The sequence below is a fragment of the Leuresthes tenuis genome, unplaced genomic scaffold (genome assembly GCF_036924035.1).
Source record: "Leuresthes tenuis unplaced genomic scaffold, fLeuTen1.0.hap1 SCAF_5, whole genome shotgun sequence".
NCBI lineage: Eukaryota > Metazoa > Chordata > Actinopteri > Atheriniformes > Atherinopsidae > Leuresthes > Leuresthes tenuis.
Window position 1 is genome coordinate 15,480,461 of NW_027325359.1, and position 72,089 is coordinate 15,552,549.

At 41.2% G+C, this 72,089-nt stretch overlaps 3 protein-coding genes across 5 annotated transcripts in view; 1 reads left to right on the forward strand and 2 right to left on the reverse strand.

The window, feature by feature from the left end:
• Window positions 1-7,143: 7,143 nt before the first annotated feature.
• Window positions 7,144-37,653, reverse strand: fbln1 (fibulin 1). Of its 3 annotated transcripts, none has more exons than XM_072386257.1 (17): window positions 37,394-37,653; window positions 33,725-33,833; window positions 32,036-32,165; window positions 28,361-28,520; window positions 27,974-28,036; window positions 27,778-27,864; window positions 27,435-27,572; window positions 27,191-27,328; window positions 26,513-26,656; window positions 26,280-26,405; window positions 26,001-26,126; window positions 25,168-25,287; window positions 24,844-24,975; window positions 24,599-24,722; window positions 18,799-18,944; window positions 17,076-17,216; window positions 7,144-7,744 (listed from the first exon to the last, which is right to left on the reverse strand). In XM_072386257.1, exons 1-17 carry the CDS (start codon window positions 37,446-37,448, stop codon window positions 7,605-7,607), a joined length of 2,079 nt encoding a protein of 692 aa, XP_072242358.1. In that variant the 5' UTR covers window positions 37,449-37,653; the 3' UTR covers window positions 7,144-7,604. The 3 variants fall into 3 exon arrangements, with proteins under 3 accessions (XP_072242358.1, XP_072242357.1, XP_072242359.1); XM_072386256.1 differs by having other exon boundaries at window positions 27,974-28,057; XM_072386258.1 differs by lacking the exons at window positions 7,144-7,744; window positions 17,076-17,216; window positions 18,799-18,944 and adding an exon at window positions 22,069-23,996 and having other exon boundaries at window positions 27,974-28,057.
• A 4,322-nt stretch (window positions 37,654-41,975) lies between these two features.
• Window positions 41,976-56,043, reverse strand: LOC140307392 (transcription intermediary factor 1-alpha-like). Its single transcript, XM_072386259.1, has 18 exons — window positions 55,587-56,043; window positions 55,280-55,398; window positions 54,882-55,029; window positions 54,623-54,755; window positions 52,792-52,908; window positions 52,478-52,592; window positions 52,135-52,281; window positions 51,875-51,989; window positions 50,431-50,813; window positions 49,054-49,191; window positions 48,856-48,961; window positions 48,683-48,740; window positions 48,443-48,575; window positions 45,452-45,795; window positions 45,035-45,164; window positions 43,370-43,444; window positions 42,861-43,016; window positions 41,976-42,772 (listed from the first exon to the last, which is right to left on the reverse strand). The coding sequence occupies exons 1-18, from the start codon at window positions 55,849-55,851 to the stop codon at window positions 42,542-42,544; spliced, it is 2,913 nt and encodes a 970-aa protein (XP_072242360.1). The 5' UTR covers window positions 55,852-56,043; the 3' UTR covers window positions 41,976-42,541.
• Window positions 56,044-66,018: 9,975 nt separating this feature from the next.
• Window positions 66,019-72,089, forward strand: part of slc6a13 (solute carrier family 6 member 13) — a 13,553-nt gene continuing 7,482 nt past the window's right edge. The window contains exons 1-4 of the mRNA XM_072386260.1: window positions 66,019-66,135; window positions 70,333-70,542; window positions 70,909-71,043; window positions 71,566-71,706. Coding sequence (XP_072242361.1) covers window positions 66,129-66,135; window positions 70,333-70,542; window positions 70,909-71,043; window positions 71,566-71,706 — 493 coding nt within the window. The 5' untranslated portion in view covers window positions 66,019-66,128. The remainder of the gene's footprint in view (window positions 66,136-70,332; window positions 70,543-70,908; window positions 71,044-71,565; window positions 71,707-72,089) is intronic.

Consider the following 72,089-nt stretch of genomic DNA (forward strand, 5'->3'; position numbering starts at 1 on the left):
ATACTGAAAGGGATCTTTGGATTAATAATGTTAAAGCTAATCTGTTTGCTGTCTTTTGAAGACTTCCACCAGGTGAGCAACATGTATGGTGTTTTCTATTTGTTAAGATTACACCAGTATTCTGAGGAACTAACTTTCCCACTTTTTTTAAAGAGGCCTTTCTTCCCAGACATAGAAACTGGATCCTCTGTTTAATAGTTTGCTGTAGAAGGGCACTGAATGAGTGGTTTCCATTCCGTTGGGCTGTAACTGATTGTCCCAGTGACCACAACAAAGGATAAAAAAGGGAGGAGGGTGAGGGAAAGAGAATAATCCTGGGCTCTGTATGCACAAGAATCTTGAGATCAATGACTCAATGGCTTCCAGAGTCTTCTGCAACTTATCTACATTTTAACTCTAACATATTCACATATTTAATGCACTTTAGCATCTGATTGACCCTCTACATCACAATTCAAGGCTATGTGATACATATGAAACTACATATGAAAAACATAATGCTGTTTTAGAACGATTGTGGCTTCCCTAAATGATAAAATAATATGTTGGAGTCAAGAAAGCTTGATCTACTTAAACATTCAGACATTAGAGGAAACAGAAAAGGACATGACGTGGGTGACTATGAGGACAGCAGACAAGCGGTGTACAGAGTCAGTGTTGTTTTAATGGAGTGATATTACCTTGACAGACTTGCTTTAGGCAGTATACCGTGGCAGACAACCATTAACCAAACCAACCCTGTGTGTCAGGATAACAATATTTGGAACATTTTATTGGATTTCCCCAAATCTCTGGAGTAACAAAGGCAGTAGACATCCTGTTAAAAACAAAATGACACATTAATTATCATTGGCAGCTGTATTTTACACTTCACACAGAAAAGCTCAATGCCAGAGTGCAAAATTCAAAGGCCTTCCAGTCATGAATATCTCAGATGAATGCTAAATCATAACACAGGCACGCACAAAATAAAATGAAATACTGAGTGGGCAGAGACATATGGATGTTAAAATGAAAGTCACACATTGTCACTGTGCCTTTTCATGTGTTTTGATGAGTCTGAATAATTAGATAATTGATTCTCTGAATCTCTTCTTAAAATCTGAGGGTATGCAGACACAATGGTTCGGAGACAATGATATGCAGATGTGTTCTGGAAGATTGAACTTTGCCATTATAAACCCATGTGTTTCTGTCATTTTTTTTTTTTTTAGTTACTTAATCCGAGCAAGTCCAAGTGCAGATTTTATGATGTTTAGAACTCATACACTGTGCTGCCAGTGCTTTCTGTAAGCTTGACCGCTGTGTGGCTTCCTCTCAGCTCCTTAGTACACAGGACATAACTGTTGAATCACTAAGCTATGACTGTCACATCACCTCTTGTGGTTGCAAGAACTGTCTTATCCTTCAGTATCGTTTTGATATTTCTCCATGTAGTGTCGTAGAGCTGTATTATGTATGATGCAATTATCGTGTATCTTGGAATTTTATGTTGTGGCCCCAGTACCATCAGTTCCTGAAACCCCTCTTCTTAAACAGGCCAGATATCTTTGCTTATGAACTTTCAGCGACAGCATTGTTTGTTCCTCGGTCAAGGTCTGTAAATAGCAGACAGTCCGACAATGTTTAATTGGTAATGTAATTCTTGCTATTTGTTGTGCCTCAGCTGACTCATTTAGGAGTCAAGCTAGCAGGTAGATTTGCTTGCTTTAAACTCCCAAATACTTCTAAACACTGATTCTGAGATTATTTAGGGTAGTGGTTGTTGTCTAAGGACAACTTTGTTTGCTGGTTTCATCTATTCTTTTAGCAACAGAGCAGACATAGCATTAGCTTTTTCGATTTTACTGAGAGGCTACTAGCGAATGGGCAAGCTGATAGAAGAATGCCCTCCGCAAGATTGTGAGGCAAAGTCCTCCGAGTGCATGACAGAAACTAACAAAAAGTGGCATAAAATAATTTAAAAGGCGGTTTCAGAAGAGATCTATAAATGGGTGAAATGAGAAGAAGGTCTGTCTGCCGATTCTGAAGAATGTAACAGATTACTTTACACAGAAGACAGTCAGAGGAGATCACCTTTAAGTTAAACTTTACTTTGACCTTGGTACTGACAGCTGCACTGTCTCTGTTCTCAACTATGTCATGTACTGCCACAAAGTATATTCCCTGTCATATACCAACATCAGATTTGGTCACAGAACTGCTGATGCCAGTTGTTTTTGAAGTACCTTTGAGGGTTTTTTTAACTTGCTGCTGAAATTAATTTCATTGTGGTGTCAATTGTAGGATTGAAGTGTTTGTCATTAGGTCACTGCTGGCTAAGATATTTACATCGGTGTGCAAAAATGACCAAATAAAATAGGATATGCACCACAAACCTTTTATCTTTTGATCATATTGTTGTTTGTAAAAAAAATAGATAGATGTAGAGACTGCTCAGAGGGCCGTGCAGCCCAAGTTCCAGTGCTTCACAGCATTACATAACACAATGCATCATATAAGAGGGATAATTCGGGGAAGGCATATTGATGTGAGAAAAGTTCAAGTTCAAATATTTCAGATGTTGAAAAATGAACATGAACTTGTCTAGTTTTAATCAATATCAACTGGACTTTGAAGCAATTGTTGTGAAACATTAACTTACACAACACTGTTTCCCATATCAGCATGTGTGGCTCCTTTTATCAGAAATTACTGCATGTGTGTATTTTTCCCCAACAAAGTGTGTTGTTTTTTTTTTCGTTTTAAGGTTACTACTCTCAGGCAAAAAAGCATCTGAGATGGCGCGTAGTGTCCACAAACAGGGGATAGTAGGGTTTATGGGCTAGGCCACAGACAAAACAGCACTTTGGCAGACACAGCAAACTCTCCACTCATTTTCACTTACAATATAAAGCTAGAACATCTGAGGTCAGAAGGCTACTTATGTCAGCGAGGCTGTTTGCAAATGGGCTGTGAGATCAAAGTGCAGATAGCTCCCATCCATTTCACAAGGAAAGATGTCTTTAAGGTCAAGTCTGTTTTACGTGGCCATCACACCACGGTTTATTGTGGTAGGACTTTTTTCCCCTCCATCCCCATCATATTCATCCATTTTAACACCATGGACGTCACAGTGTGTACTGAGCTGCTTGTAACAACAGAGACTGCATTCTGAATTTTCATGAGTACAGCCTCAGTCTATATTCCCTGATGTGATTGATCCACTGTGTACTCTGGCAACAGTTAGAGTTCAGTAGTGGTTGTAAATGGTTGCATTTAAAATCAGTAAGTTATGGAGGGGCACACTTGGATGTTTTGTGTTTTTCTTTGGGTCAAGGTGGAGCCCCCTTATAATTGGTGAACTGTCCATCTCACTAAACTTCAAAAGATGCCATTGATTTAAGGGAGGGCAATAATAGGAGCCCTATATCACAAAGAGTCTATACAGTGTGGAAAGAAATATATTGTTGAGAAGCCAATCATTTATGATGCTATTTTGGGTGAAGGTCCCAGCTGACTTTTCTGTAACAAACACATCAGGATCTTGTGGGGTTTTTTTTTTAGCAATCCAACACTTTGTTTGGCTAAAGTCAGAGTGAGGTCCCTGAAGAATGTATTCAGTGAGCTGAGTACACACAAGTTTAATTCAACCGTACAGCAGCACCTTTTTTGAGAGGTAAAATCGTTTGATTCTTGGTTGCCTCTTATTGCCCGTGTAATATATAGTGGTGACACTGGTTCAGGGATCATTTTTAAAACACTGGCTGTGCAGTGTTGTGTTGTATGTGTCTGCCATCTATTGGACTCCCCAGAAACATCACTTGTCAAATTCAGGGGATATATTATAAAATCTGCTTATCAGCAGAGACAGTTGATGGCAATTCTTCTTCTTTCTTCAGATTTATAAGGTAATGGATACACTTGAGGTAATTTTGCAATACCTTGGTATGAAGTCACAATATATCACTTTGTTTCATTTTAAATGTTTAAATGAACCCATTGTCTTTGCGAGCATGAAAGGATTTCCAATCTGAATGAAGAGAAAAAAAAACCTAGAAAGGTGGTGGTAACCATCTAACAGAAATATATTTTGTATTTAAGGCAATGAGGAGCAGTGGGTTGCAAAATAGAGGAAAAAAATAAATATTTCTAAATGTATTAAAATAACTCGCTTATATCCTACAACATGTGTTGCGGTGGGAACCAGAGTTTGACGCCAGGAAAAAGAGGGAGTGGGAGAGTCCAGGAGTCGGCCGAGCACGTGCCTCCAGAGGTCCTCTGGGCTCAGCCTCACCAGTCCTTGGACTAGACTCGAATCAGCCCCATACCCTGTCTACTCCAGGCCAGACACCACCATGACCACTTGTATTGAGTGGCCTGACCACCATTGTGCCACAGTAGAGCACACAAACAAACAGTGCAGACGCACACCAGTCTGCTGCCTTGCCATTACGTCGACTCATCAAGCCCACTTGGTTTAGTCATACCAAAGTCCTCCAGTGCAAGCAGCTCCTTCTTGGCTTTGGATGGAGAATCTGGCAAAAGATATTTGCTCATTTGTCCCCACACATGTATGTGGTTTGCTAACGCTTCTAGGGGACTGCTGCCCCAGTCTTTCTTACTGTGTAGCTTACGGGCCAGCCAGGCCTTTTCTTGGTAATGTCCTCCCACACAGTCTGACTACAGGGCTTTTTGTTGTTCATGTTCAGCTGTTTAAATCCTTTCATTTTGTTACCTGTGGGTTTGCTTATACAGTATAGACAAGCCCAATACTTAAGACATTTTCATGTTTTTAAACCACAAATGAAATGTTTCTACTATTTGACACACTCTTAAAATACACTCAATTTGTGATTTGTGGTTGTACAGTGAAAATGTCCTTAGTTCTAACAATATACCACAATGACACAGAGGGTTCTTCTGACAAACAACTGATAGATAAAAACAATTCTATGTCAAATGTTTATGTCCTTAAAACAACATTTCCACATGAAAACTATACTATTTTTTTCTCTTTTAGATAAGTTAGTAATTATTATATTATAGAGAAGTGGATTATAAAACATGCATCAAACTTTTGATGAAAGTATGGATTTAGGGTTGTGGGGTTAACACGCAAACACAGACCAAAAAAAAAGAAACATATGCACAAAGACATGCCACATTTCTTCCCTCTTTTCATGTAGACCACAAGACTGACCTGCTGGCCTCTATTTCCTCTGAGGAGGATATCCCCCCTTTAGTAGAGCATTAAAACCCATCAAAACAGACGACTTGAGATCTTGATGTATGCACCCCCTCCTCTATTGTCTTTGAAGTGCTGGGAGGCTTTGGCCGTGCCTGGCCACAGTAGTGATTGCAGTCTCATAGTTAGGCCGTTACTGACATGTTCCCAGCTCCCTCTCTGTCTCATGCATCCCCTAAAGTTTGATGGAAACAGAGGTTCTGGTTCAATGATAAGTGCAAGTAAGAATACAATTGGTGTTGCCCATACCAGGTGTCTTTAGTTTCTGCTGCGACCTTGTTTCTCTCGATATAGAGGGACAAGACAAGATTTGCGTGCACTCCCCCCAATCCCCTCAAAAACACGCACGACGTGCTCAACCAAACTGACAAAAAGACCATAAGTTGAGCCGAGAATCACAGTGTTTCCATGCATACACAAAGGAGAAGCTTCTGTACTTCCAACTCATCTAAGGGCATTCAGAGGACAAGCTGTTATATGTCTTAACCACCCCTTGACAGATATCATTGGGTGCTAAAACAAACAAAATATTTTAAATGTAACCTTGGAAACTGACATTCCACCTACTGCCAAGAACAAAAGCAAACTTGCTGAAAGAGCTCTATTCATATGTCTCTGTTTGTTCACTAATATTGACATGTCTGAACTATGAAAATCAAGTTTCCTATTATAACTGCAGTCAGTGTATTGCATGATGTTTTCATGACCATTCTACGCCGTACAATAGTTCTTAATTGCTCACTTTTCCAGACAGTTGTTACTTTATAGGAATAAGTGAATCAAGACTGAGATTCACTGACTGAGATCATTTGGCATCAGTGCTCACAAGTGAGGCAAAACTTTGAATTTGTTTGCTGACAAACTCATTGTCAACATAAGCTAATTTCGATTCAACTTTCATTCAATTTAGGAAGACTTTTTTGGAGGGCCCTATCTAGTCCATGACTTTGGAGGTAGAAGTGACGATATTTTGGATAATAGGAAAGAGTACTAAGTTATCAGCTAGCTGTATCATAAGCTAGCTAGCAGGGTACATTCTTAAGGTAGGATTTTCAGAAAATCCTGTTTGGACAACTTACTTGGGAGGGAAACAAGAGGGCTTACAACTTAAAACCAGCATTACACTTATCAGTGAACTTTTTGAAAAAAATCTTCCATCAGAAGTCATGTTAACTATGATGATACTAGAGAAGCCCCTTGTCTTGTTAAAAATAAATCCTATTTAGCCTGATATCCACTCACTGAATTATTTTGAAAAGGACCAGCAGCATACTGAACAGACGGGTGAATCCATCCACTGACCTCATTTTAACCTGTGATAAAAATGTAGACTGTGTATTTCATGCAAGAAGTTGACATTTTATGGATAGAAATATATCGGATTCTAATACTGCACCTCAAGCCTTATTATGTCTATCCTTTATTTATTCATTATTAGATAGTAAAGCTTATTTTCTTCAAATCAATTTCCATGCCCATTTAGAATTTTACACTGGCCATCATAGAAGCACAGCCGAACACAACAATAACAATGACAGATCGTACCGTGTAATATGAAGATTAAAATATCTTGAATGCGCATTCACTGACCATGCTTGCCTAGGAACAATCATCAAGCCAAGTCAAGAGGGATAATGAGGCAGAACTAAACTTGAATTGTGGTGTGACAAGAACCTCTGGGAAAACTGTGATGAGAAATGTGATTTTTCATCCTGCGGTCAGTGCCGTTTATATGTGTTTTTCATTATAGCTGTCCCGTCTCCTCACCCGCAGATACACACTCAGACCCAGAAGCTAATGACATACTTTTTCTGCTGAAAAGCAATGAAACGTGAAATTAAAACTCAAGAAAAATTTGCAAATGAACACATTTGAAATATTAGTCTTTAAATGGTACTGTGATGAAATACAAGCTGTAACTGTAACTAAAATAGCGTTTATTCTATTGGGAAAAAAATGCTCAAATACACAAAGTACACACATATTAAGAAAGGAAAAGTGAATGTCACAAGAACAAAGGCTTATAATGCCACGGAAAGTATATCGATACATTTAATCATACCCTTTAATGACTTCTCTACTTGCATGCACTTTCAACAAAAAAAAAAAGTCTGAATGTCTGAGATATCTTTATAATGACATGATATAGTTTTTCAAACTTGTGCACTTCAAATTGTCATGTGTCATAAAAACAACAAAGAGCTCCCATCAGAGGCAGGTAGCAACCTTTGATCGTAGCAACAGGCAAAAGTAATAACATAGTCAAAACATAACATTAAAACCTTGACTCAGATTTATGAATTGATATAACGAAACAAAGTGTACAGTGTTGACAATAGATGTTTTAATAGGTGTAGCAAAATCTGGCGTCCGCCCCTCAGAACCAAAACTCTGACACAAAGATATGAACGTTGACGAGGTTCTGGCCAGAGTCGCCCTGAGCTGACAGGTTGCGCATGGACAGCTTCAGCACTGTTTCCACTGGACCAATCACAGGCTTTACTTGGCGAACAACACCTGAGGGAGACAAAGATGAATTGTGATACTGGTGTGAGTTTTTGTAGTTTTTTCAACTTAACGATGAAGCTACGGTTTGTTGGTCTGTTATATGTCAGCTACTTGGTCGTTACCTGTTGTGAAAAAGGACTGAAACAGGAAGAGCAAGATGACTAAAAACTTGGCAGTAGCCTATCATTAAACAGTGCCACAGACATTATGCTTATTTTGATTCCATAATTTATGAAACTGAATAATTGGTTAGCTAACAAAGCAGTAATATTAAACCCTTCTCCCAAAAATAAGACCTTTTTTGCGAGTTGATCTGTAGAGCAATGCAGGTTTCGGCATGGTCAGACCTTCTGCCTGACAAAACCTGAAACTCCAATGACAGATGCATGTGATAGACATCCCACCCTCCTTCTGACCAATTCCCTAAAAAAAACATTACTCAGAACTAGATTTCAAGTAGTAATGCTTAGCTAATGGTGGTGTGTTTTGATTACTTTAGAATACCGTATTTTTTAGTGCATCTATTTGTGAAGTGGGTCCATAGCAGAATGTCTATATTTGTGCCACCATCTACTACCTCTTGGGATACCTACCACCATAAAAGGCACACATAACTGCTCAGAGCAAGACTAACATGAAAGTGGTGGAATCAGCTGTTGTGAATGTTGTTTTGTAAGAAGTTTGAGGTTACATATTTGAGAAATAGAGTTCTTTCTTACGCTTTACAGCAATGGTGTGTGAATCTATCTTGTCAAAGATACAAAAATATGCAGAGTGGAAGTAAATTTGAGATAGGCAAAAGTAGAAAACAAGAATAAACATTGGTGGGGCTTTTCCTAGATGGAATTTCTTCTGAAGAACAAAGGTTTTCAGGGTGGTGACAAACTGCTTGAATTCTCTTCAGGGGAATTTATCCCTGAAGAATGTAATTTATTGTCAGGTAGTGAGTGGAATTCATATGGTTTCTATCTCCAACTTGATTGCTCGATGTCAGTATTTCTATAACAACCACGGAAAAGAACTAGGTATTGTACATAAGCAGCAGACTTTTGGACAGTCCAAAACAAACATAGCTCAAAATAAAATTGAAACCACAGTAACTCAGAACCAGTCGAGGCACTGATCTCTCTATCTTAGGAAAATCAGAGTAACATTGACCCTAAAGCTATCACTTTCTTTTTGAAATGTAAGATTTGACATGAAACCTTACACATGCTATACCGACCACTCAATTTTACCAACGTGTGTTCTCATCAATTCAGTACCAGCAGTTTAAAATGAATTGGCAACATATTACTTTTCTGCATCACCATTTGAGAATACATTATGTTCCCATGGCAACAAAATACATATGACCTGCTTGACTGCAACAGCATGAGTTAGTTCAGTTGGTCATCGGCATAGAGCTAAACAGGTTAGCAAATCTCCGCATATCTCCTCAGCATACAGCACTGACTATAAATCTCTCCCATTTGCTCGACATTGTATTCATTTACTGCCAAATTGTGTTTATGATGTAATAGGTCCACCACAAAAAATCTAACACTTACTAACACAACTAACTTAGTTAAGTTGAACATACTTACTTACTTAATAAATCAATTCTGCTCCTCTGCTTGTATTGGGGATGTGGACAGTGGTGTAAGTAAATTGTCTAGCTGAACTAAAACTGTAGCTTGACCTGGGTGAACTGACTGTGACATGTCCAGAATGTACCCTGACTTTCTTCCAGTATTATCTGGGATAGGCCTCAGCAACCTTCACCCAATGGCCCTCTCAAGGATAAGTAGATGAGGCTCATGTTACAGCATACTGCATGGGGCCCGGTGATATATTAAGATTTAATTCTGGGATAAGAATAAAATATCAGTTCTGGCTTCAATTGCCACAAATACTCCTTTTCCAGGTGTGCCACTGTACCAGCTGGTGCAGTTAGGTGAGTTTTCAAATAAAGTGCGTTGTTCACGAGCCTGAAAAACTGCCCATGACAAATCTCATGAATCAGAGACACATTAAAGTCTCCATAAAACAGATGGAAGAATAAACATACAGCAACAGAGCATTACCGAATTCCCGTGGAATTCACTGGGTACTCCTTTTTAAGAGAACATGCGATTACAGGGGGGGAAAAATGCCAGTGTTTATACAGGCTGTCGGCAGACCTCGCTCTGCAGAAGTTTGGTGACATTTCAACTCTGGCCTGTTAGAACAGCTATCACCAGATTTCAGTCAGGCTGCATAACCGCTTCACTGTTCTTCTGTCACACCAACAACCACCCTCTTTCTTTTTCCCATTTTCTTGTGTTTCTACTGAGTCAGTAGTGTTCAAGTTATCATTCGGGTGACTCAAGAGTTTAACTCAGCATGGATAAAAATGATGAAGGATCACTGCCTCGATCAATTTGAATTATGAGGCTCTACTCTGTGGTACTTGTTACAAAGAAGTAAAACACATTTGGTTGTCATTCACAACAGGGGAAATGATGATTCATTATGCGCCATCGACTGGGTCCTTTGGGACACTGGCATTGTATGATGGCAGATCCCCCACCCACTCATTCTTCTTTTTTCCCCTCTCTTCCCTTCCTAAGAAGGGGATGGGGGGGTGGGGGTGTTTGTGGCACCATCACTGTGGCCCACAAGGGTAAATGAGTCCCATGTGTTTGATGGAGGGGAGCAGTCGCAGTCACGCAATACAGCCATGGAGGCATTCCTCCAGGAATTCATCCTTAACTCTGGGAGGGACAAGCTTCAAGAACTGCTGTCTTTCTTCTCTCCGTCACTTTATTTTGCTTTCTCATCGTTTTCTGAGTATGATCCGTGGGCAAATAGGAGATTTTAGCAGATTCTGGAGATAAGCCCTCAGAGCAGTGAGGAATGGGGCCCACTCTTACCAGGGTTGTCCCCCCCTGTTTTGGTGTTTTGGTATTCCGTTGCATGGTGATGCTAGACAGAGAGGCGCGTGCCTGATTTTATTGTTTCCAAACCATCGATGCCATCAGAAAGAACAACATTTTGCTTGAACTTAACACCAGCTGCAACACTGAGAAAATAAGTGACATGGAAAAAGAGACGGAATTTTGAGTTGGAAAATTATTTTCAGACATAAGCCAAATGAGATGTCATACAATTCAAAGTTGACCAATCCAAACTATTGGTGAGTTCCAGAGATTTGTTTGTCCTTTGAATCAATGCATGTGCTCATTTTTAATTGCAGTAAAAAGCAAGTGTGGCTGACATCTAATGAGGACAAAACAATCTTTAATCAGGGTCAACTGAGTTTTCCTCTAAAACTCCTGCAGACTGTTTCTATGAAAAGAAGCTAAACAATCTTTCCACATCACTAAATACTAAAAGCTAGAGACGCACATTATATCTACACTAAAATTTAGCAAGGGCTTCTAAAGAGGACAGTATGTGGAATGTGTCTGAGGCCCATTAATGTTTTGTATATTTGTTTTGTGGTCTAATTAGAGTAATAAGGGTTTTCTCAAGAACAGAAAGTCTGTAATATTGCCATATAACTGCTCCAAATTTCCAGAAAATTAAAAAACTCCTAAACCATGAAGCACAGTTTGGTTTTTCTCAGCTCAAATTTCAGAATTTTGTATGCTCTAAAGCATGAAAACGAAGCTTAACCTTTGAAAAGTATCACAGTCCCTGTAGTGTGTTGTGGAATTATAAGAAACACCTTGTTGTTTGAGTTAACTTTTCTGAACTTCCCTAAAGACAAGAACATGGTTATTATTATATTACAATGTGGCTTCATGTGACCAATTCTACACAAAGGATTTTGACACTAATGCAATTTTACGTGACCCCTTAAAAGCTTCTGTGAAATCCTAACATTATGACTCTGTGTTTCGGTAAGTTTCCCATCAAAAACACAGTGGTATCCTCAATGAGGGGAAAGCATCAACTAACAGCTGGGCCTCAACGTACTCACAGTGAACCTGAGGTGAAACCACAACCGCATACTCATCTTTAACATTTCATCCAAGCTTTAAGGAAAAAGGCCAACAGCCACATAACAGGTTGACTCTGATTGGCTAACACACCACCTGAGATTGATATAAATAAACATGCAGAGGTTTTCAAAACCCTACGGATGATTATTTGCCCTGTAAATTGGTTGCAAAGTCATTGCAGCCCTGGCGAGGCTGAGCAAAAGTTCCAGTTGTTGCCCTGAGAAGGTTTGTGGTCTCCTTCCAGTTCACTGAGGTATCTGCCAATGGGTGCAAAGGTGACCCCACTCGCTCAAACAGCCACCATCAAACAGGCAGCTGCACAATCTGTCCTATCGCCAAGACATTCTGCTGCACCATAAAGTATCCCCTTAAGCAGAAAATAACCTTGAATAAATGCATGCGAGTAGCAGAGACAGTCCCACAAAACAAAGTGAAGCAAATGCCAGTAGGCATTTGTCATCCTTCATGGCCACAAGGTCTGCAATATTGAAGGGTTACATGTAAACAGTACAATTTCTGGGTTTTCTGGTTTCTACAACTCAGCGATGACAAAATCTAAAATGAGCGGGTTTAACACCAGAGACAAATGAAAAGTATGCACTGGCGTGCTCACTGCGGTAAAACCATTGGAGAGAATCCAGGTGGAGTACAAACTTCCAGTATACAAAGGAGGGCATTTTTCGGCATCATTACAGTGATTCTGCATCTTTTACTGATGTACACAAAGTACATCTTTTATTGCTGCAGAGCGGAAGAGTGGTTTCTTTAACAACTCGCTTTTTTACTGCCTGAAAGGTCCATAAAGCTACAAGACGGTCCAAAGAACCTTCTAACTAGCTCCCTTGTTACAGAACTAGTAAAACAACCAATTTCAGTTTTGATAACCAGTCATTGCGGCACACATATAATCCTTTCAAATTACCCGGCATAACAACACGACTAACAGCATACAGGCAGAGCGCATCGGACCCTCAGGGACTGGATCTTGTGTTTACAACCTTCTCACTGGTACATGGATGGTCCGTCAGGTCAGGCTGTCCAAACACAGCTCCGACCACTCCAGGGAGGGGGTGGGATCCATGCACAGCCCAGCTCGCTAAGGCCGCCAACTGTGGCATGATATTTTAAGGTCAATTAACAGTGACTCATCGTCACTGATCTCTTAAATGGTCTATGGGTCATTGTTGGACAGAGTCACTTGCTGGGTAGTGACATCATTGAAAAGTAGCCTCAGGGACAAGGGTTTGTTCTTTTCTCGGACTGTCTGTTTTAGCATTTGCTGGCCGGCGCAGCTGAGATGACATAACATGCGCCATTATCTTTACCGCAACCTTTGCACTACATTACAAGTAACCTTTCAAAGCCATAACTAAGAGGCATAAAATAGACTTGAATACAGACTAAATGGAAGGGATGTGATGAAAACCTGCTTTGTTTGCATTCTAAATCAGGACTCTTTTATTATACTCTGCCTAAATGAAGGGAGTAAAGCATACAAGTTTCAGGGGAGCTTTTGTGACACTTTGCTATCGATTTTGGCGTGTCACGCTACAAACACGGACAAAATACAGGATTAATTTAGTGAATTTAACAGTTAACTAAACAAAGCTGGACTTTTCTGAGACCATACTGCTCGAAAGCGCAGAGTAATGAAGAGCATAAATTAAACAGATAACCAAACTGAAGGAGATAAGTGTATCATGATGAATTATGTAGACAGTTTTATTGCAAGTAATATGTACTTTGTGTTCACACGTGGTATGTCTCTACATCACTATCTCTTCATCTGTACATTTGATTGTGGTGGACCACCCGAGGGGAGTGTTGCATATTTGACTGTGGGGTTGTTGGGTGGAAAAGACCCTGTTTTGATTAGCTGTAGAAATTTCCACACAAGGATTCCTCGTGGGCTTGGCGCTCTCTGGTGGGCCCCTTGCAGCCTCGCCATGATTCATCCAAATGACAGCCCGCTCAAAGTAAAGGAGCGAGTTCTCTGCTTATCTCCGTGGCTGTCCTCAGCCCCCCACCAATGCAACCGCAAGCCAGCGCCACAAGCCCCACTGGCTCAGAAGTAGTTATGTCTCACACAGAGGGCTCACATTCCACTGGCCACTGTTGACGGCTGCACTGTTGACGACCATGACTACCTGCACTGAGACAAACCGTCCGCTTCCATTTCTTTCATTCATCTATCTGGCTGTCAACTCTGTGCAGATGCCAGTTCAGAATATATTCATACTCTGGGCAGCATATTTAACAAAGAGGCGTATTTCCACCTGTGATGGAAAAATGACTGGAATTTAGGTGCTGCGTCTTAAATTTACAGTTTCCCTGAAGGATAGGTGTGAATCCTGAAGTGAAAACACTGCGGTATAGGTTGTTCTCCAGTAAGACAAGCATAAATAACCCATGATAAAATCTTCTTTTCCCACAAAACAATGATTAATGGAGCAGCAAAGTTCCTCAGTGACAAATAATTTCTCACAAAGAGGAGTTATTTGAACGCATCCAAGAGATGACTAAACATGTGCTGACTGTTTAATTCCACTGTTGTCTACTGATTGTGTTGTACGGTGGATTTACACTGAGGGATACTAGTCAGGGAGCTGCTGAGTCAAGCAAAACCACAAATCACGTTAGAGCAGTGTCTAAATATTTTGTAGTTATATAAATATTTTGCACAGTGCAAGGGAAGAAACATTACATCTAATCTGCCCCATAAAAAAATCTGTCAATAACTACTAAATACTGGCTAAAACAAGATCGGCATACGATTTATTTGTCTTAGAGGTAATCAAACAAGAAAACCAAAAGCACTTTATCAGACATTCAGAGTCAGAGTTAGAGGGAGGTCTTAACCATCAACCTACAGATGAGCAAAATCAATCATCCCGTTATCAGCTCGATTCGATCTATCCCTAATTAAAAGTCAATGGCTACTTGAGCATGAGTAATGCTTTGCATCACTGTTTATATTTCCACAGATCTTTATGCCACAAATGCGGCTGCAAAGATGATGAACTGAACTCTTTCTGATGTGTGTCTACCTGAAGGGATATGGTGTGGTCGCTGCCATACAACCGTGGCTGTCGGGAGGATCTGTAAGCGTGTGATTAGCTCTGATCTTGTTTTCCAAGTGCTGAGGGATGGTTGTGTTTGCACAGATGCGAGAGGCTGTCAAGGTTGTCATCCAGATGTGACAGTGCTGGTAAAACCAGTGATGGATGACCACAAACTAGGAAAGAGTGGTGTGGCTTTTACACTTGTGGTGTGCCATCGACCAGTGCTGTGTGTCCACGTGTGTACATGTCTATGCGTACACTGCCGATGTGTGCAGCTGAGAGAGAGCAAGCGAGCGGAACGGAAAAGAGCGTCAGCCAATCAAACCTTTTAGGAATTCCTTTTTCAAGTTTGCAATGGATTCTGAGGATTGTTAATTACCTCTTTTGTCGCTTTCAATAACACAAACAGGGGCCAAAAAAAATGGCCAAAGGTAGTTTGAGTTCACACACTTGTTCATTACTGGAGCCTCAATGTCTGCTGCTCTTCACATCCCACCAAGCCGAAATACCACTGTTGGAGACACTGGAGATACTGGAAACTAAAGCTTCCTCGTGTGACACGTCAGCGAGCCTCATACAATGGTTACGCAACAGCAGCGCTTGCGGGCCAAAGCACCAGCAGCACAACCCACTAAATAAAAAGCATGGGGGCCTTCGATGCACCACGGAGGCCACAACAAGTTGTCAGTGACCGAAGACTCCATCACGCAGGGCTTCAATTTGGATATGTGATGTGCAACTGGTGCTAACAGGCAAAAGCTGCATCCAATAAGCATCCGATGGGTTTGGGAGAGAAGTGCCTCCTCGCAAACAGCTCTTTCATGTGGTCGTCAGTTTAAGTGCTCTAATGCTCGGCGAGACACTGAGGCCTAGCGTGGGGAAATGGAACAATACATTCAACCACATGAAGCACAGCTCCCAGGATTACTTCTGCACATATTTTCTCTCCCATTTCTCTCATCACACTTTGTCTTTCTTGCTCTGCCGTTTCATTCTCTCATTACCCCTCCAAATGAGCACTGCTATGAACAGGGAATTTAACCTAAATCCTTTTTGCACATATGCACACAGACACTCGCAGCAGATGATAGATCACAAAATAAGTAGAATGACACTATTGTTCATTCCAACAAAAACATACTATTATAAGAGAGTACTTTATAATTATAACAGCTTTTACAGTGAATTATGTGAATTAACACTGCCGAAGAGTATTTTTCTCGTGTATCTTTACATGAATTTGGGTGTGTTTGATAAGCACACATGTGTTCCTGCAACTGTACAGTAGAGGAACACTTGTGTGCTCCCACAATCCAGCCCTAACCAGAGACAGCCACACACTCTTTTCTCCTCCCTCCCTTCTATTCTGTAAAGCCAGATGTGAGTACTGACAGGCCATCCCTTCATCCATCATTAAGAGAAAACGAAGACGAAACTGTCCTTCCACTACCACCCTGCCTGCATTTCAGCATACAACCAAAACAAAAACACTTTGACAGACCCAACAATGTGTCAACCTGGGGTTGAGCGCGCCCTCATCCTGCTTGGGCCAAGCCTCCCTCCAGCTCTCCCACAGTCGTGCAGCAGCCTCGGGTCACCGCCAAACTAAAAGATGGGAATGGCATCTACCCAAAGAAATGCTGTTGTTACACTCCTCTGGAGATGATATCTGCATCTTCCACTTGATGTGCAGTGCATGGCTTTTTTTTGCATGGTGGCAGCCACTCAACAGGTAGTTGTGATAAAGTGCCTGTCAGCTGCAATCACTCATGCACATGTGCATATGCAAACACAAGCACAGATTCATTCACTCTGATCCTGGACATTCAGGCCGATATTAAGTTATTGTGGAAAATAATGATCTTTGGGATAAGCATAACCGTGGATAAGTGAATTAAATGGTACTTTGTTTAACCACAGCACTGTGGAAACCAATGCCAAATATTTGGTGAGACAGAAACAGGCCTTCGTCTGTCTCACAGAGCCACTGAGAGGACAGCTCTCCCAACACACAGACACACAAGAGTCCCCTTGAAGATGCTGACAGCTACATGAAGCCACTGTGCTGCCAAGACCATCACAGGCTGTGTCAGATGCACTTATGTCAAGGAGTCTGGACATTCCTAATGGAATATTTTTGTGCATTAAGTCCCTTTTCGACATATTCATGTGAGTTTGAATTGTCGGAAAATAAATATCCATATCTAAAAGCTACCTCCTTTTTAGAGAAGAGAGCACAATTTCCAGTCTCAGAGGTCATAGGCTGGCACGTGTTGCATAACAAAGCTACTATTGTCAAAATGTACTTACCCACATACACTCCATTCTCTACTCGCTTGAGAATGTCGAAGGCATTCTCAATGTTGCCCTCCAGGATGTCAAACTTGACATCATAACTGTTCGAGTGATAGGACCCATAAGCTGGGACAGTTGTTCTCAGGAAAACAATCTCTGTTGGAAGATAACAATTAGACACAGAAAACTTCTACATAATGACACTGGACTGCTCTGCCAAGCTTGTACTAAACAATAAAATGGGAGACGGAAGGGTCTGTGTTTATCGTACGCTGAGAGGGTCGCAGAAAGGTTGAAGCTTTTCAGTACAGTTGTTCAGCGAAAGGGCCTCGAGCCCTTTACACCCCAACTTGGAGCTTACGAGAAATGACAAGAACTTAAATCCCTGTGATGTTGAGCATGAGTGCGTCTGAAACATGCACTGCACGCTGGCCAATAGATGCTTGTCAGCTGTCATTGCCTGTAAATGATTACTGTGGTTACTTATTTTCAACCAACATGGCATTTTTGCTCTGATGAGGGCTAGCCAAGCTTCTGGTTTATTCTTTTTTTTTTTAAAAGCAGAGGTAGTCATGGATTCCAACAACTGCACGGAACTGCAGTAGAAGGGAACCCTGGGATTTAGAAAGAGATTTTTTGTTCAAAAGTGGGGGGAAGCAGAGGACAATGACTCTAAATCAAAGACATTTTGTAATACTTAGTACTTACTTTAGTACTTTTGCATTTCATTTTGCGAATTCCGAAAAGAATAAAACCAGAAGTTATTTCACCAGTGAAAACAATATTGAAAAGCCTCTACTATTCAAATTCAACAACACTGTTACAACTATGAAAAACCATGCACAATTATTACTCTTTATCTTTATTACCCTTTAGCCATCTGACAAAAGTAGAAGAAATATGTGTAAATACAAGCAGCTTCATTGGAAAATTGGCTGAAATGATAAACTTGCACATTAATAAAAAAAGAGGCAAAAAGATGGAACGTTGAAGCATGTACAGAGTATCTAAGCCCATTTGATTCTGCAACCCCCTACCACATTATCTGGGTGTGTTAGTCTGGGTTGAGGGCTCTCATTTCGGTCAGACATATATGATTACAGACATTTCAAAAGGTTTGGTTTTAGCCTAACTAACACAACCTTTTTCTTGTGTCATGTAAATGTCCTAACTGTTTGAACAGGTTATCTTATCCAGATTGACTTTTCCCCTCTAAAACTAGCAACCTCGACGGCATCGGAGGCAGGACATACTTGCCATGTGAGAATAAATTGTCTAATTAACAATATTTATAACTTGGTCCAAAGCTGAAAGGTGACGGGAATGCATAATATTCTAAACATGTGCTTGTGATTTCAAATCTAAGCGGCTTGGTCCAGTTAAAAGAACTGGAACACTCTGTTTGACACCGTTAGTCTGAGATCTGTCAATCAGCTTCCTCAGCGGACACGCCCCTATTATCTCAAAACATTTTCTCGTGACTTTGTTATCTTTTATATACCTGGCGACTGTTTTTACCATTCATGTTTGGCTGGGTGGTTAATAACACATTTTTCTGTGATGTGACAAACTCCGAACACAGATTAATGCCTACATTACTCTGACTTTAACATAACACGATGATTAAAAGCAGATTTTAGACTGTAGTCTCATTGGAAATGCTTTTTGGCTCTTTCTTGCACTTTTTCAGCATTAATAAAATACTTTGTATGATTATCCTGGACAAACTTGTACCTACCCTCTGGCCGTGCAAACTCTCGGAAGGTGGGCAAGGAAATGAAGGTGTGGGCCACTGAGTGCGTGGGGTCCAGAACACAGGCGATGTCATTGGGCTGACAGGATTTCATGCAGCGAACAGTGTCAGAGCGTTCAAGCGTTGCTGCTCTAAAGAAGAGAATAAAACATATTTTGTAACAAAAATTGTGAAAACCCAAACACACATATTGCCTCCAACCTTTATGTTCTGTCTGGGCAGAAGTCTTTGGAGGCAGCAGCCTCCAGTTTCTAAAGCTCACAATAACAGGGCATTCTTGGGTTCAGCCAACTGCATAATCAAGAACTTAGTAGGACCCCTCCAGTCGCTGCGAGACAAACTGTCTCAACAAGCCAGCAGGGGTGCTGGATATAGCACTCGGCATCAAAAATAATCAAATTCTATGTGGTTTGAAAAAATAATAAACTAGCGATGGCCAAAGCTCACACTTTATAGCTTGTGGAGGCTCCCACCAACCATTGATGCTCTTCTGATACCCTATTTCAAGCTATTTCAAGCTGTGTGGGAAATGAATTACTACACTCACAAAGAATGATCCACAACCTGTTCAGGAAAATATTTGGATTTGCCGAGCATCCCCAGCTTCACATCAGATAATCTCTTGAGGAGGATTTATGTGGCAAGAGAGTGTTCTAAAAGACTCCTAAATTGTGAGTAACATGACTAGACAACTCCCCAGTCTCTCCCCCGGGCAGCTCTCATCCTATTATTTAGGGCTTTGTTTATTCCACAGACTAATCAGTGACAGGTCGGAGAGAATGGAGGGGCTCGGGTGGCTCCTAAAGCTAACACCACCTGGAGCATCACTTTTTACTTCCTGTCAGCTTCATAAGACTTAGAGAGTGTTTTTTCAAGGCATTAATAACATCATAAATCAACCGTTTGTCTCTGAAACAATGGGGGACATTTGATACAAATGAAAGCCTTGATTATGAAATTCAACAAGTTAAACTCATGCTCAGATTTTTCAGCGGAAACAAGTCAATGCATGGTTACATTGGGTTATGAATACATTGGGTTATGAAAACATTGATGTTACCGTGTATAAGTCGAGTTTATGTGCTGTGCATGGCAGTCACATAGCCACATGTGAGTCATGGGCTGTGGATCTCTGGTGCTCCTCAGGGGACTTATCTGCTGCAGCTCAAAGCCCAGGGCCAGCTTGGGTTGCAGGGCTCCTTTCATGGACAGTGAGGAGCGAAGCCCCTGACAAAAAGTCAAGCCACCACTGGGTAGGGGCTTGTAATTAGCAATTAGCGGGTGGGTCCAAGTTTTGCTTTAGCCCAGGCCAAACCCACAAAATGTTCTCCTCATTTATAATACCACGGCCCAAGCAGCAGTAAGACCTGAGCAGGGCTCTAGAGGATGAGGTGAAAGCTGTTGGGGTAGAGAGTGAATTTACGAGAGGGCAGTGACCCAGGGTGAACTGCCCCCCACCCCCTTGCATGCAGACAGGAACTTCAAAGAAGCGGCAGTTAGTGAAGGTAATTCCATTGTTTGTAGATCTGCACCTAAAGTGCCTCCATGTGTATTTCTATATCCATTTCTAATTATGTGCATTCATTCATGTAGACATGCTGTTCCATTCTGTGTGGAAGTGCGCCTATGTTATGCACGGCCGCATGAACACATGCACGTCTTCTTCATCTCCCCATGCCTCACGTGGCCCAGGCCAGGAGAAAAACCCCAATACTTTCAGACCAGAAAGAAAAACAGAATTTTTCTGGATGAAAGTGCTTTGGTCAAGCGTAGGGCCTTATATTTTTTTGGTAATTATTATTTATAGTCGGCACATTGATAACGCCCCAACACAAACACTGCAGGGCATCATTCATTTTGCGCGTGGTGATGTTGCTGGACCACAAATTGTTCAGACCACCGGCCAGAGCCCAGAGCCCCATAACTCAATGTCAAAGGGGAGGAAAAAACTCCTGCGCACCACTATGCTCTTATTTTAAGGATATCCCCACTAGGAACCAAGTGCATCTTTACTGGCCTGACAGCTCAGGACAGGAGGAACCTAGTACATCTGAATTTACAGTTATTAAAAGCCGCAGCCTTCGGGCAGTGGCCTCACAGCATGTCAAACTATTTATACTCTCCCTGGCTGGTGCACATTTCTCTCTACTTTTGCCGCTGCATCCCATCGCATGTCACTTACTCAGCCTTCATTTGGATTATCTGTCTGCTTTGGGGTTTACACCCGCAGTATGCAGTGGAAATCTGTGTATTTCACATTAAGCCCAAAATGTAATGGAAGCTAAAGAGAGACGCATGAAAATAACTGCCACAGGAAGATGAAGATGTGGTCCAAAGACTGACATTTGGGAAGTGGGAGTAGCAATACATTAGACCCAATCTGGTTTGTGACTGCAATTAGGAGGTATGGAATTACTTTATGAATGGTAAAAAAAAAAAATAGGTGCATAGACTGATTGTACTGTCTGTATGTAAAGAGTATAGCTGAGAGATAGTATATTTAACTTTTCTGTTTGTGATTTTTTTCATTGACAAATACCACTGACAAAGAAAATCTTACTGAACTTAATCAGGAAACTTGTATTACCAATACATCCAGCTGTTGCCTTGTGTTCATATTGGTATTAAAAGATTTTCAACTCTTTTTTTGCATCAGATCACAGAAAGCAATACTATGTTAAAATATGTGCAGTACTGGAGAATTTGAATGTGCAATTAAATGAACTTTCTACTGAGACTACCGGAATACAGGAAACATTAAACAATGCAAGAGAAATCTTTATGTCTACAGCTGTAACTTGGCCTCACATAATAACTGCTCTCCTTGCTGCATTTGATTAAATTCTCACAGTGCACCACTATCAAGAACTGGGTTTGACTTGAACATGTGTTATTTCTATTTCAGTTTTAATAGAAAAGTGTTCATCCAACACATAAACCATAAAATACTGCAAAATGTCAGACTTTTATCATGCAACCGTCATCGAATTACACTCACTTGTGGGCACTTACCATTTTATGATTTTTACCCTAACCTAGATCGCCACCTACAGCAGCGGCTCTGACAATGCCTTAGCTCAAAAAGGGAAAAAGAAAAAAGAAAAGAAAAAACAAGGGGGGGGGGGGGGGGGGGGGGGGGGAAATACATCCAGACGAACCTAATTCAATCAGCAGTAACATGATGCTTAATGTTATATTTAATGATAAAAAATGGCTCATCTCTGTAGACAGTTAAAAACATTGCATCTCTCTTGATTTTCTGAGTGTATTCATTAATGAGCTTTAATGAAAAATGATGTCATGTTTAACATGCCTTTAAGGTCTTAACTGATGCATTACAGATAAATTACAGATAAACCTGCATTAAAGTCCAAGACTTGCTGGAGAATGACGCAAATCATACTTAATACCTATTAATAGCACTTAATATTAATAGAATAATTTAATCATGGCACTGTCCATGACTCTTTAGCCATACCATAATTCTTTACATTTTGCTTTGAAGCGGCCAGACTTTCTTGAAATGTTTTTAACTGATCTTGAACAGTATTGCTCCAGGCTCCAGGCTTTTTGAAGTTTTCTTTTTTAAAGTTTTTCATTGGACATGGGCTATTTTTTCCTCTAATTTTCAGTCCAGTCCTTGCACCTTGCCATTTTCAGAGGAATGTACTTTTTTAGTTTGTTTGTTACTTAGTGTTAAGTACCTTAACACTTAGTAATGAATCTATGAATTATTATATCATCAAAAAGGGTCCAGACTCAAGGGATGGATCAGTGTTACGTCTACACATAACAGAACTGATTTTGAATTGTGTCTTCAGGTACTTTGTTACTAGCAGCCTGTAACAAAGATGCATCATAGCTTATCTTTATTTTGGTAGCATCTACAAAAATTGCTAAAGATAACAGAGTTTGAAAGACATCAACAAGGTGATTCTCAAAGAGAAAAAAAAGTATTTTAAAAAATCTAAAGCAGATAAATAGTATTTGAAAGTAGTTTCCTTAAGAAACAGGAAAAAAAATCCATCGAAGAGATGCAACTAGACCTTCAGTTGTTTCTTCTTTTAAATGAGGCCTCATCAGAAATGGTCTCCATGGAAGGGTGTCTTGTCAAGAAGCTATTCTTAGGGAAGGAAAACACTGAGAAAAGGCACAAAGGAGGTATGCCAAATGACAAGAAGTGGACTGAAAATCAGTGGCAACAGGCCTTATGAAGAGATGAATCCTCCTCCAGAGCCCGGACGTCAACATTAGTTAAGCAGTGTGGGATCTTGACAGAGAACAGAACAAAAGGCTGTCAACATCCAAGAAAGAGCTTTGGGATGTCCTTCAAGAAGCCTGGAGAACTATTCCTGAAGACAATTACAAATTACAAGACAGCTTGTCTTAAGAGGATTCAGGCTGAGTTGAAGAATGATGATGCTCATATTAAATAAGGACTTTCAAGCTAATCAAAACATAACATACTCTATTTTTGCCCTATGAATTGTATCTCCATTTAGGTTTGTAGATACTTTAATCACATCAGTGCATTTATTTGTCACCTTCCAGGCAATATATGAAACATGAAGAGTGACTTGAGACTTTTCACAGGACTGTACTTGCATTTATCTCTACAGGATGTTCTGTCGTCATCTGTGTAATGGAGGAACCCGTCATCTACATTACATTCTACATTACAGTCTTCTTGCACTTTTTCTTTGAACCCAATTTTCTTTTTTTCCAGGGAAATCTGCAGTAAATATGACACATCTTGACACGACAGCGTAATAACATGTGTAACTCCAAGCAGATCTTATGTTTATTCTAGCAGGGGATTATAAGGTACTCTGGGCTCCTCCTGGGTAACAAACACCAGTACTTTAGCCAGGTATGTGGTAACAGTGCCGTAGCGTTGCAGCCTCAGCTCTACAGACAGAGCAAAGTCCTGTGGCTTGTTGATGAGCTTTGCCACCGACATGACACCGCCAGTGGGCACCCGCTCTGTCATGAAGAAACCGCCCTCGTTGCCAGCAGTGATAGCGATCTGGATGTCGTCGCCGGGCACGGTGTGAGAGGGGCCCATGCGGAAGATGTTGGTGAAGACGGGGATGTTGGTGGGGAAGGTGAGGTGGTAGTAGGTTATTCTCAGGGGCATGGTCGGGCACTGGACAGACTCATTGCAAAGCAAGCGTTCACATCGACTGCGAAAAGAGAAGAGTTGGGGGTAGGGCGGGACGGGACGGGACAAGACGAGACAGAACAAAAGAGCCACAGAGAGAAAGAGAGACAGGGTGTAAATCATACCTGCCGTGCATGGCATGCAGTGAAAGGAACATCATTTCAGCAGCATAATATCAGTTATGGTGCCCTCTGTGGTAACATGCAAGAACTTCTATTGCTACTGCTTCCAAACAGGGTGGGGATACAGTCTCAGGTGGATTTGTGCTGAAACTAAAATATTCGTGTGCATTTTCATAATTGCAAAACAAGAGAACATGCTACAGCCAAATCTATTCTGAAGTCATTCCAGCACTGAGCACACTAGACATGCAAAGGAATAAGTCAAACTATAAGGATTGGTTCAAAAAGCCTGACACTCCCGAACCTGAACCCAGAGCTCTTACTATGGCGAGGAACATGAATATTTCTATGTGTGATTATGTTCCTGAGTCCTTGTAATGCTGCGTGAGTTTCTTTACTGTCACATTGCTTTGACAAAGAGAAAACATTTGAAGTTGTGTTTGTTCATGAACAATTCCCCTGTTGACCCGAATGCACACAGAATCACAGCTCGGATACTCACGTCTCTCCAATACGTCGGTAGTTGTTTGGACAGTCGAATTTCAGGCATCTGAACCCTCCCTGTATGTTGAAGCAGCTCTCGTCCTCCGTGCACGTGTGTGATCCCGCTACGCATTCATCAATATCTGGTTGGGCAAAAGATGAGAGAGGTGTGTTTCGGGAAAAACATAAATCAACATAACTTGCGCAAAAGTTGAAGATAAAACTCGGAGAAAGACGTGCAACTTCACAGTAAGGGCAGCTTACCCTGGCAGCTGCGGCCGTTCACTGCCAAGGTGTAGCCAATGACAGGACAGGAGCAGTGGAAACTGCCAGGGGTGTTGTGGCAGCGATAGGAGCAAATATGACCCCCAGTGGGCAGGGCACACTCATCTATATCTGCAATGATCACAGGCACAGATAAAAACTATTCAAAACAAGTTCAAGAAATAGACCTCTTTTTTACTTCTTTTAACCATAGCCAAAAGTATCTACACATACTAATGGACCGAGCACTCATAAAGGGCTATCATCTTTGGAAAATACATTTTTAAGCACACACGTGTAACTGTAACAGAGGTTCCATTTTACCTTCACAAGTCATGCCATCTATGTCGCTGAGCTGGTAGCCACGGCGACAGTAACACTGGTAGGAGCCATACACGTTGGCGCACTCTTGACTACATGGGTTGCTCTCACACTCGTTCAAATCTACAAAGAGAGAGAGAATAAATGCAGACTATTGGAAGCTTTATCCTACCAGTTTGCTGATAAACCGCTTTTCAGTTTTAATGTATCAATTAATTGAAAAAATAATAATAATAATCTGGTCCTTACCAGGTCTTAAAATGAGGTAAATGCAACCTTAGATTCCAACCACACATTAAATATTACACTGTCATTATTAACTGCACACAAACTCAGACAAAATGTAGAAGCAGTGTGTGAAGAACTAAGTATGATTTAACAGTCTGTAGCAGCAAGAACTTGAAGTAATCATTTTCTCCAGGATGTTATCAGAATCTTGGTCCACTCCCCATTACAAAGTTTCTTGCTCCACACAAGCAGTGCTCCCACCTGCTGATGATCAATTAATCAAAAGCATTTTATTAGCAGAACCTGGCTGCTATTTACCTTATGGAAGTAAAGGTGAACTTAGTTCAGTTATATCCAGACTGTATTAAGACCTTGTAAAGATATGATTATATTCTGCACTGATACGTAAAACCTTAACATTGAGAGAAGGTGTAGTTTCTTTTTCACATGACTGGACACCTGTCCTGTTATATGAAAAGTTGTAGGCACAACTTGTCCATTGTCTGGTTGTTTCAGTCACTGGAAATGTGTGGACTAGTGGAACAGAACACACAGTCCAGTACATAAGGCCTACTGTCGGGGTTCTCCTGATGTAGATCTTATCTCACCATCGCAATTTCTGCCATCACTGGCCAGCTTGAAGCCAGTCGTGCAACTACACTTGTAGGACCCCGGGGTGTTCTCACACTTATGAGCACACAGGCGGCCAGGGTAGTGCCTGCACTCGTTAATGTCTGAAACACACAAGTCCAAATATAGGAAGAAGAGTAAGAAGCTGAACTTTCTCATTCTGACTTGAAGTTTTAGTCAAAATGTTTTATTTACATGTTAAGGATTTGTTGAATCCAGTCACTTATAAGAACATATGATATCCACCCACTGCTTACCTTCGCAAAGCCGAGTGATACTATTGAAGTTGTAGCCGGATTGGCACTCACAGCGGTAGGAGCCCAGTTGGTTGATACAGCCATGACCTGCGCAGACTTCTTCAGGGCCCTTACACTCATCAATATCTGAGAAAAGGGATCCAAACTACTGAGACCACCACAAACTCATCCTGAGCTAGGCTAGTAACATGCGTTGTATGTAGAAACAGAATAATGGCTTTTTCTACTCATACCAATACAGCGCGTGCCGTCTTCATTGAGGTGGTATCCTCGACCACAGTTGACAGAGTTTCTCTGACAGACGAAGGAGCCGACAGTGTTGATGCAGACCTGCCCTCTGTGGCACGGACTTATCTGGGCAACACATTCATTGATATCTGGAAATCCAGACACAGACGACATCTTTAAAATATGAAAAGCTCAACTTATCCACACAATTTACACTCTCAATGGAGATAGTGAGACTTGAATATTGTCATACGGAATATGACAGTGAGGGAAAAGCTAAAGACATGATAGAGACACTGTTATTTTTACTGCCTGAACACTGTGACAGCGACTGTCATGGTTTCCATGGTTTCAGGCAGCACAGATACTAAAACGAGATACAGAATAGAGCAGGTGAAAGGAACGGAGAGTAATCTGACGGGCAGAAAATATTGGAGTGGCCCTCCATTCCTTGTTTGCTTCACACAATACTGAATACATAAGAATATGAGGAATGGTCAGCAATAAGGATGTGTTTTCCAACACAGAATTCACACTGACAATACCTCTTATTGCAATTAAATCCAACTAAAATGAAATTTTACTCCTGAAATTTTTTTTCTGTTGTCTTAGAAAAGGTTGGATGGCTATAATGTTTGAGGCAAAGCTTGTGCACAGTGGAATTCGTATGTTGCAGCTCTTACCAATGCAGCTTCCGAGGGCGTCCTGGATAAAGCCGTTCCCACACTTAACTTTTGGGAGACAACGGAAAGATCCCTGGGTGTTTTGGCACTCAAACTGGGGGCCACAGTTGTGGATACCGGTCTCACACTCATCGATATCTGGATGAAGTCACAGCAGAAACACCACTGAACACGCTGTATATGAACACGAGCATCAGATCAGGGTCTATTGTGCGTCTCCGCAAAAGAGGGCAACATAACTGACCTTTGCAGTTGTTGTTGTCGGTGAGTTCATAGCCTGTCCCGCAGCTGATCTCCCTCTGGCAGCGGAATGAGCCCTCCGTGTTGATGCAGCGCTCTCCACCACGACAGTTGCTGGCTCCCAGCAAACATTCATTGATATCTGAAGGAAAACAGAGAAGAAGGCCAAAAAGAAGCATTTCACTTTCACGCTTTCATGAGCTCTGATCACCACACTGTCGGGACTCTTTCTATTTCAAATGAATCCCAAAACATTCTTTTAGCAGTTCATTTGTCTCAGCTTTACATCCTCTTTTTCATCCAACAGAATTTAAGGATGATGAATCTTAAATAACAAGGTCATTTACCCTCACAGCTCTTTCCGTCTGGTTTGAGTTTAAAGCCTTTGAAACACGCACAGGTGTCATTCGCCACACACTGATGAGCACACTTCCCTAAGAGGTGGAAAAGAAACAAAAACATGTTCATAACTGATCATCGACACTTTCAGTGTTCAAAAAGTTCAATGTAGAAACTCATAATGGTTTGATTATCACTCTTTACCTGCACACTGATCGCTCAGCACTGAATTATCTCCGTTTTCAGTGTTGACATCCTGGTCTTTCACTGTGTGTGAGAAGCTCACATCTTAATACATAAAACATGGACTATTAACATTTTCAAAATGGCAAAAAAAAATATGTCTATGTGTTATTTTTGTTTATCTATGAATTGCTTTATGTATCCCCATAGAGACAGAACCATTAGCTCAATTTCTCTTTTGAGTCTAACCACACTTAACTTTTGAAAGGCACAGGCAATAGCCACATGTGTCCACCAGAGGGCAGTAAATCACTTTATTTGAAATCAGTGGAGTGCTGAGTTCTCCGCCTAATCACGCTCATTCAATTTAGCACAAGCTCTGGTACATACATAAATATTTTTACCCACATTCAATCTGTGTTGCTTGTGCTGTCTGATTCCCCGAAGCTTCAATGGCGCAGCAGGCCCGCGACACCAGGCTGCACTGGTAGCCCACGGACAGGTTGTGGTCACAGGGTATGCCCAGCTCATGCGCTGTCTTCCCCAGAAGACAGCAGTCACAGCACATCTAGGAAAAACAGATTACAATCCAATCAATTACAATCATAAAGCAAATGTGTGCTGAGAGGTAAACTGTCAGATTTCGCAAATGGAATACACCAGATTATCTGGAATTTATGTATCAGCAGAGGTAAACCCATATATGACAAGGAAGAAGAGACTGGAGGTTGGAGGGCTGATTTTTGTGGTACGGAGGTTAATGTGAACCTTGTAAAAGTCAGACTTAAGACCCTCTGACAGACAGACAGCAGAGATCACAATAAACAGCATGGACAGAGAAGGATTGAGAAAGACAGATATTGAGGACAAGAAGTCAGTAGGGAAAACATAGAGGCAGTGATGAGATGACATCATCCCCTCTGGCTGATGTGTGCTCAATCGGTCATTATGACAGTCTGTCCGGAAGGAGAAAAGTATGGTGAGGGAAATGGGAGTTTATACCTGAACTCTGACATGGTGCAGTGTATTTTTACAGAATCCAAGACAGAACATATGCCAAAGAGTGCTGCTTCAGTAGTTTTGTAACAGAGGTTGTTAACTGCTACTTGTTTATGAGACATTTTCTTTATTTTTTTTTTTCAAATCTGCAGGACAGGCAAACTTTTCAGGATAGCGAACACCGTAAACAGTAGAAGTACCAGAAGCAAGCCCACAAACACACAAACTAAGCAATCATGAATCCTAACTACCAGACTCTCACCCACTCATACTTTTTTGATCTCAGGCTTTCTCCGAGTACAACTTTTACAGCAAATGTGAACTGACAACTCCATATCCTCATGCTTTCAAAGTCAGCATCTGTTTTTGATCTCACTAAATGAAGTATCGTGCAGGTGCCAATTAAAAGGCCAGTAAGAAACCATGCTGACCTAATTTTCTACATTATTCAGACATCATATCAAATAAATCAAGACTTCCTTCCTCCAGACCGACCACACTCACATGGGTCGAGTTCCAACATCATTTTTTTCACTGCCATGTTCATTTTCAATCATTAGAACCATGCAGTCTTTATATCATCAGCCAATTGCCCTTTAGTTTGATAAAGACTGCATGTTCTTCCGACAGAAGAAGAAAAATGGACATACTTATTTATTTCTGTTCATCACAAATATCTGCCTTGTCAGACTGCCTTCTTCCTCCTTATCTAGATTTCAGCGCTGCGCTGCTTTTACTGGGAACGAGAAGAAGTACAGTTTGTAGATAAGGCACGATGAAGAGGTAATTAGACCTAGTAGTTTGCAATCTTTGCCAGGCAGAGAAAAAGGCTGGGTTGGAGAAACTGAAAACAACTTGACAACACTGATGAGGGATGGTTTTAAATCTTCATAACTCAGCGCAAAGTTATGTCGGGCAGCTCCGCCAAGAGCAAGAGGGTCAGGGGAGCTGAGCTGCATGACACAGGTTAATTTTCCCTCATCAGAGCTGGCTTCTTTAATGAATACTTATTTAACATTCTTATGAACCACAAAGACTGAAAGAAATACTATGACTGCACTCAGCTGATGATATAACAGTGCCGTGGCCAACTGGAAAGCTATGAAAAGACTTCATTACTTGTGCTCAAGATACCGTGCACAGCTCATAGCTTTTTTTCTTAAACGCATATAGCTGTTCAACAAACTTTGGCAGTCTTAAAGTCCCACTCCAGCATTTTGTAATCCCTTAAAAATTCCGCAGAAGTCTTCTTCAGAATTTTGCTACTAAAACAACTCATGGCCTTAAATTGGCTTGGTTCTAACTAAGTAAGGAGGGTTTCATGAATATGCTAATCTCATCCTGCTCACATGTCTGCCTACCAGCCAATGACAGCCTCCCCTGTCTTGCATTGGTACATAATAGCCAATATTGGGGGGTAATTTAGTCATACATGTTTGAATCCGAGAGCGATTCTCGGAAACAGAAAGCTAAATTATACAAGGTTGTATTCAGTGGAAGTAACAGAATTGCTGCTCCTTTAACTTTCTGTTCCTTTTAACAACATTAGAAATGCTCTTGGCTCCTGTCAGGATATTAAGAGAAAGCCTCGGGGCGAGTAGCAGCGCATTAAAAATCTGACTCGGCAGCTTCAGGCTCACTCGGGCAGCTGAACCTCGTGTCCAAAGAGACTCACCACTTGAATGCAAGAATTACGTCTCCCGTATTTTTCATGGGCCACTTCAATATGTCCACTCCTGTAACGGTTTAACATCTTTGGATGAGACACGATGGCATTCTGATAATGCTTCACAAACAGAAGATGCCAGGTCTGCCATATTCAAAGCAAGAGCAAATCACACCAAGCAGCTTCTCCTATCTGAGTCTGGAAGCTTCTCCATCAGGTTGTGCTAACTAAAATTGTTCAAAACTTTTCAAAAAAGTTCTTAAAATGGCAATAAGGTTGTTGTTTTTTTTATCACAGGACATATGAGTGAAACAAGCAGAGGAACATGTTAGGAGTGAGAACAGGTGCCAAGGGACCATATGTTGCAGGAGCCACCTGGTAATGGTAAAAAATCTAGCAAGGGTGGGTGTGAGCCGGATTATGGAAACGGTGCTGCGCAGCGCTCTGCTCTTCACTAAGTTCCCTTTTGAAGCGTGGGGGAAAGCGTGAGGGATCAGCACAGGTGCTCTGTAGAGCTCGTGTTTTTGCTTGTCTCTTCTGGGCTACTGCATTTAAACGGCATTTAAATCTGTCTGTAGATGTGAACATTTTTTAAGGAAACAAAAAAAAACACAACTTGGCTGTTTTGTCCTGACGTTTCAGAAGAACAGCGATCATTTTGGCGGGCGTTTCTGTGATATCATTTCTCGTGTTCCTGTGAGACCGTGTTGTTATTTTCCTGATGTATCACACAAACAACTATCATTTTTTTGGGAAGTTCTGCTTACATCATGAAGGGTTTACAGTGGGGACTTTTGATTTGAAATACTTGTTTCATCATTTCATGAAGAAGGTGTCTGTCGGTTGTGAAACAATGCACACTCAAATCTGACTTTAAAGGTGTCTTCTTAAATTCAGACAGGTGGAAATCTCCCCAACGCATTCCTCACAATCTTTTGTTTTCATTCATTTTTACCTGTGGCGCAATAACACAGTCGATCGAGTGAAGACAAGTTTTCCTGCCGACATTCATCTCATCCTGATATGAAAATACAGCAACTGGCAAGAGCCCTTTTTCATGATGCTTTGATGTGCAAAATGTTGTGCAAACAAAGCGGGCAGAGTGGGTTTGGTTGAAAGGGAACGAAGATGAAGAGAGACTGAGAGGCGGTTGGCTGAAAAGTGGTTGGCTGCAAGCCTGCAAAAGATTCTAGAGGCAGCGCTGAATTTATAATCTATCTGACAGCAACAAGCTTCATTCCTCCCTAGAGTGACATGCCTCATCCTGTTCATACACACCCACAAACACAAAGAGATATACGCCATTGCTCTCATCAATCACTCGGATCCCAACTGGCTATCCAGCAGAGTGATGCGCTGCACACTGATTGATCTGAGGGAAGTTTTGGTTTTTTTTGCACATTCATGTACGAACCCACCTTTGTAGTCTTGGTCTCGCAGGTGCTGGTGAACAAAGTATCGCAGACTCCTTGGTCTTTTGCTGTGTTGATACCAGTGGTGCACATGTTATCCTCGAGCACCGCTACGCAGCACTGCTCCTGCACGATCCTGTCAGCAAGAGGAAATAGACACAAACCTCAGGTGGCGCAATTACTCTCAGCTCTGTCGACAAACCCCTCATGGCAAAGCAGCTCTGCCTTAAGTGTACCCTGTTAAAATCAGCCTGAGGCAAAGGCAGACGGGGAGCTCATGTCACACTAAAAATGCGTGGATCATCAAGTTGAATAAGTCTTGAATGGGTTCAGAGGAGTGCACTGGAAGTTCATTGTGTTTTGCAATACTGCCATCGCAGGCCTTAAGCGGGGTTAAGCAGCATACCTTTGCAGATTTTATCCTGTTGAACTGATATCTCAGTCCCAAGCTGAACATTTATCCACCGCCATGTCTACTCACTCGCAGTGGGATTGCGGCTTTCTCTTGAAAATGATGCTAAGAATGATATCACTAAAACAAAGCACACCTTTATAATAAGCATGCCACGATGTGTAAGAAAGGAGAAGTGTTGGCCACTACTTGGGTGACTAACAGTTGCCAGTAACCAGTAGCTTGTTTGCAGTCCAACTCAGTCAGGTTCCAGGTATTTCTTCACAAATCGGTGTTGAGGTGTCCTGCATTTTTACTGAAACACTATGATTAAAATATCACTCACACTGCAGTTCAGATCAGATTTTACAGTTTTGTCTCGAGTTTGCTCTGAGTGCCGTCCAATCAGTTAAGAGGTGACTCTTTCTGCCTGGTCTGCATCTCTGTCTCACCGCACTTTCACAAGAAAGAGGAGGATAAAACGCCACCCCCTCAACGTCCCTCTTTTCTTCTTTCCAACAAACCTCTTTATCAACTCTTACCAGAAATGTCTTTCCACATAAACCACAGCCGATCTCAAAATTCACGTCTGGGCACACTCCTCCTCTGCACAACCTTTTAAGGCCACAGTCATGCTACTGTTTTTCTTTTCCTCACTCTACGCTCTTCTTCTCCCGTACTTTTTTCTCCTTTGGTGTCTGAAGATTTCCTGTTTTTGCCTCTCTTCATCCTCCCTCTATGTTGCATTTCACCTCGAAGTTATTTCCTGGATTTGATAAAGGTCCCTCTTCTCAACCCCCCTCGTTCTTTCCACCCCCAACTGCACCCTGCTCCCAAACAAATCCTTTCCCTCTCTTCCCCTCACACTATAATCTGGACCAATTCAGGATTACCCGTGGTGGCTATGGTAAAGGTGTTTGCCCTCTGTGTTTAAAGCAGCAGAGCTTGCTGGCTTAGGGGCCTGAACCTGTGGCAGAACACCTTCTAAGGTTACCAACAGACCTGCTATTATCCCATGACTATTAATGTTTCCTGCTCTCATGTGAAGTGAATAATGTGTCCAGAGATTTATAGGAGTATGGTAAAGCAATCTCATATTAGGAGCTTATTGACATGCATGGTGCAGGCCAAACCCCTTGGGTACAATACTGCAGGAGTTTCTATAGCACAAAAGAAAATATGGAAGACTGTGACAAAGGGGGTGCAGTTTTTAAAGACCTGCAAATCTCAAGGTGAGCCTTTGAACCAGCCTCTCTTTAACACTATATGTCTGAATCACTGAGAGCGCACAGACACTTGCTTACCTGCATGTGGTTGATCCAGAAATGAGGGGAATGGATGCACAGTCTTTGTTGTCATTTCCATGCTTCTGGCCGTCTTTACAACAGTCATCAATTGAGACATGCTCTGCTCCTATAAACATGAAAAGACAACAAAAGATACCAGCGCGGGTTTTTTAGCATGTGCAAAAAATGTGAACGTGAGACACAGACAGACACACTGAATAGTTACAGTAAAAGATTATGGAACCTATAGCGGGTGCCTACTTTACATTGCAAGGTATGAAGAAATTATTCCCATAAATTATTCTCATTTCTCCAACTGGAACCTGTGGGAAACACACCTGCCTCCATATACTAAAGGTGATGAACACAATACAATTGCTTTGAAGCTGGTATTATGCCATTGACATTAATGACAAGGGAAAAAAATCACCAAGCAGTCATAATAAGCAGGATTTCTCTAACAAACGAGCTTCTGGCAACAGATAAAACATGCGGCACACTTTTTGCAGAGTTACGATCAACTTTGTCTGTCTAACTCAAATAAGAGGATATGGCCCTTGTAATGGACTTGAGCATTTTCAAAACCTTTTAAAGCCTTAAGGGAATTTTACAACGAAGATAATGGATGGTGGATATGCCGCTGCAGGCGCGAGAAAAAGGCTTTTTGACTGGAGCACAACAAGCTCTGTGGCTGTTTACTTTTGTGGATTAGGGAACGTGGAATGTCTCAACTCTGTAAACAATCAGTCATCAAGTACATTCACCCACTTGTGGTCTGTGTGATCTGCCATACGTGAAATAGCTTCTTTTTTTTCTTTTTTTTCTGCTCTGCAGACAGCTCAGTCCAAGATCAGGGTGCAAAGTTATTGTAAAAGTCCACTGAGAGAAATTGGAGGGAGGGGGGGGCAAACTCACAGTAAAACAGACTCTGTTGATCCAGGGTAAGAGAACACGAGATGGTTCTGGTTACTGGATGAATGCTCTGAAATATTGAGCGTAGTGATTGTGAAAGAGACTGAACGAATCCTTTTGTTTGAGACACAGCGTCTGCGGGGAGACGTCTGGCAGGAGTGAGCAAGTTTAGATAATAAGTTAGACTGAGATGGGAGGACAAGTGTCTGGAATCGCAGTCGTCAGTTTTATAGGGCCGCTTCTGTCTCCCACGGGGGCAGCAGAAATCTTATAATAACCACTAAATCAAAACAGTCACACTGAGGCACAGGCAGGAATAGTCATTATAACAAACAACCTCTGCACCGATGAACCTGGTGATAAAACAGGGATACTGTTGCAGTTAGGACCGCTTCATTTCTCAGAATACTTAGAAAGGTTACCATAACAACAGGTCTGCAGCCTATGACTACCTAAGGGCAAGATATAACAATGACAAAGAGTTCACTGGAGCCACTTTGATGCGATGCACTGTGTCAAAGAAGTAAGAAGGAAAACAAAAGCCACAGTTACAACACTGCTGCTACATCAAAGATGATTGATCTGGCAGAGAGGAGGAATTATGGACAGAGGATTTATTGCTGGACAGCAATTTAGCTGACTCACTACTGACTTCTAGAAGTCTGGCACATGCTCCGGCCAATAAAACTAGTAGAAGCTGGATGAAATGAGATGGCATTTTAATAGCTTTTCACATGGGCCTACCAAGACGGCCCTCTTGAAAGTCTCTCTGGCTTTGCATGTTGGTAAAGTATGAGCAGGACGTTCCAATGAAAGCATTGCAAAAACATTTGGCCAACGAAAAGCTAATAACGAGGACAAAAAGTTGCATTAACATGTTAATGACCATGAGTCAAATGCGGCGAGTCTTGAGCTGTGTTTAAGAAAGAAAGAAAATAACAAAAGGAGAGGGAGTTCTTGCCAAAGCCATATTGTGGATATTTACACTAAATCACCACTGCATCAGACAAGTTGTTTACACTTGTGCAACTACAGAATGTCCTGTAGCAGCATATGGATCCTATGGACCACGTTCAAATCCACCCAGTCTCCACAATATGGCTGTTGCTATGAAACCGCTGTCGGTTTTTTTTTTCACATTGGAGTCGTTTTAGATGAACCGCTCTATTCTGCGTTTTCTTAAAGCGAGGAAGGACTCTTCTCCAGCCGAAGAAGGCTGCGCCTTGGAAGGTCCCATCACACCAAGGAAGCATCCTTGACTTTGAGAAGCACGTACAGATACTCTCACAACCACTAAAGGTCCATTTTTCCCCAAATACATTTATAGATCATTTTAGCCTGCGGGGGAAAAAAAAAACATAAAATAAATAAACTCATGGTCTCAAGCGAGGGAGAAGAATAGTCTCTAAGCTGAGCATGGCTACAAGACAGCAATAGTCGGTCACATTTTCAGCCTGCTCCTTTTTATGGAGCTCTCTGCCCAAAGCAGCTCCCTGCTGATGCTTAATTATAACCCATTTGGCATCACAGAGTCATTCCAATGCCACCGCTGTCTGCTGCTCTCCTCTGGAAGCCTAAACTGAAATACCAGAAGTGCCTTAAACTGCGCAGCTTCTTTTGTTTAATTTTTTTATCAGGAGAAGCTTGGAAGAAGCTGTTTGTCGGTTGTGAGTGCTGTAACGTCTCTTAGCGCAGCAGCACGTGGCTCGGCTGCGTCTAGACGCCTCATGTAAACAAAGCCTGCGAGAGCTCCGCACCGACGAAGTAGATGGCCTGTGCCAGAGATCACAACAGAGGAGTGGATCTCCTACCCGGCTGCACTCAAGGCTTTTATTTGGAGCTTTCTGTCAGTCTTGCTAGTGCAGCAGAGGTAGATGTTACTCATTCACTCCTTCATGAAAAGAGAAAAGTGCCCCCAGCTGAATGTGTGGTGGGAGGACCGCATACATCATCCTACGCCTTGGTGGCTCTGCTGTGGGTGCTCAAGTATAAATCACGCCTTTCCGTCTAGACCATCCCCTCCTGGTGAGAAACTGGCCTATCTTTTCTTTCTTTTTCTTTTTTTTTTTTTTACATAACATCACAGCATACCAGAACACTTGGCCTTTGACATGCAGGGCAGCGAGGACAGACAGTATACTAGGGAGGGCTCTCACTTCAATCACAGCATGTGAAACTGCGTTTTTAACACCCTTCAGCTGGTGTGACGTCTCCTTTTAACACTTTATAGATCAAAGTCATTCAGGCTGTGGCATAAACAAAGCCGGTGGCACATTCTTTTTTGGTCAATTTAATGTCATTACTTAGTGTATGTTGTAAGCTTTGATAGGTAGCAGAAAATAACACATATATATATATATATATACACACACATACATATATATTAATATATATAGATATATATAGATAGATAGATATATAAAACCAATATGTATCTAAATCAGTAACTGTATTGTGTTTGCATTCAGGTGATAAAATTCACGCAGTTTTTCCAACTGCTGCACTTCCATACAGAGCTGAAACCCTTTGAAGCACCCAGCTCAGAGAACTGCTTCAATCACATGCCCCAACTAGTCCTCAGGCGAATCATCACTTCCTCGAATCTCACTCTGATTCTCTCTGCAATCACTTTTACCCATTTAAAGTGAGAAGTTATCAAGCAACATAATATCCACCCACATCAGTGTGATGAATCAGTAGAAATGTCTCTCTGGGCTTGCGTATCCTAATTAAAAGTCGTCACGTATTACAGCCTCTTGCACAAAGGTGACTTACCTTGACCAAAGGCGACTCCGAGCAGGGAGCAGAGCACCACTACGCACAGAGCCATTGAATGAGTGGATTCGACTACCCAGTTGTGGTGGAAAAACGGTGTCCGAGCGCTGATCTTACTTCCCGGTGCTGCTCGTTCCGCAAGGGTACGTGAATAAGCGGCAGCGCTCCTTTAAAAAAGAGAAAGACCGAGTCCGCGGAAAAGAAGTGGATGTGATGGAGTAGCAGTCGCAGCGTGACTGGAGCGTCTAATTATGGCACCGTGAGGGGCGGGCTGGGGCCACAGACACCCACTTGTTGCTAATCAATACCGCCCGCCTCCCCCCGAATAGGCTCCAAATGGGTTTATCAGGGTTAATCAGGGTTGATAATTAACGCACTTGCAACGTATTTAATCAAAATGTAATTTCCCCAACACCTCTGTTAAGAATTACAAACAGATACAGATAAAGCTTCATTCTGGCAAAGATGTTTCCTCGAAGGATCTATCTTTGAATATCTTACATATATGAGACATTTGAGCGAGTTGTAAAGTAGAACACCTGAAATGCTGCCCTTTCTTTTTTCCTTCATGAAGATTTGCAAGTGTCTTCGGGCCACTGTGCCATGAAGTACGCGCACACATGGAAACGGTCTTCCCATCAGTGGCAGAGTAGACTTCTTCTGTCGGTGACTAATGATTGTAGTGATTACTCAGCATCTGGAACTGGTTTCGGGGTATTTAAAAAAAAAAAAAAAAAAAAACGTGTTGTGGCTATGCCCAGACTGTAAGCCTTGAAGCCTCGTGGAGTTAAGGCAGGTAGCTGTATGAAGAACGGGGAATCAAATGATGAACATTTTCGTTGTATCTGTCTACAAATGACTGCAGTCGTTCACATCTGGAGAATGTTGCACTGCAATAGAGACAGAGAGCTGGGATGGATCATTTTAAAACCTATCACTGTTCTCTTGCATCATCCCTGCACGGTAGTATCACGGGTCCCCGCAGGCCCACAACTGAGCCCCCAATTTTTCTCCATTAAAGTTGAATTAAAGCTTTGTAACTGCGCCACAATGCACACACCATCAGCCAAAGTGATCATGGACAGTGAGAAAGGGCCTGGGCATAAACAAGCCACACACACACACACACACACACACACATACGTCTACCAGACTTGGCAAGAAGAGCAGAAATAATTGCTAGACTGCATTATAAACATTTTGTACCAACTAAAGCCCTCTGCAAATTCAATCAGTCTACTGACTCTGGGCATGGTGACAGAGAGAGGTTAAATGATCCTCTAATCAGAGCCATATGTCTCCACCACCCGTCTAGCCAGTCAAGAAATATCACCAAGGACTTGATATGATGGCACCACAAGCATAAAGAAAGCCCACGAGTGTATGACAGTTATAAATGATTAATTGCACCGTAAAAAACTGTCATACCTCACTCAGTTTTTGCCCTTCAATCTACCGCTGTTTCCTGTCAATAATTGCACTCTGCTGAGGATCTCTCCCAAAGATTTCATTTTAACAGGCCATATGGTGCTTTGCATTTTGCATATTCATTTCACGATACAGCGCCATTGTTATTGCAATCGCAGAGCCGCCGAGTGCCGTGGGGACTTACGTATGAATCTCATGTTATTTAATCAGACCACTCGAGTTGCCATTTCCAGAGTTTGGATCCAGGTTTCAATTCTTTTGGTGAAAACCTACTCGGAAAACAAAGTCCATTGTGGGTGACGGTGTAAAAAAAAAAGAGTTTGTGGAGAGTATATCATCACAGTTAATATCACGTCCGCTTTTATTTTTCTCTTTTTCATTGCAGTTGCTGTGATAGACGAGCGTACATGGAGTACCCCACTCTGGCCCAATGGCAGCTGGGACAGGCTCCAGCGCCCTCTGCGACTCTGAAGCAGGCACAGAAAATGATAGATGGATGGATCATTGCTGTTGTGGTAAAGCCCTCAAGTCTGCGCCTGTGTTACCACACTACAAAACACAACTTTAGCATGAGATAAAGTCAGTTTGATGTCGAACCCAACAGCCGAATCTCACCAGAAAACACATAATAGTTTTTTTTCAACATGTCAAAAACAAAGTAGTGTCACAATCCATGGCTGTGAACCGTGAGATATATATACATACATATATATGTAGGCTATTGGATTCTGTAGAGCCAAACAATGAGTAGTTAAATCTGTAAAGCACTACTTCATTTTTGTTACAGTGTAACCATGAACATTCACAGTACCCAAGACAATTTCCCAGTGGAAGCGTAGTAGAAAAGAAGGGAATTGTGAATGTGAGGAAAGTAGAGCGCCTCTTATGAGCATTTATGGCTAGCGAGCCATGAAAAGTGGATGTGGGAACACGTACAGGCACATAGTGCTGACAAACAAAAAAATTAAGCTGGATATGTGCAGGGAACACAGTAAGAAAAGTATAATAATCGCACTTTTTTCAGATTTTGTTGTCAGACTGCATTTTTTTGTGCTGTAACAGCATAGCTACGCTTTAGTCATGAGCTCAATGTCCAGTTAACACCTTAGCAGTGTAGGGAAAAAAAAAACACGTCAGGATACTGTACATTTAAAAGTAATGCTATGCATTTTAAGAAATAACAAAGACATGGAAGAATGTCACTGGAAATATTGATAATCCAATCCAATCCTCTTTATTTATATAGCACAAATTTAAGATGAACACAAGGTTCCCAAAGGGCTGCACAGAGAAAAAAAACCGAAGCACAATGAAACAATAAACACAATAGGATAGAATCAATTCAATTACAATAAGTTCAAATAACATAACTTAATAATAATCAGCAAACAGACTTTCTAAAGACTACACTGTATGCTTCCTGGATGCCACAGCCCCCTCTGAACTGTAGCAGTTATCACGTCAGCAAAGATCACCCCGGTACTGCCGACCAAGCCCTCAATCTTATCTTTAGCTCATGTAGAAAGGAGATAATATGCCATTTAAGGATTGAGGAATGTCTAAAATGTTAGTTCGACCAGTCTTAAGCTCAGGGGCCCGGCTGGCTGTATCTCAGTAAACATGTGAGGACATCCTCCCGTGGCTTCCAGCCTACTGGACGCGGCTAGCGCTCTCTCTTCCTCTCTCCCAAAGTTTTGGTCTTAACAAGAAACAGCAGCAACAACTGACCTCCAAGCTCACGGATGGAGGAAATTGGAGCGGCCGCGAGGCTGCGTTCAAACGGCGTTAATCTCGCATATGTGTGTGTTTGGGGGGGGGGGGGGGGGGGGGGGCGCAGTTCAGTTCCTTTGAAGCCCAACAAAGCCTGTTGTGGCACATCTGTGTCAATCACCTGAGGGTCGCTAACACGGCCAGACGGAGGGCTGCCCTGTAGGCCTCAAAGAACCTGGGCTTACTGCTGCCCAAAATAAACGTAGAAACTTTTTAAAGAAAGCGACTTTCCACAACTATCAAATGAAAAGATGCTATTTTTGCCATTCTTTTCGTAAGTTGGACACTAACACACAACATGGAGTCACAGGGTGAGTGACACGTAACGACAGTCACTGCTTTATTTGACACTACTCATACCCTGTTAATACTTTCAAGTGAGCTTTCATGCATGTAAGCTAACCGATTAACATGCTAGCGCTTGATTATTGTGTGTGTAAGAAAGAATGGAGGGCGATTGAAACGGTTCTGAAACAGATTGTATTCCTGGGAGAGAAAGCATTTTAAATCAATAAAAATGACACAAATCCTTTAACTCTGCGCTGTACGTTTTATGCCGTTTAAGAAAGGAAGAATGTCTAAAATGTTAGCTTTAAAGTTTCTGTAAATGCCAGAAGTTTCAAAGTTCACGATCACCATGCATCATCTTAGCTAAACAGGAAAAAAAACACACACCAGATTTGACAACACCGGTTCTATCTCACTGACTTGTTAGCTAAACACTGCATCAGTTAGCTCAACCAACGACTGAATCTAACGTTAGACTCACTTGCCATATTAAGCTTCAGCCTGTAATTCGCTGTATTTTAACCAACCTTGAACTAAACAGCCTGGGGCTGTCTTGGGTCCTGAAGCTAAAGATTCTTTTAGGCCTGCGGGGTCTGTCACATTAGCATTGAAGTTTAAGCTTAAAGGTAAGTAAGTCCAATCAAAAGTTCCCTCAGGTGTCAATCAGCTGTCTAAACTTAAAATCTGTCCACGTTCAACACGTTTATGGGTTTTTAGGTGTTTTTATCTGCGCCGTAGAGCAAAAGTCCTGTGAAACTATTGGAAATTAAGATTTTATCGCTCTAAATCAAAACCTCTTGGATTCTTCAAGCCTCCGCTTTACGCCTCAGGGAAGAAGAACAGTTCGTAAACAAGGAAGTTCACTTCAGCTGTGTTAATCCAATCTTTCTTGGGATTTTTTTGTGGTTTAGAGCATAATTGCGGTGAACAGTTTAACATTTTATTTATCTGATTGAACCACTTTTTTGTTGCAGTCGGAGTTCTGTTCCATTAAATCTGGAGCTCCCAAAATAAGTGTCTGAATATTGTGTCTACAAACAGCTACAATTTTCCCTGCAGTACCATTTAAAATATGAGGACTTCATAACCTATTTCCTTTTTCCACCCATTTGATATATTTATGTTATTTCTATTTGTGATTTTTATGTGCTTTGGGGATATTAAACCTGAGATGACTGAGACAGAAAGGTGCAAAATAAATGCTGGGCTAACTCAATCAGCTAGAAATGTTCAGTGTTGCAAGCTCCACCCCAAATGTTCAGGGTAGTCTAAAAAACTCCTTTGGGCTGAAATTTCCACCCTCAAACTCTCTTTTTAGCCCCTGGTTCCTGCGGTCAAAACATACGAGCCGAGGACAGGAACACCTGAAAGCACCTGATCTGGTCCCTGGAAAAAAAAAAAAGTTCCTGTGGCGGAAACTAACTAAATCCTTAAATGTGCTGCAAGCACTTTTGTATGAATCCTTGTTTAAATTTCCAGGCTTTAGTTAAGAGACAGAAAAATCCATGACATCCAACAGCTTTAATACGGTTTAGTCCAGATAAAAGGATTAATATTGGGTCCAGTGTCAGTGTCACAGCTGGTGATTTGAATTTGTGCATCCCAAATGTTTTCACTTTTACACACCATATGTCCTCTGGCGCTGGCAGAGGTGTTAAACCTCTATTTGCTGGGCAGGTTCGTGCCCTCGTGCTGCTCCCTCTTCTCCTGCGGAAGTGAGCGTGTGCGCTGGCGCTTCACAAGCTGGGATATACTGTCGAGAGGCGAGAGCTTCGAGTCAGGCGGTGCCTCCAGTTTGATTTCCGGGAAGGTCTGGTCGGGGAAGGTGAGCTTCAGGTGCTTTTCGAACAGTTCACTAACTTTCCACCGCGTTATGGACGCCTCAGTGTCGGCCTGGCATGGGAAGAAGATGAAGACAGTTGTTAAAGAGCTAAATTGTCCTACAGAAAGGGCTTTATGCAAACGGTTTTGCCTGCAGTACCTCAGTGGGGACTGCGCAGTTACCGAAAATGAGTCTGATGTCCGACACAAACTCTGCGGGGCTTTGGTAGCTCAGGCTCTGCTTAGACTCCAGACGTTTTTTCACAGTGGAAAGACTGATTGGCCCCTTTAAAGCCAGTATGTCATTAGCACATACCTACAGAATTTAGAAAGGGAGAGATAATACATTAATAAAACTTCATACCCAGATGCTGAAGTAAAAGGCTGATTAATAACTTCTGTTTGTGAAATATTACATGTCAGCATGGGATATTTATACTCTATAATGTTCAATGTTGATAAATTCAGTGCAGTTGAAACACTGGAAATTCTGTCAGCGGGACAGTTAAGCGTATATTTACAGTAATTGACTGAACTTGCGGATTCAGTTTCTGCCTTCACTGATAAATGCAGCACATTACATACAATTAAAATTCCAATTACAGCAATTCTATGTGACATTAATCTTGTGAGCTTTTCAGCTCTCATCAGTTGCGCTTCCAGACTCACCGAGGGGGGTGCAGGCTCTTGAAAGGCTGAACTCGGCTCGCCGCAGAACAAGTGCAGCAAAAGCCTCTCGCACTTCTGCAGTGGTAGAGAAATAAATCCGACTCAAATGCAGATCTTTTATTATTCACACACTCTTTACCAGTCTGGTCCAATCATGTGCAAATTGATGCTTATACAGCCATCCAAAATCTATGTGTACGCACTCTGTTCCGTTTAGAATGGCAGGGTGGCTACAATGTGCTTGTAGTGTGTAGCAGGGGAAGTCTAGCTGGGTTCATTCCTTTCTTTGAGCCTTTCTTATTTTGGCATCATATCCAACAAAACCTTTTTTTTTTTTTTTCTCTGGAGAACTGACTTCCTGCTGAGGAAAACTGACTGTTCCGTTTCTGTTATTTTACTTCAAATTCAGAGCAACAAACAAGGAAGAGGTGAGCAGCAGGCCAGAGAGTGAGCGGGTCGGACTAAGGGCTGAGTGTCAAGAGAAGTATGTGCCAAAAAAAAACTAAACAAACAAACACAAAAACATTTTCCTGTCCAACAAAAAGAGAAAAGACGATATTTCTCTATAAAAAAACTGGATTTCCAACAACATGAAACTATTTACAAATCAGAAACATTTCAAGATGTTTAAAAAAAAAAAAGCACATATAACTAAACACAACAAATAAAGAAAATACGATGACATTGGGTGGAAAAAAATGAAAATGCATCATTTCAGGAAAACAAAAGAGAACATGCTCCATAAAATTTTCACAAAATTTCCCAAAGATCTCTAATTTCTGTTCATGTTTTGCACCTCAGGGCCACCACAGAGAGGAAGGAAGTCAAAAAGCGTTTAAAACATTTTTGTTTTTTTAAATGGAACTGAAACTAAAAAAAAAAATCGGCCATTTTTTTTCTTCCCTTTGAGCCATAATTGAACAGACACAAGTACAAGGTGAAGTCTTTTCAAGTCATTTCCAATGAGCAACTTTTGTTGCATCTTGAAAATTCAAACAAATCCAGATGCTGGCGTCACACTCGGAAAAAACGCTGGAATAGAGGCATGAAGTGAAGGAATAACCACGTCATTCCCAGGAAAAGACGTAGCCTCGGCGTCATTAGTGTCGTCTGTTAAATAAAGGTTGACACAAACGACAGATTTAAAGGGGATGGTTCCGGTTTACCGAGCAGCCGTTAGCTTGGCTCCCCAATGATATTTCCTCCATGCGTCTCCAAAACAGAGAGCGCTCCGACTGCAGCCCGCTGTAGGTGAGGTCCTAACATTTAAAAAGCATCAAACACCCAAATCATTTCAGTGTACGGGTTGTTTGAGACTCTAGAAACATTTCTGGATTATATACGACTAGTGGTGGAAACAGAGAAAGGTGAGGTGCTGATGCCCAAAAGAGGAGCGCCGTTATACTGATAAAATCTCCATTTTCATTCATGCTTTTGCAAAAGATAATCGTAGTTCACATGATATGAACATATTGAAACTGAGGAAACTTTAGTTAACTTTTATGAACGTTACAGGACTGAATTTGACAGAATACATTTTCATCGTCGTCTTACGAGCTAATTGGAAAAATAAAAAAAAGCTGCTTTGTGGCATTAAAAAAAAATTAATTTCACGATGGCAATGATTCTGTAAAAAACAAACAAACAAAAAAAAAGGTTACTGACTCGTTTGTCCACTGAGGTTAACCCTCCTTCGACATCCGTCTCCCTTTTCAGTGCTCGGGCCTCAGGCTTGCAGTCGTACTCCGTCTCAGACGTTAACGGGTCACGGCAGAAAGAGCAAAACCACTCCCCGCTGAAAAGAGACAGACCAGAGACCCAACAACAACAAAATAAAAAAAAAAATAGACAGTAAGTTGGAACAAACTGTACATCAACAAGTGTATAAGGCTGCTGTCAGAGGAAAGAAAACCGCACACATCCAAAATGTGAAAACAACTCCAAAACAGCCTCATTTGTTCAGAGCACCATTCCACAGCAGACCACAAGTCATTTACTCTAGCATAAACACGAAAATGAAAATACACGAGTTCAGGCATTTTCATCGGAGACCAGCAATAAATAGAAGTTGACAGAGCTTGCCTGGGAGATTTGAGGAGAGTTGGAACGTGGCACGTAGGATGAAAGACTTTGGAGCACTTCTGGCAGCGCAGCAACTCCCCAGTTGTCTGACACACAGCACATGAGACTTCTTCCCACTGGGCCTGAGCTCGGTCAACCCGCTGTACCCCTCTTTCTGAAGGGACGCCATTCGGACCCTTGGTCTTACTCTGGTCCGGCGGACTTTGCGGAGGCTGCGAAGGCCTGTGAGGTTCGTCGTCCGTACTCTGGCGGCGAATCGTAACCTTGTTCCCTTCTTTCGGAGAACTGATTCGAGGCTGGTCATCTGTGCTGTCGGGGAGGCTGGCTCTCTGATTGGCATGTGCCTGAAATCCAGAGAGCAGAGAGGAAAAGGCCAGAGACATTCTCAGATTCAGGAGACGAAATGCTGTTGCTTTTCTTTCTTTTCTTTTTTTTTTTAAAGATTGGGTAACATTTTCATCCTCTTAGCCATCATTCAAGCTGAAAACAAGATTGTGTTAATCACTCAGCTGAGGGAATGTGAAAAACTATTTGAGTCTTCAGGGATTGGAGGAAAAAAAAAGGAAAACCATTTTATTACTTTACATTGACTGTTTAAATCTTAAAGTTTACGCTCTTCTCTTGGTTCAGCTCTGATACATAGCATTTGCCAGTCAGTCTTTAGGCCCAATAAGGGATTATAACCGACATTCCACGTGTCTTCACTTACGCTTTCCTCCAAACACAAGCATTTTCATAATCCCTCTAAGTTGCTGGCATGTTTACAACCTGTTTGACTACTTGTGTTTTTCCTGCCACATCTGCCTTCAGCTCAGTAATAATGTCTCTCTCCAGACCTCATCTTTCACTTTAGTGAGCACACTGTCATATTAACTGACAGAAATGACAGCAGAAAAACTAAAGAAAAAATACAAACCAACGATAAATAAATAAAAACGGTGTCACGGTGTTCAGTTTCATTTCACATCTGTGAGACTTTGAGGCTTTAAGCCTTTTGGACTGGAGGAAAAGTTCCACTGTGTAAGAAATATAGTCAAAATGTAAACATTTCAAGGGTTGTTTCATCATTTTTTCCAAAAACTGCCAAAATGATTTCTACTCTTCCTCGGTAATTGATGTCAAAATGTGTTTTTTTTTTTTTTTTTTTTTAATTACCATCAGCTATCTAAGTGATCTTATAACTTTGTATCTCCATGTGTCTTCTGCAAAGACTCCAAGGTCTCCAAGGTTGGATAGTTTTATTTATTTTATTGAATCACTCAGCTCTTTGGTTCTCTCCACATATTCTCATTATACCATCAGAGCACAGAGAGCTAGAGCTGTCATCGATCCAGCGTGTGCTCGTAGCCCAAAGCTTCAAACCCCAGGCAAAATACGTAGTTGAAATTTAAACTCTGGAGCTGCAGGTCCTGCTATATTGCTCCATAACCGGCTCACTATGTACTGCATCGTTATGAACATCATTCAACCTGCACTTCAGCTGGTGGACAACATTATCGATAATAAGCATTGTTTTACAGTTTTTTTTGGCTGCTGGTTAGGTCAGACCCAGCTAGAGGAGACTTTGTTAAATAAAAATGTATAGTTGCACTTTAACAACCTAATAGCATAGACTTAACCTAGGATGATGTTTTCGAAATATTTGAGTCACAATCATCAAAAAGTTGTGTACCTTTCAGCTTTCTGACTTTCTCCTGTCTAACAATGCTTTTGATACTTTCCAATCAGGCTTTAGGCCCCACCACAGCACTGAGACAGCGCTGATCAAGGTGACAAACGATATCCGCCTGAACACAGACGCAGGCAAAGTCTCAGTCTTAGTTCTGCTGGACCTGAGTGCTGCCTTTGATACAGTTGGCCATGCAATCTTTTAACAGAGGTTAGAAGACTGGGTGGGTCCTATCTCAAGGACAGGAAGTATTTTATTGAAATTGGTAACTGTGTCTCAGACCAAATAGCTATGACCTGTGGGGTTCCCCAGGGTTCCATCCTGGGACCCCTATTGTTCAATCTGTACATGCTCCCATTAGGCCAGCTAATACGCAGCTATAATGTGTCCTACCACAAATATGCAGATGACACTCAGATCTACGTGTCACTGACGGCAGGAGAACACGGGCCTGTAGATGCATTGTGTCACTGCATCGAACAAGTCAGTGTGTGGATGCAAAACAATTGTCTCCAGCTAAACTCAAAACCGAAATCATTGTCTGTGGCCCACAGAAACAAAGAGAAAGTGTTATCAGTCACCTTGTGACTCTCTCTCTAAAACCTAATAATCAAGTTATAAATCTAGGGGTAATATTGGACTCAGACCTGAACTTTAACAGCCACATTAAATCAATAACATCAGCAGCTTTTTACCATCTAAAAACATTGCCAGAATCAAAGGAATAGTGTCTAAACCAGACTTAGAGAGACTAATCCATGCTTTTGTCTCCAGCAGGTTAGACTACCGTAACAGCCTGCTCACTGGACTCAAACGGGCTGTAAGACAGCTGCAGTACATCCAGAAAGCTGCTGCTCGAGTCCTGACTAGAACCAGGAAATACGACCATATCAGTCCAGTGCTCAGGTCTCTGCACTGGCTTCCTGTCGCGCAGAGAATAGACTTTAAAACAGTTCTGCTCGTGTACAAGTCTCTTCATGGTCTAGCCCAAAGTACATCTCTGACATGTTAGAGCCATATGAACCAACTCAGACTCTGAGAACCTCAGGGAGGGGTCTCCTTCTGGTGCCCAGAGTCAGGACTAAACAACGTGAGGCTGCGTTTCAGTTTTATGCTCCTAAAATCTGGAATGGTCTTCCAGAAGATGTGAGACAGGCCTCAACTTTGACAATGTTTAAATCCAGACTGAAAACAGTTCTATTTAGACATGACATTATATGACATTTTTTAAATTTGAATTGCCTTGTGTACAAATTGTGCTCTACAAATAAACTTGCCTTGCCTATTTATTGAACTATAACAATAATCAACTGTCTCCTTACATAGCTACCGTCATCGTCTGGCTCGTCTTTGATGACTACGGCAGGCCCAGGGGATGACCTCCGTCTCTTCTTGACAGCAGAACCCACTGTTGCACTCTGATTAGGTGTTTCTGGAGGCTTCCAGGAAATGGTTCTGGGGAGCAAAACAAAGGCCAATCACAGCAAATTTCATCAAGGAAAGAGAGAATCTGTGCTTGTGTGTGTGTGTGTGTGTGAGTGTATGCAAAGCTATTCCCCTACCCTGGTGGTTCGTCCCGGGATACAACCGCATACCCTTGTGCATTTTGCTCTCCTTGCACTTGAAGGAAATTCAAATCTGTTTGTGTATTATTTTATATAGAACACAACAATATATGTAGCCTTCATTTCACAAAAAATGTTTAAAATCATAACAACATTAGTCAAACACATACAACTTCTGGTTGGTAAAGTAGAATGGAGGCCCAGAGAATGGTTTGGTCTCCCTGTATACACTGGATCAGCTGAACTGTTTCTCCTGTTCATGAATGTGGGCTCAGTCTGAAGACCAAAAATAATTTGATGAATTAGAATAAGCAGTGATGGTAGTCTTCAGGTACAAAATCTTGAGCTATGTCAACACAGTCGCTTACCGTCTGTTGTGGCTGAGGCAAACTGACTCCGCCACTGATAGAAAGTGGCGATTCATGCAGGTACAAAGATCCAGGGGAAAATAAATCCCCGGGTTTGTTTTGGTAGTGAGAGCTGCTCCCCACCCCCCTCAGAAGATTCTAAGATGAACAATGGAAACACAGAAAGATTTGAGACATGCTTCAGTTTCTTAAATGCTATATTCTCGTCAGCGTTTGGAAGCAGTTGGAGTCGGTTGTGGAGATAAAACGGTGCTCTCTGATGCCCACGTCGCTGACTGTGTGGGTTGAAGCCCCATCAATACAACCCCAACTAAGCAGACTAAGACGTAAGCAAAACAAAAACTTTGCTAATTATCAATAATAAAGGTAATATTTTCCACTCGTCAGCATTTTAATGCCAATGTATCCTTTTGTTCTCATATGTATTGTTAAATATCTATGTTTTACGACAGTTGACTTGGCCAGGCACGCTTCTCAGGAGGAAGGAGGCGATGGATGAGGCTGCTAATCCTACTGGTGATACCTTATTTTTGGACTGTGCTCTCACCCATGAATCGGTTCTTCTCCATTTGTGTTTTCTTGTGCGTTTCCGCGCCCACAGCTCCACGCACGGTCCACGCCAGAGTCTCCCCATTTGCAACACAAGCTCAGCTGTAACCGAAGCGCTGCATTGCGTTTGACTGTATGACTACCAATTTGCAGAGACTTGACACTTATAATGTGATATGATGTGACTTACAATGTTTTGATGTGAATTTTCCACAGTTACTCTCACGACTTTGTTACTTTACACGAACAGCTGCTCGTATATTCCAATAGGATCCCTGCAGCATTAAGGAGATGTCAATTTTCTAAAACTTAATTAAATATAAAGAGCTACATAGGCTACAACAGCATGGCCACAGCTTGATTAAAAAAACACTCGTATACATGATCTGCACTATAACGGGGAAAGAACTGGTATATTTCTCGACTTTCAAAGCAGCAACAGCTTGTTCACATCAGTATGATGCAACCTATGTGTGTGCACTTCACATGCCTGTATTGTCCTGTGAGTGATCCCACTCTTCAGGGTGGGAACCCAAACACACGAGAACTAGACTAAACATCTTGAATGACAAGATATTATCACGGCTTACTTAGGAAATTTCGGGGGCCGGTGCTGCTCCACAGATTTGGCTGATATACTTTCTGATTTTGAGTCATAAGCTCATCTAAGACTAAAATCCATCCTGACAAGGAAAGACATAAATTGCCCAGGATGTGAAGGCTGTCAGCTTTATTTAGGACAATGCCATCTACTGTCAGTGCTTGTTAAGAGGACTTGTCAGTCTAACTGACGCAAGCACACATGCACATTCATATACAAAAACTAACCGTAATCTGGGGAGAAAATCCAGGGTTTCGTAAACTAATAGTTGGGCTGACATGGCTGGATGGAAGCACCATGGACCTGCTGCCTGATTGGGGAGGCATGCTGCGAGAGGAAGAGGATCCCTGCAGGGGCCCTGGTACTGTTCGCTGCAGTCGGACGCTCTGGAAACACGTCCACGATGGAGGGGGTGGCTGTGACTGCCAGTGGGCCTGTGGGTTTAGCTTTTCAACCTGCATCTGGAGCTGAGCAAGAGTGCTATGGGGAGCTCCCGGGGCAAAGCTGTGGGGTGAGCCTGAGGGGTAATGTCCAGGGTGAGTGACCTGATGTGAAATACCCTGAAAACCACCAAGCTGGTGGCCTGGTACACTCTCCACCACTAATGAGCCTGATGGGACATACATACAAAGACAAGACGAGCATAACAAGTAGAGAAGAGAAAGTCTGGGCAGAAATACAGCAAGAAGTTAGAAGTTGAAAGTTATAAAGCGTGAAAAAAAAATAACACTGCAACAACTAACATCTGATTATCTGAAATATATGGAAAAAAGGGTTTGCAAAACCAAATGTGATGGCATCAAATTGCTTATTTTGATAGAAACAATACTTTTTAAGTGAAAAAGAAAAACCCTCATTTGGCGCATTCAACCCTCCTGTGGATTTTTAATTAGAATAAAGTTGCCTGACTTATTACTAGCAAAAATTGTCAGTATTTCTATCAGTCTTTGACTGCTTTTGATAAAACTCACATTAACACATCACACTAAAGTCATGGTCAAAAATTTAGGCTTTTATTAAGCTTTAAGCCCTCTGAATCTCTCTGTGCTTTTCTGCATAATTCACTGTCCTTCTCATCTGTCCTTGATCACGTAATTGTTTTAATACCGCTTCATAAATGTATCATGGTCTTAGGGTCCATTTATATTTGCACCAAGGTATCTGCTGCCCTGGCAGAAAGGCTTTTTTTTGGGGGGGGGGGGGGGGGGGGGGGGGTTGACTGAGGACAGAGCACCTAAAATGATAAATAGCAAAAAAAAGACAGAAATCAACTGCCCTCCATCAAAATGAAGATCTTTGTCAACTTTGACTGCTGTCTTTTCCACAGCAGAGCAAAGCTGAAGGACCAACAGCAGCACCAACACAACTAAGAGCAACGCATAGCTCAGACTGTTGCACATAATTCTGTCACTGCCTTTAAGTGGCAGCAAGATGCTTTAACAAGTAGACGGGCGTTTGCAGGGCCCAACGCAGAGAGCCCGCTGAAGTATATTCAGACCCTTAACTGGAACGTTTGGGCAAATGTAGTCGTGGTCTCGTAGCAGAAGAATGCTCTTTAAAAAAACAACAGTAAAATATGGTTATGGTCTTGAGATACTCAAAATTATTCGAGAAGTAAAATGCTAAATCAATTGTCGGAGTACCTGATCAGATCGACTGTTTCTATCTTACCCAGATCAACATTTGAGGCCCAGTGAGACGCTCGACACTGGAAGCGCACATTGCTCTGTGGAACAAATGCAGCACTGCACTTTGCCTGTAGGAGGTTTCCAATCTGAAACAGAATCTGCAACAGATGGGACGTTATCAATAATTTTCAGAGAACACTTGTGTGTTACGAAAGGCATATGCTCCCACTTAATCATGTCCAAGGTAGGCCGCTAGGAAAAACAAGATTTAATTGAAAGGATAAATGATCAGACAAGCCTCACCAAACGTTTACAGTATAAAAGGGCCGTGCCCCCATTCTTGGCAGTGGCCCATTTGATGAAGTTGATGACGTGATCCAGATGTCTGCATAGATAGCCGATGTCCTCCTGTTGTTTTCGCAAGACTCTCTCGTGGTCCTTTGTTACAGCCTGTGAAACAAGAAGTGAACCGTGGAGTGTTCAGACAGCTTGAGATCATGCACTGGGGAGCCTTGGGGTGGCACAGTCAACTTGGCATGCTAGCAAGTGTTATCCCTACAGCAAGCTACAGAACTACAGCATGTCCTACAAACTGATGAGTCATTTTCTGTTTCTTTTTTATTAGAGCATATTCCTTTTGTCATACCTCGAGCTGATTAGCTAGCATCTTCCCCTTCTTGTTTATCTCAAGAATGAGACTGCAGATGGACTTCTTTATTTCATTATGAACCGATGTGTGGTTCTTATCCACCAGAAGCAGTCTGCAAAGACATTAAAACAACCAAACCTTAATAGTCACCGAATATTGAACAATTTTGGACAAAATTGGACATGACCGTCTTTCAAAAAACACATCTAACAAACATCTGCATCTAACTAGAACTAAGACCGGTGAAGTGTTTCACATTCAAGAGATTAAGACTCAAATTAAACACACTTTAGAACGATTGGAATACATACGCCGTATCGATGGAGTTTGACACCTCTTCGATCACTTTCTTCTTCTCCTGCAGCTGATGGGTCATAGTCTCCATGTGATGCTTGTGGTTGTTATAAGCATCTTCAAGGAATTGGTAGCTAATCAAAAGCATGACCAAGTCAAACACAAGCTATAAAATAAACACATTATGATGATAAGAAGCAGCACCTTGCCCATGTTACAGTTATAGCTCCATCACATACAGTGGCATGCAAACATTTGGGCACGCTTGGTCTAAATTTCTGTTAATGTCAACAATTAAGCAAGTGGAAGATGAAATGATCTCCAAAAGGCATGAAAGTTACAGATTATAAAAGGTTTGTGCACCCCGCATAGTTAATACCTCGCAATACCTCGTACCTTACCTTTGGTAAGTATCACAGCTTGTAAAACGCTCTTGTTTGAGGGATTTTCACTTCAATCTTCCAACAAAAGTCTTCCAATTCAATGAGATTCCTGGGCTGTCTCTTTTGAGGTCTATCCACAGATTTTCAATGTTATTTAGATCAGGAGACTGTGAAGGCCATGGAAAAACCTTCAGCCTGCTCCTCTTGAGGTAGTCCAACGTGGATTTTAGAATCATTATCCATTTAGTTGCTTTTTTTTTACAAATGGTGTAACATTTGATTCCAGAATTTGTTAGAATTTAATTGAATCCATTCTTCCCTCACAGGTAGAGGCTCTACCCGTTAAATGTTCCCTGTGCCACTGGCTGTGATACAATCCCAAAGCATGATGAATCCACCCCCATGCTTAACAGTTGGACTGATGTGCTTTTCATGAAATTCTGTGCCCTTTGTTCTCCAAACATATCGTTGCTCATTCCGGCCAAAAGGTTCTACTTTAACCTCATCGGTCCACAGTACTTGTTTCCAAAATGCATCGGGCTTCTCTAAATGTTCAAAATCCAGACGCTGAATTTTGTGGTTAGGACGCAGGAGAGGTTTTCTTCTGAAGTCTCTTCCACTAAGGCCATATTTGTGCAGGTGTCGCTCAACAGTTGAACAGTGTACATCGGATAGCTGATATTTTTCTTGGTCTTCCAGACCTTGTTTTGACCTCCACTGTTCCTGTTAACTGCCATTTCTTAATTACATTCCGAGCAGAGGAAATCGGTACCTGAAAACGCTTTGCTATCTTCTTATAGCCTTCTCCTGCCTTGTGGGCATCTATCCTTTTTGGGTTTCAGAGTTCTAGAGGAACTTATGGCTGCTGATTGTTGGGACAAGATCAGAGGAGTCTGGGTATTTATAAAGCTTTGAAACTTGCATTTTGGTCTTTCTTAACGATGATTGTGAACAAGCCATGATCCAATCAGGCTAATTAAGGTCTCATACCTTGTGATACTTGCCAAAGGGGTGCTACTAAATATTAACTATGCACGGTGCCCAAATGTTTGCTGTGGCCCTTTTTCCTTTTCTGTTATTTTGAAAATGTAAAAGAGGAAAATAAAACATGATTTTGTTTAAAATGTAATGGGAAGGTATCATCTGTAACTTCATGCCTTTTGGAGATCATTTCAACTTCCACTTAATTGTTCACATTAACAGAAATTTAGACCGGGGGTGCCCAAACGTTTGCATGCCACTGTATTCATACTGGATACAGTATACTGAAATACTGAAAAATTACAATCACTATAAGGATTTTTTTTACTAGTAATGCATTATCTGAATCTCTGCATGGCTTATCTATTTAAAAAAACCATATCACTGTAAACTGAAGAGCGCTGGCTTTGCTAAGACATCATTTCAGGCTATACAAAGGTGTAAGAACCATTTTATCCAACTATGAGGTTCATTTCAGTAGTACTTGTGGTCTTTGTGCTTGATGAGTTGGCAGTCGCGACAGGTAAGTAGATCACAGGTCTCACAGAACAGTTTCAGAGGCTCCTGTCGGTGGATGTCGCAGAACACGGGCCTCTGCGCGGACACACTGTGAACCTCTGGAAAGCAACAAGAAGCTTCAGTCATTTGGGTTTTCATCGCTGGGCCTTGGACCATATAGCTGTTTGATAACTTAATGTTAGAGTACATCACACATAAAAGTACAATTACACAGCATAGAGTACCTGGCAATGCATCTGTCCTCTGTCTAATGGTGTGGTCTTTGGTGAATTTGACTCTCTGGTGAGCATCCACACAGGAGGCACACAGGTACTCAACACAGTCAACACAAAACCCAGCAGCTGCAGTGTTGTCGTCACACGTCATGCAGAGCTGCAGGCAAAACAGATGCTCAGACTTATTTTATGAGTTGGTAAATATGAAATGAAACGCTCAGCATGATGCGAAATCCCTACAATTTGCTCTTCTAGTTATATCTAACGAATTAAATTAGAGCTCATCTGCAGAAATGATACACTAGATTCTATACCCCAGAGCAAAAAGTAATGCTCATTGTGCAGCGACTTCTTCTTGAAACTAGAAACAAGGCTGCCCCCGCATGGTTGTGCATCTTTCCACCAACCTGGACTGTCCTCTCCTCTGTGCTGCTGGGAGCCTCAGTTGGCTCCTTCGCAAAGACATTATCCATCACGTCTACTGCCATGCACTCCTGCCTGCACACTGGGCAGCGGATCACGTTTACTGAAAACAAGAAAACGATCCGTGAATGAAAATCAAGTTATCAAGACCGGACTGGTACAGCACGCGCTTTGTGGTAACGTAGGTAGGTCCACTTCGGCATTGCTGTAAATAGCTGACAGTGAAGTTTCGCACTTAAAACAGATCTTTGGTCACCGTTTGTTAAAAAAAAATAATAATAAGTGACTCACGTGGCTTGTCGACCTCCGGGTTTAGCGGCTCTGTCGTGGCCAGAGTCCTGGAGGGTGAAGGCAAACACTTCTTGCAAAAGGAGTGCAGACAGGGTAGAAGTTTCGGTTCTCGGCTGTGAAAGTTAAGATGGCAAACGGGGCATGTGTCCAGGTGAGCCCGGTCGCGTGCACCTGACTTCTCCCCTTGCACGCTTTCCGCCTCGTTCTCAATAACGACGTCAACGGCGTGTCGCGACTGCTGTTGTTTTTCAGCGAACCCATCCATTTTTCTGCGGCTCGCCCTCACATGAAAGCAGAGCTGGCTCCTGAATCATTCACGGGACGCTCTAAGCGAAGCAAGCGTCGTCTGCCAGTCCAGAATATTAAAAGACCAATTCTGTTGCCCGTCAGCAAAACGACGACGTCTCTACTGAGAGTACAAACCTGTAGCGTCAAAGGTACAGCAGGCTACACCTCCTCCGCGTGAGGGTGTCACACGCTCGCGGGCAGCAGATGATGCTTTCAAATTGAACCGCACGCGCTGGATGCGGCATATCGGGGGGTGGGGTCCAAGAGCTGTGCCCTGTGATGAGGGACAAGCCGAGAGTTGGAGGACAAATTCCGCTCGCCAACAGTTGCTGTTTGTCTGAGCTTCTCACTTTTAAAGACTAAACGTCACCGAAGTTATTGTTGAGCTATTTTAGCCTTGAACTTAAGGCATAACAAGTACATGCGCTGTTATTATTCAGCTACTTCTTTGTACTACCCGTTTTGGCCCTAAATGCCATTAGTTTTAATGACCACGTGGATCCGTGGCATAACGACCACTAAGGGGGTTGTGCTATTTTTTTTTATTTGTATCTGAACACCATTAGATTATTAGTTTTATCATGATGTTGCTTTACCATAATCCAATCTTGTAGCTGTGATTTGTTAAGCCATTTAATCACGAAACACGAGTCATTCAAGCATAAGAACAGACACCCAACTCAAAGTATGAACCATTTTTGTGTCTGCGAACAACAGACAACTTAGCAAAGAACCAATATGTAATGGTATCTTTAGAAATAAATGGAAATATATACGAATACAAAAAAATAAAAATTGGCACTTTACCAGCCTGTTGAAAATATGTTTTCTCGTTTTTTTTTCTAAAAGCTGCGTCTCTGGAAAAAATGCCGATGAATACACAGTTTGACAGGCCAACCACTTAATTCCCCAAATGCTCTTAGTCAAATAAAATGTACATGTCAGCATGGTGTGCAGAGTGTCCTCAAAAAATGCAAGTATAGTGGACAAGTGCCCTGAAATTCAGTAGCAACAGGTCTTAACGGAGGGATGAATCAATATTTGAACATTTTTGTAAAAAAAAAAAAAAAATATGTACAGAAACGGTCACGATGAAGGTACATTTTTTATTTTATAATTTAAAAAAAAGGCAATATATAAAGAAATGGCTGGCTCAAGACCTTTGCACGGCACTGAGTGTACAAGTGAAACGCCTCTCTGAGCTTTTTCCAGCTATTCCTATTTGAGCTGCAACAACAGAGGCGTTTTGCTGGCTATAATTAACACAAGAATATGAAGCACAGAGTAAAACTGACTTGTAGTGATGGAATTAATTCCTTTTCAAATTCACCATTTTTTCTACTCGAATGTAAACACTGATGATGTGTAACAATGCCCAATGTGGTGCTAAGGTTCAATAAGTTCTTTAACTGTAAGAGATTCCAACTGTTTGGCCTCAGCTGGAGGCCGCTCACTAAAGTGTTGACTTAATAAAGCGTCATCAGGGTTCGATAGAGACCTCTAAGTGGCGGTAACCCTATTCCCCTCCTGGGATTGGGCACCTGTGGCAAACCTTGAACGGTGAGTACTGTATAACTTCTATGTTTCTGGTTTCAAACATGAACGGGCCCATCTAATGTGTGTATATTTGTCCCATTTAGGTAATAAATTAATTGAAAGTAGACCCTCTATTGGATTGTTCAAGCTCAGTCCCTATTTCACCCTATTTATTACCCACAAAGGACCCACATACAAATGTTGGCTGGCTTTTTTAATGCCTGTTTAACCAGTACAACTTCTTTCTAATGTAAGGGTGTTTGCAGCCCTTGAGTGTGTCAAGCTGGCCATAGATGTGGGTAACAGGCACTTTGATGGTACATTTTTACTTTGGGAAATTAATGCACTGCCAATTGTCACGATTACTTTGAATATTAAGAATCTATGTTACTAGTCTGATGACTATGTATTGAATGCTTCCAGGTTCATCTGTAAACCATGCTTGCTGGGCTTCACTTTAACTTGCTTACTCATTGGTTCTCTGTTATCTTCCTGAGCACTGAAATACCTTCCATCCACCTGAGTTGGTGAGACCAGCTTGGGAGAAGAAAGCCCTAAAACTTGCTTATGTGGATCTCTACGATGTTGAGCTTTCGACTACACATATAGGGAGCAGTTAACATACCTGAACATGATGATTTCAAATAAGAAGATACTTCAGTTTCCAAAATGTTTGAATGAAAAGAACCGTCACATTAAACTTAAAGACAAAACTTACCGCAAAATTGAGCCTTTAATCACTAAACAGACTGTAGATGAGACAGTTATATTCACGGTAGCTGTTTTGCTTATGCTCAGTTACAGGTTAATGTTTTCATATGATTTTGGGACCGAAATAAGTTGTCTAAGTTGAAGGGTCGTGGTTGTGTAGTCAGATGTTTTGTATGAATTGTGACATAAACTACAACAGTCAGGTTGAGGCCAACAGTAATCCATCTTCACAAAAACCAGGTCATACCACCACAGGAGGGACGTGACTCAAAGTATTGAGCTGTACTTATGAGATCACAGAGGAATGTCCTAATATCTCCTCCTTTTCACATTTCCTGTCTTGTGTAACTGTGAACACTGTGATTCCCTTTGGCGTCACATATTCAGAAGAGAAGAACTATTTTTTAAAAAGTGACAAAAAGCACTTTAAAAAAGATTATACACTCAGTCGGGATATGAAATTGTTTTTTTCCCCTTTATTCTTTTCTTCTATTACATGAAATATAATTCAGCACAACTGGTAACTACAGCCTGACAAAATATCCATAAATGGGAAGTGATGCCAGCAGTTAGGAGAAAGGTTTACTGCAAATGAAAATAACGTTGTACTGGAAGGTTGAACTCGAATAATTTCATTTAATTTTATCAAGGTGGCCTGCATTTAGTTAATTTCAGTGCTTTTCCTCAGTTGAGAGCATCACCAAGGCTCTGTAAAGAAGCAGTCCATTTCTGTCCAATCAATTTGTATCTATTATCTAATTATTATCTTGTATTTATATAACTTAAATTAGTCCGGTGCAGTGCACTGCCATGAATTTCTTTTAAGAAAATATGAAAACAGCAGTACTGCTGGATGACATTCCCTCAAACTCAAAAGTTTTTGCCAGTTGCCTTCTTTACTATCACTGTCAAGAATACTGTGGGTAACTGCCAAGTGTTGAAGGAACTCTTTTTTGTTTGTATTATTATTATTATCTTGATTGTACTTTAACGTGTACTCAGCTGTCCTAATAAGTCTTTACAGATCATCACTATCAGTGTAATAAAAGTTCTAAATCTTTTCTTCTCAACAGGCTTTAGAGGCTTGCAAAGACGCTGGACCAGTTGGAGTTTCTAACTCCAAACACAGGCAGCTGGAGCTGCTGCTTAATAATCCTGGCCTCAAACACAAACCAGTGTTCAGACAGGTGACCCCCCCCCCCCCCCCCCCCCCCCCCCATCTCTTCTGTGTATACCCACACCGACATCACAGAAAGTGTAGTGCATCTATATTCTGTGCACAGTATTGCTGAAGGCAATGGATATAGCCAACATTGCCCAGCTTGTCTTAGTCCTCTGACTCCTGTTGTTTTTGAAATGCTGAGAGCTTTACAATGAGCGGTTCCCCTTGTGACAAAATACCCAAAGACTATGGCAAAATTGACTTTTTTTCCACTTACAATATTTTAGAATTATAATATTTCTCATTTTGATTCACTCCACTGTATCCTTACTGTTAGGAGCACAGTCATTTTTCTTGATGCACTTTTCTCTCAAATAGCTGTTAGGCTGAATTAAATCCATATTTCACACAACCCAAGCTCCTGGCGTTCTGCCAGCAGCACGACATTGTGATTGTTGCCCACTTGGCTCCTCCACAGATGATTCCTGGTACGTAGTCTTCAGTGGATAGGCCCCTTTTCATGGTCAGTGCGGAATTTTTTGAAGAGAAACTGTCGACAGCTGACATTGTGAAATGTTTTCTGCACTCTGCGGTGTGGACTTAAAAGGCTGGAAAAAGTTACCTTCAATAATGTGCCTTTGACATCATTAACCAAATAGGAACTTTAATGACGGATAACTGATGTTCAAAAAGATGAGTGAGCAGTGGGATGAATAATTCTTGTCATGGAGACCTCTTTAAATCTAATCTGACATTGAACAAAAGAAAGAAAAAATGTAATATGTGTGGAAACCATGAGTATGTGTGCAATGTGATACTGCAGCATCATTGTCACACAAAAAGAGTAGAGACATAAAGAGAGTAGCGCTCAGGTGGCGTTGTGATTCCAAAGAGCCTCCGCACCCAAAGAGGATCAAACATAACTTACAGGTAGTTAACAAAAAAACAATCAATATAAACAGCGAACTTCTTCTTTAGAAGAACGGGCGGGGTTATCAGGAGGATTTTGCCCGTACATGCATTCGCCAGTGTGTTAATTATGTCCTCATTCTTTAATATTCTTACGAAATTCCGAGCAGACTGACTCATTGTCATTCGCTTTTCGCCACAGTATCCACACCTTAGACAAGATGGCCGCAGGCACTTCCGTGAAGTCTGACGTCAGTCAAGTTTCATTCAATATATTCAAGGTTTCATTCAATATATTCAGAGTTTCATCCAATAAATTCAGAGTTTCATTCCATATATTCAAGGTTTCATTCAATATATTCAGAGTTTCATCCAATAAATTCAGAGTTTCATTCCATATATTCAAGGTTCATTCAATATATTCAGAGTTTCATTCCATATATTCAGAGTTTCATTCCATATATTCAAAGTTTCATTCAATATATTCAGAGTTTCATTCAATAAATTCAGAGTTTCATTCAATATATTCAAAGTTCATTCCATATATTCAGAGTTTCATTCAATATATTCAAGGTTCATTCCATATATTCAAGGTTCATTCAATATATCCAAAGGTTCATTCAATATATCCAAAGGTTCATTCCATATATTCAGAGTTTCATTCAATATATTCAGAGTTTCATTCAATATATTCAGAGTTTCATTCCAGATATTCAAGGTTCATTCAATATATCCAAAGGTTCATTCAATATATTCAGAGTTTCATTCCATATATTCAAGGTTCATTCAATATATTCAGAGTTTCATTCCATATATTCAAGTTTCATTCAATATATCCAAAGGTTCATTCAATATATCCAAAGGTTCATTCCATATATTCAGAGTTTCATTCAATATATTCAGAGTTTCATTCCAGATATTCAAGGTTCATTCAATATATCCAAAGGTTCATTCCATATATTCAGAGTTTCATTCCATATATTCAGAGTTTCATTCCATATATTCAGAGTTTCATTCAATATATTCAGAGTTTCATTCAATATATTCAGAGTTTCATTCCAGATATTCAGAGTTTCATTCAATATATTCAGAGTTTCATTCAATATATTCAGAGTTTCATTCCAGATATTCAAGGTTCATTCAATATATCCAAAGGTTCATTCCATATATTCAGAGTTTCATTCCTTATATTCAGAGTTTCATTCCATATATTCAGAGTTTCATTCAATATATTCAGAGTTTCATTCCAGATATTCAAGGTTCATTCAATATATTCAGAGTTTCATTCCATATATTCAAGGTTCATTCAATATATTCAAGGTTCATTCAATATGTTCAAAGATTAATTTCCTGAACGGCATGCCATAATATATATATATATATATTGTCTGTGCTATACATTCTTTTCAATATTACATTCTTGTCCCAAGGATGGAATTAGTGCCATAGAAGCACTGACCAAAAGCATACATACATACTGATATATGTATGCTCTGACGTGTAAATAACTAATTGGTTGTGTTGTTTTTATTGAATGAAAAATCTGATCAAAGTGTTTGTATCGAAATAATTGAAAAAATGACACTTTCTAAGCGATCAATCACTTTCATGATGAGTATTGATACCCTCAGCGATGTGCAACTCTGTGTCGTTCACGTTACATTGAAGTGATGCATTTTCACTCTCAACACTAGAGGGCACTTGCTCACAATGAATCAAAAGGACAAAAAGAAAGGCAGGCTTTTACAGACGGCCCTATCATGAAGTTGGAAGGTTGTTGCAGGGGGGGCTGGAGCCTTTCCCACCTGCCATCGAGCATGAGGCAGGGTTCATCATGGACAGGACACAAGTTCATCACAAAGTCAGACGGTTATTTGATCATTACATAGAATAGAATAGAAAAATACTTAATTCATTCAAATTCAAATTAGTCAAGTAGCTCAAAAAAAAAATTACTATTGTATATAAGACAAAAACAACATGACTAAATAGATAAGTTTGAGAAGAACATGTCAGAAGTCACTGTTAAAAAGCCATAAGGACCTCCTGAACCTCTCAGCACTGCAGCACAGTGAGATGAGCCTCTCACTGCAGCTGCTCCTCTGTCCTGCCAGGATGCTCTGGAGAGGATGTTTATTATTCTCCAAAACAGAATATAATTTCCTCCTCATCTGTTGCTCCACCACAGCATTGAGAGGGTCTATAGCCTTCCACAGAACCAGCCTTTTTCACCAGTTTGTCCAGGCGCCTACAGCAGACAACAGCATAGAACAGTGCCCTCTCAACGATAGTGTGATAAAACATGCATATCGTGTCACTGCAGACATTGAAGGAGCTGATCTGAGAAGCTGAGCTTCTATGTTAGCAGACCACTCCAGTTTATTATCCAGCACCACCCCCAGGTATTTGCAGGCCTGAACAGTCTCTATCTCTCTGAAAAAAAATTCCACCACAACAGAGTTGGAGGAAGCAGTCAGCTGCAATTAAAGGGGAACTCTGGTATTTTAAAACCTTATTAAACCTTATTTCTAAGACCTTATTTCTGGCATGAAATACGTTCATCTGAGAGTAGTTTGGTGAAAGTCGGCATCCTTCGGAAGATATTTAGATTCCTCGAGATCCATATAACGGAGTGAACGGGGACAGTCAGTGCGGTTACATGCGGGCAATCGGATCGGATTAATGGCTACATTACAATAAGATTGAGTTATTCAGCTCATGTAACAAGCTTAATCCGACAAGAAATAGAATCGGATCGGGTTACTTGCGATCGAATTAAGACCCCGGGATAACTCGATCAGATTGCCCACTTAACGTCCCTGGAGACGACAGTGGATAGGATCGAGCGTTCTGCGCATGCTCGAGATTTTTTCCCGCGATCGTCCCCCGGAAGTCGAAGGAGACGATATTACTGTTGTTGTCGCTGCCGTCAGAAAGAAACAAACAACGCGATGGAGAATGTGCCGTTGTGCATCGTGTTTGTGCCATAATCATCCTCATCACAAATGTAGAGGGACGCAGCTTCATCTTGCTCTTCGTTTGCCATCTTTCCCGAATGCCTTAGTTTTGTTGTTGTTGGTGGTGAAGACGTCAACCGGAAGTGGCTCTATTAGCGAGAGTTGAAATGGGTACAGCGCCACTTATCTACTGTGGTATTGCATTCTTTGTGCCAGTGATTCGATACATTCACTGTAACAAAGGATAATTACCCTTGCTCAGATGAGGAGCATAACCCAACTATAGCTGTAATCGAGTTGATGTCATCATGTAAACCCATTGACTGATGATGCAGCCTCTAAATAAGGCATTATCTGTCTTTATTTTACCAATACTTTAAGACGAATGAATGAATGAACACGTACTATTGCACTGTTAGGTCATAGCTGCAATGTTGTTGTTATTGGCGGCTATCGGGGGGCTTATAGTGGGATTTACGCGGATCTCGAGTAATCTAAATATCTTCCGAAGGACGCCGACTTTCACCAAACTGTTCTCAGTGAGTAGATGAACGTATTGCATGCCAGAAATAAGGTCTAGGTTTAAAAATACCGGAGTTCCCCTTTAACTTTCAAAGGGGCTGTATGAATAATCATATATTCCACCAAGGGTTGATTATTTTGCAGAAGCCTACAATTAGGTCAAAATAAAGTTAATTTCTACCAGAGCCAAGCTCGGAAAATGTGGCTTTAAAAGGGGAATAGTTTTAGAAGAGGTGTATTACTCTTCTGATCACTCTACTGGGGTCTTTGAATCTTAATCATTAACCAGCCCTACAGATAACAGCCTGAGCTGCTGTGGACTAAATTCTAACCTCTTATATCAGGAAACTTTGAACTGTGTGTGTTTACACCGATTTAACCAGAGTTTGGATCCAGAGTGACTGGATGAACCCTTCAGAGTGCAATCAGAACAGTCTGACCTGTGACTGTACAGTTTTAAACACAGCAGATAAGTGCAGAAGGACAGAAGAGATACAAGTCATTCATGGACTCTCATTGTTCTGTTTAGGTTGTTTATTAATCGATAGGCTTAACGCAAGCAAAATTGCAGCAACAAACCACTTTTTACAGCAAATGATCAGAGCAATTTTTGTGTTTTCAAAAATGAAAAAAAAAGGAAGTACACGATTTTACATTCACAGAACAGCTATGTTTTCCTATTAAAGCTAAACTTTTATTTCCCACTCTTTATGTAGTGATGTCTTGTTTAGTTTGACAAGTTCACATCCATCATAGCCATTGTCTAATGCTGCTCAGGTTCCAGTTGAGACACAGGGAAGCCCTTTGCGCCTGCAACCAAACTTTATTCTACGTGGAAAATGTACAGCTGTCGATTGGACAGCGATCGGTTAGCAGTTTAAAAAAAAATCTAATTTTTGAGTCAAACTGAGCATCTCTACTGGGTATTCAGTTAGGCATGTAAAAAAGTGGGTCAAAAGCTCTGAACTTGCATAACTGACTTGTATTTTAAACTGGCAGAATTGATACATACTTAGATTTGATTTGTTTCTGAAAAATATGTACTTGCAGAGATATTTTTCCATAAATTACCAAATGTATGTACAAGTTACAAAACTTGTGGCTCTTCCATAGCGCCAAATTCCACCCTCAAACTCAAAACAGATGGAAAACAGGGAAAGGAGGTTGAAATGCAGTTAAATCAACCGCAGCACAAACGTAGTTCCCCACCACGTGATAACGTGTATGTTTCATACATAAGACATTAAACATAGAAAATAATCATAATACTAATAATTGTGGTTTTGTAGCTCAGCACATTTGCTGCTTGTCTTCACAAGCATTTCTGTTTGGAGTGTCTCATCTTTGATGAGACAAAGATGGCATGGAGTAATTGAAATAAGACCCAATGATTTATGAGATGGATTAAACTGGATATTACACAACGAATGTATTTATTCAATCAAGCTCCACAATATGCCGTCAAGTTAATGTGTCATAAAATCCTGCACAGTGTGTGTCCTTACTCGAGCTGAAACAAGTTTAAAAAGTTGGTGAGAACATGTTACAGTTAAACCTGCTGTTCTGAAAATACGATCCTACGGTTTGATCTTAAATTTGACAGGGCACTTATGTAATTGTCTGGACTTATAGTTTGATCTGAGGTGGCAGTAAGGAGTTTACCAGAAAAGAAAAAAAGCATTAAAAAAGGATTTCACACATTGCAGAAAGAAAAACAAGCACATCACTCCCTCCAACCCCATCCCCATAAAAAAAAAACCCTCTGGATTGTACCCTTAAAACAAACCAGTCCTCTCTGGACTCCTGTGGTGGGAAAATGCTCTGAATGAGCAGCTGGGTCTGTGAGGAGCAAATCTGGTCCAGGGAATAAAGACTGCTCACCAGGGGGATGAATTAAGGATGTGTTTACAGCAGGGGCATCATGAAGATGGAGTGACATTTTAATTACCATCAGTTAGAAAAAGGTGGCCGAAATATTGGAATGAATCTTCTGCACGAGTCGTTCAGAACTGCAGGGTTTGCAGAAGATCCGTTGTAGTATCGAAATCTTTTTCAAGCCAGCTTCAATAACACTCCACATCAATTCACACACACATGTGCATGCCTATAGTACACGGTCTGAAGGTTCATAAATCCAGCTTGACTTTTCTTTTTAGTTTGTGGTGGTTTTCTGTGTTGGCCATGAGAGAATGAATGTGTCAAAAAGTTACGCAATCAGCCCAAAGCACTGAGGCGGCACAGACCTCTAGTTGTGTGTGTGAGCTGTCTGAATGGATAAAGGGGGCGGGAGTGTCTCCAACAAGGGGCAAAGTGAAGGGAAAAGCTCAACGTAGGCTGCACCAAAGTTTTGAGTTTCTCAGATCTCCGCCCCTCCATGCTTGTTATATAGTGAAACCTGAAACGGTAACAGGTCTGCATTGACTCCTTACTCTCCTCTGAAAACTGCCATTTCACATTATGAAAGGTGAGTGACCATATTTATGTGATACGTTTCTCCAATCATAGATGAGTAATGAATAAATGAATTGCTGCTCATTGAGATATATTGAAAATAGTAGTCTTCTTACAATTTTATGACTGCTGATAACAGAGCTAAGTGAAAGCTGTTGCTCAAAAGGAATATCTGCATTTACCAGCGCAACGAAGCCGAGCTTGTGTCTACATTCAGTTTTAAATCCAAACAAATAGTCAAAGGCTGCCAAACTGAGGGTCAAAACTTGCGGGTAAAGTTTGGTCTGTGCTGAAAATCTTTCTGTTCGCTTGTCAGAAGCTGATTTTAATGTTTCTCAATGTGCTTTTGTGCTCCAGCATGAAACAACAAAAATGGAAGTAAACTAAGCTTGCTTTTTTTTTCTTTTCTTAACGCCTATGAATTTGTTCTCCAGCATTATCAGTACAACGGACACTGCTTTTGAAATTCAAAACACGTGTCGTAGATCAAAGTGTCATTATTTAGTCCACTCATTTTTTATGAATTCTTGTTTTTATGCTCAATTTATGCTCCTACTTTTTTTACGTGTGGGCATGCACGTATATATACAATTTTCTATTAACTAGGTTGATTATTTCTACCTCATGTCTGCTTTTGTCATTTGAAATATTACATCAGATGGACCTGTGAAACATTAATAGATATGAATTTGTGTAACCTTCAAGACTTACCCAGCTATGAGAGCCTCTGGGCATGACGCGTTATGAATGGTAACTGTGCTTCACGTGTAAGAGGAGCCTGATTACTGCCTGGAAATGAGATGCCACAAAGGCCTACAGGACTGGGACACCATTATTTACAGTCATCAGGCTCTTGTTCCTACATAAGCAACACAACTTTCTCTATCAGTGTTTTTTTTTGTCCACTTTCACCTCATACTTGAAGTCAACACTGCTGTCGCTGCTAAGGTAACTTAGATTATACTTTAGATTGTAACTGTAGACTGTTGTACTGTAGATTGTAGTTGTTGGTCAAAAAGTGAAAGGAGTTGCTTGTATTACAAAATCTTTGAAGAAGTATCATGTCCAGTTCCCCTTCAGCATTTCTCTAGCTCTGTCAAAAGTGACTTTTCTTGGTCTCCACCCTCCTCCCATACCTCTATCCATGGCATGCTGCTACAAGCCTACAAGAGTAACTCATCTGCCCTGCGGAACACCACAAACAGATAATTGGCAGACTGCTTAAGGGAAAAATACCTGTTCATCTAAAATAAATTAAAGTGAATAAACAAAACTGTCACAATTTTTTAAATGGCGGGTAAACTTTGATTTAAAAGGACCATGTTTGACCATGTTATCTCGGGGGCTGTCCATCTCCACTGATAGGAAGTTTCTTTGCTCCAAAACTCTTTCACATCTTTCAGTGAGACCAGACTGAATGCGCATGTAACATTTTCACATTAAACCAGTGTTTCTTACCAACATGGAAGCCAACATGTAAATATGTTTCTCTGCTCCGAAACAATCCATTTAAATGTCAAATATATAGTTATTATCTTGCTTCCACGGTACTTAATGACAAGCAGATGAGTTGATTCATTGATTTTAATCAGGTCTTGTGACAGGGACACATTAAGGAAGGGGTCCCCAGGACCAGAATAAGGAAATATGCATTATTCCATACAAAAGCATCTACGTGTAACAATTCAGTGATAGTAATATGGCTGAATATTTCTATTGTAGGTAAGGAAATGTTGTCTTGTTGGATGTTGTGTTACCATGAGGCTGCAGCCAACAAGTGAGTTCCATACAGTCTAATGTGCAAACAGGTGAATTTTCCTTCCTTTGGACAGAGCCACATGATTTATTTACCACTCTTGTTCACTCTTTTGACAAAGCTGTGCAAACACTGTGTTGTTTATCATATCACCTGTATCCACATATCATCAAACTCTTTTACAAAGAACCAGGGAAGCCAGTCAGTCATTCAGTAGGTCAGTCTGTCAGTCACCCCCCTCCTCTCCCCTCAGTTACTCAGTCAGCCCATGGTTGTTTCAAAGGAGACAATTTTGGCGGTCTGTCCTGGGATAAAGCTCCACTGTGCCTAGATGAGGTCATTTCCAGTCAGGGAATATTTTTCGCACAGTGTGCTGCTCCTCTTATGTCCTGTATAAAATGTGGAAACCTTTTATTTTTACCAGAATGCGCTGCTATAAATGATGATGACAAGTAGTTTCACCTTTGACAATGATGTCTTTTGAAGTGAGGTACTCGGTCCAGAGAAAGACTGTGAAAAAGTGAGAGAAAGTCTGGCTGTGAGGCCAGAGAGGACTGTCATTTGCCAGCACAAAAGCAAGGGGCTGCTCTGCTTTTTGTTGCACTAAGCCTTCATTCCCACCAACTGCCCTTCGAAAAACAAGGAACTCTATTTTTACCACATTTTGGCTCCTGTTCTGGAGATTTTGGCCTCTAAAACGGGTCCAATTTCCAACCCCATGCACACAGCACATACAAAGTCAAGCTTGTGCTCGACCTCTTCCCTCTGTCAGCAGGAGCACATTCCTAAAGGTGGCTTCACACGAGACATGGGAATAGATGGAATTTCCATCCCATGTGCTGAAATTGGAAGCAAAGAAAGTCTACAGGGAAACAGGCTCCATGAGACCAGCCAACGCGACGCATAACTTACATTTATTCGTGTAGATGTTGAAAAAATGAAAACTGATTGGGTGCATTCTTGTAACTGTGTTAGTGTGAACATGTTTCCTGCAGAACTGATGACCAATTCCTTTAAATTTGGTCTGCAGCAGTGACCACAATGTGTTCCGGAGAGAGGAAAGGGGGTAATAGAGGGTCCGGTAAAGAGCCTGTTAATGCAACCTGACAGGAGTGAGCACAGTCAGTGAGCTGTCTGTTTCCTCCACAGAGGGAAATTCTTTCAGCAGCAATGGCCCCAAACAGGCTCTGGCTGAGGATTTGACCAACTTCAAACACAGTCATGTAACCTCAAGCCATTACTGACCTCTTCCAAGGCATAGACAAAGCTCATGTAGACAAAAAAAACAAGCATATCTAGGTCACTGAATATTAAAAGGGACCACTTCTGGAGAGCTAGCCAAGGTCCTGAAATGCTTTTCTTTCTCTTATAAAGGTCTTAAGCAAGTCTACATTTAATACTCGAATCTTATTGTTGCTGTTTTATTGACACGGGTAGGCTTTTCTTCTTGATTGTAAGCATGGCATTTGCATTTGGATGCTGCTTCTGCGAACCCACCACATGCATTGCACAAGGTCATCTTTAGTTTGCAAAAATAAAACAAAACTATTGGAGTGGTTGAAGGAACCTTTAGAGAAGACAAATCAACTTATACAGGCTGGTAAGTCAACAGGAGTCAAAAATGGTGGACAATCACAGGATAGTTTCCATGATAAATAAATACTTATGTACAACTTCCTGCTCAGTAAGAGCCGTTTTCTATAAAATACACTTATCATTGTCAAAGTATACCATAAAGAGAAGAATGTTCAAGAACAGAAGCATAAGTTTAACATAGAGGCAGTGAGCTGCATTTTTCGTTCCTAATATAAAATAAAAAGGTTGAAACACCCTCAAACAAACAAAAATTGAGGACAGCTACAACAAAGGTCTGCCAAAGCCTCAACAATCAAGTAAACCCATCATTTGGTCAGACATCGAAGGATTCATTTTCTTACTGATTGTGTTTAATTGTACAATTAAGTTTCAACCTCTAAAAAAATAAATAAAGAAATACATTTTGTGTGTCAGAAATATTACTGGACTTAACTGAAACCCTTTTTTAAGACTACGGTGAACAACAGGGAGCATTTTGACTCTGGCTCACAGATGAAGCGATTTACTGGAGTGACACGAGTTGGGTGACTGAATGAATGGGACTTTTATATTTTAAACCCAGAGTCATTACAAGATGTACTTTAAACCTTCCTGACCAAACTGGGCAACTTTTCCTGAATATCAGGTTTTATTCTCATTCTAACCCAGAATAAGCTCATTTTAATTTCTTCCAGATGTGACTAAAGCACAGCGATAAACAACAGGATAAACACACCAATATTGTATTGTCTGTCAGATGATGTGTCTATGATGAAATGGCCATGTCATATTATCCTTTAATTAATGTCCAAATAAGTCATCCTGCAGAATATATGTTTTTTGCATTTTGTTTTTACTTTTATTCTCTCCAACTCTTAGGTCACACGGGGGATAGGGAGAACATGTCCAAGTTGGAGGCTTCCAATGGGCACAACAGGCCTTTAGACATCATACCCAGCACTGATGAGAAGATGACAGACAGGGGTCAGTGGGGCAACAAGCTTGAGTTTGTCCTGTCAGTGGCTGGAGAAATTATTGGCCTGGGAAATGTCTGGCGTTTCCCCTACCTTTGTTATAAGAATGGAGGAGGTGAGAGCTTTCTTTTAATATCTTGCTGGCTTATAAAACTCAAAAGCATTGTAGGAATTGTAGGAATTCTTCAGGGTGCTGTGGACGGATCGTGAACAGAAAGAGGTGCTTGTTTAAAACACGTGTTTTGATCTATGTGATGGGTGGATGTGGTGGGCCTTTTCACCATTTTCCCTTTTCTGTACAAGCATCCGTGATTCCACTGTGACACCACAAATACACACAAAAAATGTGTGGTTTTTTTTTTTTAAACATTACTAAGAGACTGCGTATTTGAATCCATTTGAATACATACCATTCTTCTGTTAGATTGTTTCAGAGCATCTTGAGCTTTTGCATATTGAACCTTTGCTTTAATCTGTGCAGGGGCATTTTTTATACCATACCTCATCTTCTTGTTCGCTTGTGGGATCCCTGTCTTCTTCCTGGAGACGGCTTTGGGTCAGTACACCAGCGAAGGAGGCATCACTTGCTGGAGGAAGATCTGTCCACTGTTTGAGGGTAATCTACCTTTACTAAGAGAGATCATTTAATCATTATCATTTAATCATTTAAAAATCACTTAATGTGGACATCACTTTATGACATTACTGAAAGTGCTTCATAAAAGTCTATTTGTGTGGGTTCGACTTCATTGTTTTAAGAAAGTAAATAAGTCATGAGTCTCAGTCAAAGTATGGACGTTTTTATGAAACACTGAGCTATAGATCACAGAGGTTGTAAATAACAAAGTGGAATTTAAGACATGTCACTGCAAAGAGTTTGCATGTGTGTATGTTTGTGAATTAGTATGCACAGTACATGCTTCTTTTAATGTGTCTCTGTGTGTATGTCCAGCTATATCACACATCTGTACAAATGTAGAGAAGTGGTGCGCAGAACTGTGAGGGCTGGAAAGCATAACTTTTACAAATCTTATGAAACTTCAATGAAATAATGAATGTGTAAAAAAAAAATCTATTCGTGAATACCCAATTTCTACTTATAATGAAATTTTCACTTTATTTTTCTGTTATTTGCCAGGAGTGGGTTATGCCACCCAGGTGATTGTTGCTCTGCTGAACATCTACTACATTGTCGTGTTGGCCTGGGCCATCTTCTTTCTGTCCAACTCCTTCACCTGGGATCTGCCCTGGGCAAGCTGCAACAATACGTGGAACACAGGTGAGATGCGAGACACTGAAGCATTAAACCTAATATATAGGCCAGTGGGTTGTTTAAAGCCCTTTGGAGAGTGCGTATAGTTTTTTTCTCTGTGGATTTATGCCGTCTCTCAAGCTCTCAAACTAATCCAGCCCAGACCTGCTCCATGTTGTTGAGGTCAGGACTTTGTAGGGGCCAAGCCATTTATTGCAGAGCTGCTTTTTCTTCTCGTCAGTTGTTGATAAGAGTCGTGAATCATGAATGACAATCATAACAAGTGCCCACAGCCTTTGAGCTGTAGTTTATATACTATTCATATTAATAATGTTATTGAAATATAACCAGGTCTCTGTCTTAATAGGTACATTAAGGCCTGAATAAACAGAAAATGAAAAGTTAAGCCT

Bases quoted from the DNA above. Each gene is read 5' to 3' on its own strand.
- fbln1 (XM_072386256.1), bottom strand. From the start codon at position 37,448: ATGGCTCTGTGCGTAGTGGTGCTCTGCTCCCTGCTCGGAGTCGCCTTT. The intron at 28,521-32,035 runs GTGGGTTCGTAC...TGTTTTTCCTAG, and splicing joins GCGAGACCAAGACTACAAAG to ATGTGCTGTGACTGCTGTCT. The intron at 25,288-26,000 runs GTGAGATAAGAT...CTCTCTTTGTAG, and splicing joins TGATGGCAGAAATTGCGATG to ATTTGAACGAGTGTGAGAGC.
- LOC140307392 (XM_072386259.1), bottom strand. From the start codon at position 55,851: ATGGATGGGTTCGCTGAAAAACAACAGCAGTCGCGACACGCCGTTGAC. The intron at 49,192-50,430 runs GTTAGTTTTTGT...TGTTCATCTTAG, and splicing joins GATTTTCTCCCCAGATTACG to AATCTTCTGAGGGGGGTGGG. The intron at 43,017-43,369 runs GTGAGTCTGGAA...TAAATTCTGTAG, and splicing joins AAGAGCCTGCACCCCCCTCG to GTATGTGCTAATGACATACT.